General features: G+C 45.0%; 2 protein-coding genes across 2 annotated transcripts in view; one reads left to right on the plus strand and one right to left on the minus strand.

The window, feature by feature from the left end:
* Positions 1-19,073, plus strand: part of XRN2 (5'-3' exoribonuclease 2) — an 85,364-nt gene extending 66,291 nt beyond the window's left edge. Inside the window, exons 28-30 of the mRNA XM_037896241.2 lie at positions 7,156-7,225; positions 13,801-13,945; positions 18,491-19,073. Coding sequence (XP_037752169.1) covers positions 7,156-7,225; positions 13,801-13,945; positions 18,491-18,553 — 278 coding nt within the window. The 3' untranslated portion in view covers positions 18,554-19,073. The remainder of the gene's footprint in view (positions 1-7,155; positions 7,226-13,800; positions 13,946-18,490) is intronic.
* Positions 19,074-26,273: 7,200 nt separating this feature from the next.
* NKX2-4 (NK2 homeobox 4) lies at positions 26,274-28,674 on the minus strand. Its single transcript, XM_043541922.1, has 2 exons — positions 28,037-28,674; positions 26,274-26,929 (listed from the first exon to the last, which is right to left on the minus strand). The coding sequence occupies exons 1-2, from the start codon at positions 28,419-28,421 to the stop codon at positions 26,274-26,276; spliced, it is 1,041 nt and encodes a 346-aa protein (XP_043397857.1). The 5' UTR covers positions 28,422-28,674.
* Positions 28,675-72,089: the final 43,415 nt, after the last annotated feature.

Below are 72,089 nucleotides of genomic sequence, written 5' to 3' on the forward strand. Positions count from 1 at the left end.
CCAGCAGAAAACATGTCAGATGAGGATTTTGTATCCGGAACAACAGAGCAGAACAGCAAGAGAAGAGACTGAGCAAGGGGAATAAGACTTTTTCCTGTGTTCAGGCCCAGTTACCATGCTTCAGATGGCAAGAGGCTCTTTAAAGTAGGCTTTTTTTACCCTAAAATGATTAATCATTCATACATTGAAATTCTTAAGCTTTCCACCTTCCTTTCTCCCATGATCAGACACTGCTACATGCTCAATCTGTATACAGTGAGGAATAATGGTAGCAGATATATGGAGAGAACTGAGCCACAGAGAGGCAGGAGGAAAGTTAGGTGAACTGCCTGAAAAGGTACTAAAATGATGACTTTCATTTCTCTATTGAATTCTGGGGAAAACCCATTTTGGAAAAAAGATGAGTGACCAAGCTAGTTTTGAAGAGTTGGGACAAGCAGACTAGAGAGAGCAAAAAGCTAATGGGAAAATGTTATAAATTTGCGGTACTTTTAGCCAGCTTGCACGTATGCATGAGAGAGAAAATTAATTACAGAATGGGAGTGTCAAATTTCATTATATTTCAGTAATAACAAGCCACAGGCAGTGGAAGTGAACCGTAGAGATAAAATAATGGTAGCCATTTTAAATTAAACTTATTGTCCAGTCCCAAAGTAAATTAGGTTTACTTAAGGACTGCAGGATCAAACCTTTAAATTTATGAGGTATCAGATTGCACATGCAGCTTTCCCAGCTGCTCTAACCAATGTGGAGTGGCTGTGGCTACTAAGAATAAGAACAGCCATACTGGGTCAGACCAGAGTCTTGTCTTCCAACAGTGGCCAATGCCAGGTGCTTTAGAGGGAATGAACAGAACAGGTAATCATCAAACGATTCATCCCCTGTTGTCCATTCCCAGCTTCTGGCAAATAGAGACTAGGGACACCAGCCCTAACTACTAACTTTGATTTTTTTAAAAAGTGTTTATAGTAATCAAAAATAGAAGAGAACGTGTAATGGTGTGGAGAGAAGAGTGTGATAATCAGAATGGAAGGCATAACTGTCTTTTGCCTTGGTCTTAGGAAATACTTAGACTTCAAATCTTTGTGTTCATCTGAAGGGAGAAAAGGAAACAAATGTTGGGATTGAATAACCCATTTGGAGTACCATGAGTGTCTGGTACTGATTTCTGCATTTTTAAAGATCATGTCTTGGCACTTTGAAGGAGAACTTTCAAAGCAATCCTCTGAGCCTTAGACACATGGAGCTGATCTATTCATTTAGGTACTTATGTGGCTTGCATCACCATAGCATCTGAGTGCATCTCGTTGTATAGAAGACACTCCAGATACAAATATGTCCCAATGCCATCATTCCTTCAAATTGAGTAGGCTTGAATCCACTGACCAGCGTGGAATTCCAGTCCATCAGTTTGCCTCAGGCACGATCTTGGGGTTTCCCCTACATTTTTCCAAAGGAGCCCCATTCTACCGATTGGAAGATTCAGTAAAAGAGCAGATCATTCCTTGAATGGGTCCTTGGATTTGATTGGTTCTCAGATCCAACACTTGCCAAGACAGGAGCATTTCATTTCGTATTCTCATTTGAGCATCTATCTCCAAGGATAATAGTTCAGCTTTTTTTTGGTGCTGTTGAAGTCTCCCCTTCTTTTGGTGGGGTCCTGCAAATCTAAAATCCAGTCTGTTCCTAATGTTAGATTTTCCATTTCTGTCATTATTATTTCTCTAGTGCTGGTTTCCCTACTCTTCTGTTACATGAGGATTGGTTCTTATGCCCCTGGACTTTCCCACCCATGTAGGGAAAAGGGGTGTCAAGTCAACAATCTTATGGGCAGTTCAGCTTTCCTTTAGCATGTGGCATGAGTTGCCATCTTCAGTCATTTTAAAAGCATCTTTCAAAAAGCAAGAGGGTAAAAATGTTGCCGTTGTGTTCGCCATTTCCTAAGCACCCTGAACAGAGTTGAGAGACGGCCTGCTCTTGATACTATCTCCATTTAAGAAGATAAAATCTGAATTGGAAGAAGAGGAGGGACAGAAGACTGAGAAGCTTCCTTTCTCTTCACCAGTTTGTGTTGCCTATTCCCTTCTCTTCTGTTGATGATACTGAGGCCTTCCAGGAGATATCTTTAGCTCAGGCCGTGAAAATCTAGTTTGGCCTTTCTGCTGCACTCAAGTTATTTACTAACTGCCCTAAATTTGATGGCAGTTCACTTGAAGCTTAGTATCCATCTCTTCCAATACTTCAGTGATTGGTTAGTGAGGGAGCAGATGCTGTAGAGTATACAATCTGGTTTGCCAAAGACTTACAGGGAGTAAGGATAAACCAAGAGAAATCCGTTTTCAGTTCTGCTCAAAAGATGACCCCTAGTTGGAGTATGATAGTGTCAACAGTAGCAAAAGTTGACCTTCCTCAAGAAGGATCTCAGGAAATGCTTGGTGGTGTCCAGTCAATACCTAGTTTGTGTTCCTGAGGCTCCTGGAATTAATGGCATCATGTATCTTAACTCAGCTCCCATTTGCCAGGTAGAGAATGAAGACCTCTGCAATCCAGTGATGGTACCTCAAGATACCATACAGACTAACCTGATTTCAGAAGAAATCTCTCTTCAGATCACTTTTTTCCTATGGTGCTACTGATGGAGGATGCCTCTAAGAGTGCAGCCCACATCTGTGCCTGCTGACGACCCACAGTTGATGGTTTTCTGTGGAGCTCTGGTCACACACACACATTCAAGCTGAGAGCAATTTAGCTCGCATTTGAGTCTTCCTTCAGTAGACAGTAGCTATCTTACTGAACTGGAGCAAACATTCCATATGTGTTTCCTCCAATACAAATGGTTCCCAAGGCAATAAAGAAAGGATTGAGCTTTAATCCTACTGATAGCCCTAATTCTGGCTAAACAGAGTTTTTGGGTACTATGGGCTTCTGGATCTAGCTGTGGCAGCTTTCTTGTACCTTCTCTTTCAACTCAAGGACAGATGCCTCACCGAAATCCAAAGGCTCTACCACTGGTGCCTCAAATAAGCCTGAGGACAAACTCGTCTTCTGTCAGGAGTTCTTGGAGATGATGTTGGAAAGTCAGAAGTCTTCAGCTGGGAAGTCCTACACTGCCAAATGGAAAAGATTTTCTAAATGAGACACACGTAAATTATATCAAAATCCGATCTGAGCAGCTTCTTTTTGTATAACTATAAAACCACCACAGATGAGATCAGAAGATAGGCCTTGATGGGTGGGAATAGTTGTATGTCAAGATAGTAATCTGACTAAAGAGCTCCTGGAAAACTCTCACAATTTTTGTGTTTAAAATGTATTGGAAAAAGTAGAGAGAATGCAGTTAAAACTGTGGATTGAAGAAGCGGAATTTTATTTTAGGAGATTTGTATTTTATATATGATGAGGTAAAATGGGACTCTAGAAGGGCAATGTGGTCAATCAAACCACCACCTCTTTTTCAAGAGCCTGCTGTGGGTGTTTCTTACCGTTGTTCTCTGATTTGACTTTGATGTACCAATTTTCAGTTGATGAATAATTGTCTGTGTGCTGATAACTTGGGGGAGTCAAGTGCAGTCTGGTGGTACTGTGCGAATGGCATATTTGGTTTCTACAATCCAGAGTATGTGATTTATGACTTTCATCTCAGTCAGTAAACTTGTCAATTAGCTGCATTTGAAAAGTGATTTTGATTAGTGCAATCAGTAAACATGAAATCTTGTCTTTGATTGCTACACTGATTAGATAAATTGTTACTTGAGGAGTTGCTGGGGAAGGCAGTTTATATGGCCTTATAGCTCTAGGAAATGCCTAATTTGTAAAGACCAAAGAAAATATTAACTGTCATTTTTTCCTCTCCTGCTTGTACCTTTTTGAAGTGCAATTCACTTTCAGGCTTTTTTTCCTTCTTAAAGTGATCTTCTGTCAGAACCATGCAAACGAATGGTAATAAGTTTGTTTTAAACTCTACTTCATTATTAAGATATTCCTGCTTCTGAATACTTAATCTGTGTGTTCCTCGGTGCTATACAAGGAGATTTGATCAGAGCTACTTCCTGAAGGGGGCTATGTCCTAACTTTTCAGTCAGAGGGGAAGGTTACAGAGCTTGAAACACACATACACCAGGCGCTCGTGATTCGGGGGTCAAAATGAAAGATGCACCCTACACCTGGTGGGGACTAACCTCCTCTCACTGGAGGGCTTTCTTGGACTTTATTGAGGAGCAGAAGACATGGGGTTTTTATAAGTGAGTATTGGATTAAATGTGTAGCCCTGAACTGCCAGGAACAAGGACAGCTTCTTTCATCTGCTTGGCCTCCTGGCTGCTTGGAGTGCTCCCCTACTTTCTGGCTGCAAAGAAAAGAGGGAGCACCCCATCTCCATGCTGCTGGAAGTGTGAAGTTTCCCTCCCTTCGCCTTCCCCTCTACCCCACTCCATCTTCTGTGTACTAGACAGGAAAGGGCAGTTTGACTCGCCTCCTCCTTTTTCCCCACCCCCAGGACTCCCATACTGCTGCTGCTGTCCGTCAGCAGTGACACAAGAATCTGGTCAGTCTGTCTGTCAGTTCTTTTGCAGGACCCATTACAGCTGTATCTGAGTGGCTTCCAATATTATAAAGCGTACACATAAAAAAAAAAAAACCCTCTTCCCTATAGTCAGCAGGGATTGGACTTAATTTTTGTTCACTACTTGGTTCTTTTTGCGGGGTGGCTGTGGGACAGCTACATCAAAGGGAATTTTGCACTTCACTCTGGAAGTGCTAAGGTTCATGATCATCCCAGCCTCCTCCAGCAATGAGTTCCAGGTTTGTGGGTCAGTTGCTGAAAGCTCTGTCTCCTGAACACAAATCTGACTTGTGAAACTCTTAGTTCTGTTTCAGTGGCATGTATCTGTTGTGGGTAGGTCATGTTAGCACACTGTGAGGTGGTCCCTGAAGTAACTTGGGGGAGGCTCTCATGGGGAGCCCTTAAATCAAGACCCAAAACCATGAATTTGACCAGGCATTCAAGAGGAAGCCAGTGAAAGAGACCGGAGTGTTGGGGTGATGTTTCTGAGCATATGGAACAGCTGTCAGTTTAGGAACCTGATGACCGTATTACTTAGGTACTGAGAACTAAGGAATCTAGCCTAGAGGTTTTATATGGCTGGATCACCATGGTAGAGTCCAAGCCCAGGAATGGGGACAGTTTTTTTGACCTCTATAAATAGAAAAGTGGGGCCATTTACCAGGACTATGTATGAGACACCAGGTGGACAGCCTAATTAAAAGAATTATGGGCATACCTTTTGGGTTAAATGTTTAATCCTGAAATGCAGATCTTTCATTTTGCGTCTCTTTTCAAATGGAGTTTGTTTAAAATGAGAGGTTTGAAACTATGGGTCATGGAAGATTGAAAAATGGCCAGTATAGTCAGTACTATTCCCTGTCTACAGTACATTGTCAAGTGCTTTGGTACTGTCCTAATCTGAATGATGAATCTACTTCTCTTAAAGTATCCTATCCTCTCTAATAGACCTCACTGTTTAAACCTTCTGATTCATCTAATTTTTCCTTATCCTAATTTGATCCCATAAATTCCCCAGCCACTCTCTGGCAACCCTAAGACATTTTTATATATAATGCATTATCTTAAATTAGCAATTAGTTACAAGTGAAATGAGTTTGGGGAATCCCAGTCTAGTCTCTAATGGATATATTGTCCACACTATAAGTAACTTTGTAATCTGGCCTATGTGAGCATGACCCATTCTGATCAAAGGAGGCCCAAGGCAGGAAGAGCAGAAATGTTGGAGATCAGAATTTATTTCCACCAGCAAAGCTGTTATCTTCAGTAGGACCTGCCTGCACTATACAGAGTTCTCTCAAGTGCTACCATAAAAGGTTTCTGTTCAGGTCAGGCCATTAAAATGCACAAGCAATCCAGTCTGAGTTCCTAGAAGAGAGGCTCAGATTTCCTTCTATCCATGCTTTTTCTTAAAAGCTCAATTGAAAAAGTAAATGTAGAGTTCTATCAAATTATCGCTAAGCTTTGGTGTCCTTGAATATTGACAATTTAACAGGCTATTACTATCCTATCACAGTATATCCATTAGACAACTTCTGGAACCAGCTGTTATAATTAGGTCACACTTAAACACCATTGATGATAATCAAAGATGTCACTGAAACTGAAGCTTTTGACTGAGACACAATTTAAGTGTTTTGAACTGACCAGGGAGCTATTGATTAGATGTTTCTTTCATCCTGTTTACTGGTCAATTTATTTAGAAGAACAGCAGCCATTTAATTGCATGTCTTATTAAAGCAAAGTTGTTGCTGGTACATCTTTATACAGAGCTAGCGCTTGACTACAAGAAAACAATTGAAAAGTGGGTGGTCCCTTTCATTACCGTTTCTTACTGCTACAGTGCCATGTGTCCTGAGCCAGATTTTAGCAATTTTTTCCCGTCGGTATAATAACTGTTCAAAAGGACCCAGAGTAAATCATTATATTCTGGTGGCCAGCAAAGTTGAAAATATAGTATTCTTAAATCATGTCTACACCCTATCAGCTTTCCGATTGTATGGTGAATAATTCAGCCTAATAAAGAGGACAGAATTATTGGTTGACGCTTATAAAAATATGGTAATTCATTATCAATGTGTTTCTCTCCCCCACCCCACCCCCATTACAAAGTTCACACATACTGGCTTATTGGTGGATGTATTTGGTGGTAATGCTAAACGTTGTCTGAAAGAGGCTTTTCAAAAATCGTGGTAGGAGTCGTAATTTCTTTTGTTGTAAAAATTCCAGAAAATGTATTCCTTCAGAGGTTTAAAACATTAACCAGTGTATTGGTCCCAGTAATTGTAATTTTTTTCCTCATGATTACCTGAAATTTAGCTTTCCATTGTGTATATCAATAAGATACGAATGGAGACATTTTGTTCTTTCACCGGTTTCAAGTTACAGTTATTCCACTGAAGTCAGTGGAATTATTTTACAATTATACCAGTGTAGAGTAAACATTTGGCCCAAAAGTATTTGGCAGCAAGTCCAATTTGGGGAGTTTGTTAGTACTCTGAAACTTTTAAAAATTTGTTTTTAACACCTACTTGACAATAAGTGATGTATGGGACTGGTTTTTGCATATTTGACTTTTTTGTTTCATTATACAGATCTACGGCCCCAAGAATCATGGCGTGGTCCCACACCTCTGTTTCAACAGCCGCCACAGAGATATGAAAGGTATGGCCACTTAAATTTTTTAAGAAGCTTTTAAATATTTAGCTCCCTCATAGTCTACAAAATGTTATTTGTTAGTCTTAAAAACTAGGCTTTTAATTTTCTATTTAAATTTATTAACTCTTAAAAACAAAGTGTTACAAGATCTTAAATCCATGATGTATTTTTATTCTGGGGTGCGAAATTCAGTGTTTCTCTTTTTAAAAGATTGAGTTTCTGGCTAAGAAAGAAAGAGAAAACCACGTTCTATTAAAAACCAGAAACTTCAAAATTAACTTTACTGTTGATGCTTTGGTTACCATTCTTGGATCTTTGGCCTTTATCTTATTGAAGCTTTTGAGATACCATGAAATTCAACACAGAGAGCTTAAAACTGCATTAGATTTTTGTACAGGCTAAACAAATTTCTTTTTAGGAGGGTTGTGGAGCTTAATGAGGCATAACTAATTGTGTTCCACTTTTATCATTTCTGTGCTGGAACCACAGCATTAGTACAGACTAGCCATTGATTCTTGCTACAAACCTCTTGAAGTCCTAATCAGCTTCTTTGGTACAACTTTTTCAGGCCTGACAAGCCTATTGTAGGGTAGTGTCACTGTAGGTCAGTAGTTATTAGTTGCCACTGAAAACAGTTTCTTTAACTACTTAAGACTGAACTGAATTAAATGCAGAAGGGACTCAGAGGAGGATTATAGAATCTGCAGTCCAATAAGTACCATGGAATAGAAAGAATGTGACATGGTTTGATAATAAGGGATGTTTTACATGTGTTCCTTCATTGATAAGTTGTATGCCCTTAAGTCGGAAGGACTTTACAAACTCCAGGATATCTGAATGCTATGAATAATTATATTAATATATATATAGTGCAATTTTAGAATACAGATTTAAAATGGACACTGACTTTTACATATGCTACGTTTACTTACAGCTGTTAATGCTGAAAAGAATCAGACTGGGGAAAAGTTGTTTGGCTGTTAACAAATATGCATACTTTCCATGGCAACATTTTTATCTCTCTCAAAATCAGTTCAGTTTCACTTTAATTTGCCATCTTTAATGTGGAATCTTGCCTTATAAACTTTATTTTCAGGGTTATATTCAACAATGTAATAAACTGAAATACCTGATCTTAACTAAAAGGAGCTTCACAAGTAGCTATTGTTTTGGTTTTTTAATGAAACAGTACTGTGTGTTTTGGTAACTTGTAATGGTTTTTTACAGTGCTAGGAATTTCATTCTATTGGTCGGCTAATTTCACTGATTCAGTATAATTGAACTAAAATTTCTGTTTTGGGCTTCTGGATTTCCAACTTCACACTTCCACCTCTTCAACCAATCCTGATGTGCATGCATGTGTATTATAGTTTTAATAGTGGGGAGGTCTTGGCATGGGGCCACAGGACTTAGTTTCCTTTTAACATTGGAAAGATGCTTGTACTTAGGGTCCAGACATCTGGCTGTACAGCCTCGCTAGTCTAGTATATGGTGGCATCACTGGCTCCTTAACCTTACCCAATGTGCTTTCAGTATTGTAGGAGGTGGGATGTGTGGACGTTGTGCAGTGTGCTAGTAATGTTACAATGTGAAGATCACCATTCATTTCTTAAACTTCAATTTTCAGTATTCCTCCAATTACTTTATGGGACTGAAGTTGTTCATGTCATGGCTTAGCCAAGAAGGGAATCTCTTTGGAAAGTTTGCAGAAAATCCTTCCAGCTTTGAAATGAAAATAAGGTGGCTTTTCACAATTCAAGATTTTTTTTTTCTGGTACTTTTTGTGTTCATACCTCTTTGGTTTATAAAACCACTAGCTTGCTTGACTTAGCTCCCCAGTGGGGACAAATACACTCACTATGTTCATGAAGATACTTGATTAGGAAGACAAAAAAAAGTTAAAATGTTTAAATGCACTGAGCACTGACACTAAATTACTTGCCTTACTGATTTAAGCATGCATCTAAAAGGTGATGGGCGTGAATATTTGCATAGTTGAACAGACTCTCTGCCAGTGCTTCTAAAGGACTTGAGATTGGGGGAGAGTTGGTTGTAATAGACATGATACTACTTTAGACCTGGGACTATTTTATTGGTTCTAATGCCCTATAGAGTAGTGGTTTTCAACTTGTTGATAGTTATCCAGCAGGAGGGAAGTGGCCACCAAGTTTCTGTGGCATTGTGAGGTTGCTGTCCATGTGCTGTTTTGCCACTGTCCGCTGCTGCTGATGGTTCCTCCTCTTGTTCTGCCTGGGTTGGGGCAAATTGGGAAGCAAGTGGGCATTGAAATCATAACGGGGGGGGGGGGGAACAACACAATCAGGAAGAAACTCTTCACCTAAAGGAGGCAGGCCTGGGAGAATGGAACCTCCTCCACTTACAACAGCCAGCAGGGAATGTGGATGTAGTCCCATTCCTGACAATGAATCTTGAGGGCTCAGTGAAGCAGGTTCAAAGATGTCTGGAAGGCTGAGTTGAAAGTGGTCAGATTTTTGGCTTGCTGGAGGGAAACTTGGTGCTTATGCAATGCTTCTCTCAGAATCAAAATGAGCATGTTGTCTGTACAGGAGTGTTTACGTTTTTAGAACCAGTGGTGTGACAGTCTCAAAGTATATGTAGGGGAAATAAATTATTAAAACCGCAGGAAGTTACTGTTGAACAGAGCAGCTGCTGCGTACTTGCAAACAGTCTTACTGATCTGAGAAGTTCTGATACAGTCCATCTAAAATCTAAAGCATTTAAGGCCTAATTAATACTGAATAAGCATGTGAGAACATAGGTGCTGGAACTAGAGATGCTGGGCATGCTGCTGCACCCACTGGCTTGAAGTGGTTTCCATTATATACAGAGATGACAGTTTTGGTTCAATGGGTTTCAGCACCCCCACTATAAAAATTGTTCCAGTACTGCTGTGTGAGAATGCTTTGTGTTCTAGGCTTGTTTTTTTCAATGGCAGTGGCTGGACTTAATTATAATTTAGAAGCTTTATATATTTTTAATGTTGTTTGTGGGCGTTGTTGATCATAACACTAGAAACCTTGAGAGATCTGGGTTGGACCCTCACATTTCAGGGACGAGAACACCATCATTTCACTATGGGTATAAATGGCATAACTGGAAAATCTAAACTAAGCTAGGATCATTTTAGTCTGTGCTTGGATGAGATCTCCAATGAAAATCAGGTCAGAAACATATTAACATTTTCTTACTCTGAAACACCTTCCTAAAGCAACCATAACTGTCACTTACCATGTATGTTAGGGTTTCATTACACAATCATACAATACTGGGTAATATATCATGTTTTGTCCTAATTCAAATACAGCACAAAGGGCACTGCCCTTCTGTCTGTGACTTTGTATAACTGCATGTATATTAAGGGGTCAAGCTGTATATTAAGACAGAGCCTAGATCCTATAGTAATACATATGCACAATAGCACAGAATTTATTCCTGTGGGAACTGTAACTTTTAATTTCCTGATTTGTCAGATTAAAATGTCAACTGTAATCTTGCATTAATACGGTTTTGGCATATAAATAAGGTACATAACCTAGTGAGTGAAGAACAGAATGGAAGTCTGGATGCTGGTTTGGTTACTTCTAATACCATGTAGTACTTGCACAGCATTTTGAACATGTTAGATGCTATATAAATATTCAGTAACTTAACAGGTTTAGCTAAAACCTTTCAATCATACTACATAGCTGTTTCATTTTTACAGTGGCTTGAAAACAATAGAAATGTCTAACAAGCTTTTAAATCTAAGGAACACTCGTAGTACATTGTCGATCCATCTTAGTAAACACTCCTAATATGCAGACTTACAAAATTACACTGCTGAAGTTAATGTATGTTTTGCCTAATACAAAAATATATTGTGTAAATTTTGCCCTGTGTGCAATAACTGTGAATTGCCAAAATCCTTTATGAATAATTGTTGCTGCACATGCATATTGTCTTATTAAAAATCAACATATTGACTATTTAATCACTGCTTGGGATGGTTTTAGGGGGAGTTAAATACTCCAAATTCATTTTATGCACTGACTGCCTGAATAATTTTAACTCATTATTTAAGATCACCTTGAGTTACAAAAGCACAAATGCATTTTAACCACAGTCCGTTGGCATTTGTATAGAATTTAAACATTCATTTAAATGGAATCTGTTTTGACGATTTTATTCGGAGAGACCTTACAGAAGCCTATGCCTACATAGACTTTTGTGGCGTAGTGACTTTATAATGGAAATGTTGACAAACTTACTGAAATCAAGGGATTGTTAGTTAATGAAAACCAAACTCATGCTACTTAATGTTCATAGTGTTTTGATGGAATTTTCTGCTGTCGCCACTATGATTTATCTGACAAAATATCAAGACATATTTTGAATCCAGTGTTTTGCCTTAAGAGGAGGATATTATTTCCTTGAAATGTAAAATAAAAATATTGCTGAACATGTATTTAAGCAAAAGGAATATTTCCACACTACTGTTAGGTGATCCGGAGTGCTTAATTCATCCTGCCATTGATTTTAAATAATTACAGTATTGGCCTGACTAGTAAATGTTTCAGATAACGTTTTATGAATGCATTGTCTGTTGTTTGAGACAGAAAATAGGTAAAAGGGGTGTGTAATTCAGCAGTAATTAAGGTTTTGCTTCTGTACAACATTTAGTTCTGTTTCAGTAAATATCGTTTTGCATATTGCTTGTAAGTGCCAACTATGCATCCAGCATGAGTCATACTTCATACTAGGTATCTTGTCCTTTTATCTCTGTGGACAGTAAGAGTTCTCATTGCCTAGGTTTTGGACATCATAACTGTTCTTAAAATCTGGCCAGACAAAGTAAACATAATGCAGTTTTTACAATGTAAAACTAAAATGAATGGGAATAGGAATTTAAACATGAAAGCCCCTCTTTAAATATGTATTTTTCCCCCATCTTGTTATATTTACCTTTTTGTGTTTTGGGTTCTCAGAAACAGCTTGCCATGATCAGTGCATTGGCTTAATATAGACTTATGTCTCCATTCCTATCAGTGAAGTTCACATTAAACCACATTAAAACGTTCCCTACCCCCACCAGTCCTTCCCTCAGTAAGCCCTACACTGATCTTTCAGGTGTCTTACAGGCGGCTGTGTGTAATATGCTTGTATAAACTTCAAGAAGGAGAATGTGATCACCTTATTTAAAACCCTGAGTGCTTGCTTGAATAAAGTAGGCCAAATTCAGCCTCGGTGTCACTTCATTGACTTTGGTAGAGTTCTGGCAGGGATGATTTTTAGTATCTTTAATCAAATGGATCCAGCCCCAGGTTTTTCAAAGACAAGGGAAGTAATACTGAAGTTAGTGTCATTACAATCAATTTTAAAATTAAATGGTTACCCCATACACCAGTTGTCCAATATTTTGATATTTTAGGCTAATTACTTTCCTCCTTTGCTCAGAGATCATAATAGAATATCAATGTACACATGTTGAACAGTAACCAAAACAGATTTAAATTTACAGGATTTGTGTATGAATTGTGGTGAATAATATCTAATTTTCTAATTAATTCTCTTTCCCCTCAACACACTGTGGTGTGTTCTCTGCAGAAAATATGGATTTTGAATTCTCTAGCATTGGAGAGATCATGTCCTAAGCAGTACATGGCTGTATCATTTTTATGAATATTTGTAATAAAACAAGGATTGGATCTGCCTGTTTTATATTTGTAATTTTAGACTAGCTACTTAAAGGCAATTAAATATTTCTTGCTGCTAGTAATCTAGGATGAGAAACTAGGTTAAAATAGATGTTGAATTTGTGTTCCCATATAAACTGTACACCAAATGTCAGTCAGTCCATGCCAATTAGTGCTTATGTTGCTAGGTCACCATGGTCAATTGAAAACTGCATCAATAGAACTTGAAAAGGTTTCTTCCCGATCAGACCTTCTGACATATTGAGCAGAATAATGGATGGGAAAAAACAGCCAAGGCCCCTACCCTAGATTCAAAATACTCGGCAGTAAGAATTCATTTGCAACCTGCAATTAACTAGAAAGAATGGACTCCCACAAAGTCTGGACATTTAGAAAATAAAGCTTCATTCTCCTGTGTTGCACATGTTTACTCTTTGGATAGTGTGTTACATTTAGCTAACGCAGTGACGTTTTGTTTCAAATCTACATTGGCAGTCACTTCAAACAGACTGGCAAACCTGTCTCTAAAATACAGGATGAGCAAAATCCTTCTAGGGAGTTCAAAAAATCCCTGACTCTGCAAAATTAAATTTGCATTCTTTCAAAAGCATCTGTTTCTTCTCCTTAGTATGTTTGAGAGTGAAGCAGTGTGTAAACATGGTCTGATAGTTAAAATTGTGCAGGGCTTCTTCCTTACAGAGTGTGGGCCAAATCATTTAGAGGCACTTGTAGCTCCCATAGATTGTAGTATGGCTATGCAATTAACACAATAGATCTGTGCTTAAGCAAATCGAACCATTTATTTTACGTCTATAAGAAGTTGGGTTTTGTAATATGACGTGTTATATACATTAATAACATGCTATAATACACATGTTCTTTACACAGAAATTCTGGGGCTGCCCCTCTTCTATCTTGGAACCGCATGCTGCAATCCCAGGGTGCAGCATTCCAGCAAAATCAGTACCAAGGACTAGGTGGACCAATGAATTACCCCCACAGACCTGATGATCGAATGGATAGAGGAAGACAGGTAATAAAGCACTGTGTGATTGTACTTTGTTTTCTTCTGGGTCACTTGTGCAGTATCTGTGTTATGGGAAAAGGGAAAATACTCACCACAAATGTTTCTGCCAAGTAAAATTTCCTGTTTTGTTTTAAATCTTAACGTGGTTCTGTTTTAGGGGTTTGTCTTTAACACATCCTCATAGGTGAACTGAAGGACATATCAAACCCCTAAATTTAGAATATCTATAGTTAGAATTTTTTTCTTTTTGCTGAAAGATACTGATTTGACTTAGACTGGAAACTATTGGGCTACTGGACCCTAATAGCCAAAAGTGCACACGTGTACGCATGTGTGTAGCTAGCTAGTCTTGGAAGGATTCAGTTTTCATTGGTAACTGTTGGTAACGGTTCATTTCACTGTAGACACACAAACAGATGAATAAAATATTTCCATCAGTGATGATCAAAACTTACAGCTAGGCAAAGAAAAAAAAATGCTGCTGGAGAGCTTTCTGGAGTTGGATTTAAAGGATATTTACTTTGTATATTTTTGACACGTAGTGACGACAATTTATATCACTGGTTCTCAAACTTTTGTACTGGTGACCCCTTTCACATAGCAAGCCTCTGAGTGCGACCCCCCCCCCCTTATAAATTAAAAACACATTTTTATATATTTAACCCCATTATAAATGCTGGAGGCAAAGTGGGGTTTGGGGTGGAGGCTGACAGCTCGTGATCCCCCATGTAATAACCTCGCGACCCTCTGAGGGGTCCCGACCCCCAGTTTGAGAACCCCTGATTTATATTAAGTTATAAAACTTTAATTTTTTTGAATATAAACTCTGTCATTAAGTTGTATGAGTGCCCCATAATTTCCTTCAACTGTGAACATTTAAATTGATAAAAATGGGGAAAAAAGCTTAAATATCGTCAGTGTTATCTGTTGAAATTATAAAAAAGCAAATTGAATTCTGCCAAGCCTCTCTCCCCTACACACTCACAGTCGCGCACACACACTAAAGTTACTTATTTAGATTTAAGTTAGCAAACATTAGAGAGTTCATATTCAAACCTGAGGTGGTCTTGCCATCATTTAAAAAGTACAATATAAATTTAATAAACAACCAAAAACGACAGCATATCGAACCCCTTCTCCCCACACATGCACACGTTCTCCATTTTCCCAATAAATGGGTAACACACCAGGATTCACAGTTGTACTAGAAACCTTGGGTACAGAAACTGTGGCATAGCACAGCAGTAAAATGCACAAGTAATGTCCTGATTAGACTTTAGGCCGCTATTTGAGTATGAGGCAGATGCTGCTTTTTGGAAACCAGAGCTTGTAGTGCTCAACTGGCAGGCAGGCTACCAAGTAGCAGCTGGAGAAGTAGTAAGGAAAAATTATCTCCCTCTTACCTGCTGGGTCCCTGTGCTGTTTTCCAACATGATGTGTAAGCAAAGGTGTGAGCCGTTAATAAGAATGGAAGTATACCTTTGCCTTATTTTCGTAGGGCCTGGCCCAGAAAAACTGCTAGCAGCTAGCTCCCAAGGAAGGGAGCAGTTCTTCCCTTTTTGGTGTCTTCTGCTGCCCACCATGCACTAAAAATGCTGTGTGTGACGCCCTTCCCTCCTCCAGCCCGCCCCCCCCCCCCCCCATGTGGCTGAAAGCTATGAAACTTGAAGATACTTTCCTCCTTATTTTTGTTAATTTTTAAAGTAGTTTCTCATACTCCCCCGCTCCCAGCTGTAGGATATGGTTATTATCAGAAGGATAAGTTCTGGCCTGTACCCCACATGCTGGATAACTACCCAATCTTCTTGTTCTTCCCATTTTATAAATATAAAATAAAACCCATTTAATTGGGAACCTGATAGTGATGAATCAGTTGCATTAAATCTGCCTTACACCACAGTAAAATTGAAGTAACTTCATTGGATTCAGTGTTATGCCAGTGTAAAACGAGTAATACAACGATGAGTCAATATCCATATCTGCATTGCTGGGATAATTGCTTGGATACAAACTTACATTTCAGTGTCTAATGATAAAATTATGCACTTAATTCTGAAAATTCCATTTCGTTAGCCTACAAGTCTATTCAATATGCAATATTGTTGGAGTGGTGTCAATCCCAGGATATTAGAGAGACAAGGTGGGTGAGGTAATATCTTTTATTGGATCAACTTGTATGTGCTAACCACTTACGCTAAACATCTGTTTGATCCTGTATTTAGCCGTGACTCTCTAAGTAGCTTCCCCAGACCTGAAGAAGAGCTCTGAGGCTCAGAAGTTTCTCTCTCACCGACAGAAGTTGGTCCAATAAAAGATATCTCACCCACCTTGTCTCTCTAATAAGCCTATTAAGAGCATTAGACAGTTGTCATTTAGTGCTTGCTAGTGTGAATTTTCTGCTATGGCTTTTTCGCCGCATCATGTTTCCCTTCTCTATTACAGTGGGTCATTTTTACTTGAAATATCTATAAATGAGTTGATGACTTGTACTGTGGCTATTCTTTAAAGCAACTCATAACATATACACACACAGACGCATACCAGCATAATATACATGTGTGGGAGCCTCTGGTAAGCGTGTTTAAATGGCTCATTTAAATAGCCCCATTTCAAGAAGATGTAATTTTTGTAATGAACATTTCAAATGTGGCATCAACCAAAGTGTGTGACAACAACGAAGCTGCTTTGGCCATCTCTGCCCTAGGGAAATTCTTGATAAATTTCCCACTGTAGCCAAGGCTGATTCAGCTGAATCAGTGATAGGAGCCCCCGGGGAGGCAGCCTGCCAGCTGCCAACACCATTTCCATCCCCATGTCTCTTAGTTTTGCAGGGTTACATGATGCTGAAACACCTGCAGCCAGCAGGTGATCTACCCTAGTGCTCCTAACTCTACACTAGTTCAACTGAACCTGTATTAGCAACAGTGGGATCTTTCTCTGAACTAAGGACCTTTCTGACAAAGCTTTGAAGATCAGTCTGGTAATGTCTTTAGCTCAAGCTGCTTCTCTGGTTTGGAGTATGGTAGGAAAGAAGTGGGCTTATCAGGTATAGGCCCGTTAGCAAAGTTTAAAATGCTCAGGAATGGCTGTGAAACTCTGCTGTAGACAAGCCATGTTTTAACACTATTTGGTGTGTGTAGAGGAGATCAGATTGCGTGGGTTCTAGCCTGGGGCACTGACTGGGCTGTCACATCTTTTAACATAGTGTGATTCTGTCTACACTGGTTTGTTAAACCATACCAGAACCTTCCTCATCTACACCACACTTTTTAAGTATAATGGCTGAACTTTGCGAAAAGATGTGTATTGACAGGGTCAGTTCTGAAAATCTTTAATGGAATTACTCAAAATGCATCTTCACCAAGAAGCCTGAAAGCAAAGAGTATATGCATAATTGCACCAGTCCACAATATGAGCAGTTGTGATGATAAATAAAAAAGGAATGAGGTATTCTCAGGGCTTGGGGGAGGGGAGAGCATTGAAATCAGGCTGGAAAATTAGATACTCATCCTCCCTCTGCAACTTTCCGTTGACCTCCTTTATGGTAAAGTTTGGAATTATTGGTAACAATGGTAGGCACCACATTTTCAGTTTGGAGGGAGATTCAAGTTGACTGTCTCTAAATTCCCCTCAGATAAGCTTATCACCATGAATCTGATATATTGGGTGTGGCAGCTAAATTAAATACAGATTTATATCTAAAGCGGTAACCACTTTACTTGAAGTCTTTTGTACTCTCAGTACTCAGTCAGTTGACATGCATTGCTATCATGTCACCTAGTATTTAAAATGCTCTTTAAAACAGAACTGATGCCTCCAAGAAGCCAGCACAACAGAAATGCATCTAACAAGAAAAGTCTCATGTATCTGGTTTTTGCTTTGGCAGAAGATCAGTTGTCTACAGCTAAAATATACAGACTTGTACTTTTATGTAAATGAAATGGAAATAAAGACAAAACACTGTATAAGTTAACCATAATGGGTAGGTTAAGATGAAGCCTAACTAGGATAGAAGTCTCATAGGTGTCAAAGCATACCCTTACTGTGCATACTGAAGGTATTCTACTTTGCACTATTAGTGTAAAATGTGTGCATACACGTGAGTGTCTATATATACATAATGGCAGAGCCTCGTTTACTTCATGGATTTACAAAGTTTGCTTTTCAAATCCTGCCCTTGTTTTCATTTTGCACCTTTTAAATTCCACTATTACTGAAAGCAAAAGGTTAGCAGTTACTTCTGCAGCTCAAATCACCCTCAGTGCTGTCTTTTGACTTTTTGCTTTCTCGTTTAGGATTATTAAATCTTTTCCAACACACATGGAAGTGTGAGGCTGGTGTTGTACAGAACTCACTCCTTGTGTAGAAGCTGAAGTGTGTGTATCCAGGAGAGCATTTGTAAACACTATTAAGAGATGTTTAGCTCTTTCTTTGGTATCTTTCTGTGTAAAGGCTGTATTGTTTCAGTTTTGCATGGAGTCTGAAGCTAGGCTAACTTGTTTACTGTGACAGTAATCCAGAAAATAAACCCTTGCTTTTGTTCGTTTGCAGGGATATGGCCCCGGGAGGCCCTACCCTTTGCCACCTCCCTCTGGAAGATACAACTGGAATTAGACTCTTGAAGTCTTCCGTCATCAAAACCTGTTTTTACAATAGCTGTGGAAATGAGGCATCTTTAAGAAATGTACTAGTAGTTTTTAAACTGCAATATGTGTTTTAACTGTGTATATTTCTTACTGATAAGATTTTTTTGGAGGAGGGGAAGGGTTTTTATGTTGCTTTGAAACTATACAGGAGAAGACGTAAAGCACTTATGTGCTTGAGAGAGACATTTCATGAAGTAGGAGTACTGTTCTGCCTTTCTTACTAGCTAAGCATAAATTGCATATGCCTGTCAATTGCAAATCAAAACATCCTTTAGTTCACAACATAAGAGCCCAAAAATAGACACTGATTTTTAAAGAATGCCTAGAAATAGGGTTTTATTAACTGTGAAGGTAGGCACAGCAGGTAATCTAAAAAACACAATGTTTAAAGACACGCTTTTGTCCGTATTCTTTTTAATAACACTTCATTGATGTATTTGTCTCTCGAGTTTGATTTCTGGACTTGTAAGTAAAAATGTTTCAACTTTTGTCTGGTGTGTTCTTGCTCTTTTATGCCTTTTACCTCGTAGAATATGAAATTAACAGATATTTTACAGAAAATCACGTTTTCATACAAAGGTTAACTAACCATTAGCTGGCTAGTATATGGGTGTATTTCTTAGTAATTCTCAAAGGGCTTTGTATTCAGTGTATTGAATATTGAAATATTCTGTTTTTACTTGACTGCCCTGTGAAGTGGCGTTTGAAAATGTGCACTAGTATTAAGTGGCTTATGACTCTTTCTTCTGGAATATTTGTGTAGTTTTTATCTAAATGCATATGCACATCTTTGTTTGGTATTAATTAATAACTTGGAAAATCCTCCTATATAAACATCTGTATTTTTAAAAGACTCTAAACCTTTTAGTTTGCCCTTAAAAAAGTAAACAGTTCTCTGCTCCTAACATACACATGCATCAGGTTAAGTAAACTATTTAAAAATGGATGCAATATCTCTAAGTATCTCATTTTATATTTTTCTTTAATACGCACATGTATGTATGCGTAACTGTAGCCTTTTGCTATGTAAGTATTTTTTAACTCTTACACAAGGTTATAAGAAATTGTCTCTCCTGGACCATCTGATATAGGCAGTTTAGCGGTGTTCTCCTTCAAGGGCACAAATGTTAATACTCAAATATCAGGAAAAAAGACCAGACCCACGTAACCTTGAGAGGAAGAAATCATGAACCTTGATTCATTTGCAAGTGACTGGGGATGGAGCAGAATACTTCATTGTGATTCAAAATGAAGTCCTACTGTTAGAAACGGATGTATGCCATCAGATTGCAATGGCCTATGGTGCATTACGTTAAAATGGTGTGTTGAACGGAACGGGAGCAGCAGTGAAACTGAATTTTCGTACATACAGGCATTCTCAAAGCACTCCCCCTGTGTATGGGTGTTTTTAACATCAAATCTAAACAAAATGTGTCTTTTGTTTATCCTTTTCAAATGTGACTGACAGCTAAAATCAAATGCCAGAGAATAAACATCCTGCAAATGGAAACTGAATGCACCTTTGTACCTGGGCTTTGCATCTTTCACACCTAGTGTACGTCAGGAATTTCTGGCGTTTGTAGCAAATTATTGCAGTTGTGTGTACACTTACTTTCTGTTGTTTGTTCTGTGCATTGCAGCTTCTCTCTAACCCCTTCAGAAAAGTGTCATTATTTCCTGCCAAGCATAATTATTCAAATATATAATTTGATAGTGCAATTGGAGTATTGGTGTGACTTTCAGAAGGTCATTTATTTGGCGTGTCCTTACAATTGCATGAACACATAGGGTTAGTGTGTGGGGTGAGTGCAAATGGCCAGTTGTCTGCAAGCATCAAAATTGTGAGTGCAGTTATTGTGCGGGCAGTTAGACGTGCAATTGCACACAGGCTGGGTTTGGCAAAGGAAGAGTGCATTCTTTAATAAGGATTTCAGGAGAGGGATGTAACTCAGATTTATTCCTGCCAAAATCAGCTTGACTTAGGGAAGAATAATTCCCTCCATTGCAGGAATTTCTGGGTGAGATTCCATATACTAGCTGTATAGTGCATGAGGTCCTCGAATCCGAATGGCCCCTTCTGCTCTGGCACCCTGCTGATGCTTAAACAAGTAGGCTAACAAGTTAGCAGTACCAACTTTGGTGAAGGAAGAAGGGTTTGGAGAACTGGTTTTAGCACCATTTCAGGGCCGGAATCTTTCAGGATTACTTGCTCCTGAGGGGATGTTGAGAACAGATAGGAACATGTTTACACAGACTCCAGCCACGGTCTGGCGTGTCTGTGGCTTAAAAAAAAAAGTCCTTGGGAGGCAGTGGGAAAGACTTTCCTTTTCTCTGCAAGCGCTTGCTTATAATCGCTCATAACCCTGGGCCAGTCCTGGCATCATTAAAACCGCACCTTTCTCCCTGCATTTCCTTGAGTTGGTCTAGTTTCTAAACTTTCTGCTCCCAGCCTGGGGGGTGGGGAGAAAGACATTGATGGAGCCCCTGGGGTGGATCTTGAGGGAGCCAGCAGCAGGGAGGGGAAATGAGAGGCGGAGGGGACTCAGGAGGGAGGGGAGCTGGGCTTTGGAGAAACAAAGGGCTGCTCCTGCTCCCTCCTTCGAACAGCCCCTGGGGCTGTAGTGGGGACGCTGGTGCAGGGTCCAGTGTGGCCGAGGGCTGCTGGTCAACTTCCCTCCCTCAATGCTCCTCAGGCCCGTTTCTCGTCCCCCTTCCATGGATTCACTGAAACAAAGGGAGCAGGTCCGTGCCCCAGGGCTTGGCCTTTCCCAGCCCATCTTTGCCTTGCTGGAGGGAATGGTTCTCAACCCGGCTGTCGGTCGGCCAAGGGGGACAGGGGCTTGGGGCACTGGTGGGTTGACGGGCAGGTGACCCTTATCTACCGATTTCTCTGTCGGGTCCTCACAAGAAACGCGCGGGGGGAGCAGCCCTGTGCAAAGCCGCCTTCATAAAACACAATGACCCCAGAGCCACTGAAATCAGCCGGGAAACGCAACGGCGCTGCCAGCGGGGCAGGAGCGGGCTGGTGTAAACCGGCCTTTTGATTTAGACGGAGCTTGACCGTTCACACCGGGCGGGGAAAGGCTCCACTGCAGGGCGCCCAGGACCTGCCTCGCTCCTCTAAAAACAGCGTTTGCTGCCATTTAATTATTTCCGCAAACGACCTGTTCTGGGGGAACCTCTCTGCGAGCGCAGCCTGGAGGAATTCTCGCTGGGAACCCCCCCTCGGTGAGCCAGCGCCGATCGCCCTTGCCGGATGAAAACTCCCGGTGCCTGCGGCGGGTTTAAAATCGCATCCTCTCCTCGCCCAGCCCGAATGCAGGCCCCCGTGGCAGCCAGTGGGAGCCCTGCCACTGAGCTCACAGGCCTCTGGATTCCACCTGATGCCACGGTCTGGCGCGTCTGTGGCTAAAAAAAAGTCCTTTAAAGTGGGGACACTAGGCAGGATCAGTCCCTGGAGGCCGAGAGTGGGGGGAAGGGGGGGACTTTCCTTTTCTCTGCAGCCGGCTGCTCGCGATCGTTCATAACCCCTTGGCCAGGCCTGGCAGCAGCCCGGGTCCCCCTCGCCTGGCTGGGCACAGCACGTACCAACTAACCTACGTGTTGCCTCGGGGCACCCACGCGCGCTAGGCTATACCGCGTGGGGGGTAAGGCCAGAGCCAGGATGGACCCAAATCTCCCCGTGACTTCCTTACAGGAGGGGTAGCAAGCACAGGGCGTAAGAGCCGGCCGCGTCTCTCTTTCTGAAAGGGAAACAGAGACGGGGGCAGTAATTAGCAATGGAGCGGAACGTCCGGATCTCCAAATCCAGCGCTTGGCTTTTCACTCCCAATTCCCCTCTAGTCAGCTCCACCTGGGGCTTCGCGTGCGACCAAACCAAGCTGAATTTCTGCCCGGCGTGGCTGGGGATTGCCTCGCCAAAAAAAAAGGTTAAAACACGCTAATCCGGCGCGAGGAGAGACTCAAAGCAAAGAGCCAGGTATGTAGCTCTGCCCTGGCCCCAAACGCGCACGACACGCTCTGGATCGAAGAAGGGGGGTGGGCTGGTTTTTTGGTTTGTTTCACGCCTACCTGCCCGCTCGCCGCCTTAGCCGCGTCGACTTCAAGGCTCTTCCCAGGGCTCGGAGCCGGCCGGAGCTGCGGGGGTAGCCCAAGGAAGCCTTTCAGTCGCCGCTGGGCCACCCTAAACTTCCGGGGCGGGGGGAAGGGGGGGCTTTGTTCCTCTGAGACCCTTTCCCGCTTGGCTCTCGGGGAAGAGCCTTCTCCTCCTCTCCACTCAATGAGCTGCACCTCGTCCGCGCGTTTGTATTCGGACTACAGGCCTGGGAAGCCCCAGTTGCCAAAGGAACCCCGATGGCGACTGACCACAAAATGCAGCTCAACGGCGGGGGAAGGCTGAACTTTGAGGCAGGCACACGTGTTCCCCGTATGGGACAAGGTGGGGGAGGTCAATCGTCGGGCCAACTTCTCTGGGCTCTGCAGAAGAGCCCCGTGTGGGAGCTCGAAAGCTTCTCCCTTTCGGCCGCAGAAGTTGGGCCAATAAACATATTACCTCGCCCACCTTTGTCTCTGCTAGAAAGCCCCCCCCCCCACACACACACTCAGGAATCGGATTCAATCATCTACATTTCAGGGATGATGGACAAGTAGTCTGCTCCATCTGTCTCATCGCCGAATCAGAATATGGTCGGTGTGTGTTTGGATGTATGTACACACACACACCCCGACGCAGAATTGATTTTTTTTTTTACATAAACCTATTTCCCCTCTGTTACATGTCGAGAAAAGGTAATCGCTTTATATTTCCTTCTCATTTCACTGGAAGCTGCAAGCGAAACATTATGCGTGGTCAGCCCTATAGCACGGTGACAACGGATTGTTTCTTTCTGTCGTCTCTTTTCGCCATTATAATAAAGTCCTGACATCTCTATTTTAACCGGGAAATGTTGAAGAAGGTCACATTCTCCTAAAGGTTTCAATCTGCTCCCTTTCTCCACAGCATTGCTTGATGTCAACAAAGCTTTTTTGTTCCAAGAGGAAAAACTCAGGCTTGCAAAATGTTGCTGATTATATAGCTCTGTATCTATCGAATCTGTTTCCCCAGATGTTGTTTAAACATGTATCTTCCTTCTCAAATAAATCATGAGCATCTTAAATTGAAATAGTACCCTCCGATATTAAACGATAAACTCTTAAACCAATTTTCAGTCCCGGAAACGAATTCGTACATTGACCAAAATAACAAGAATTTTCCATATCCTTTCACTGCATTCACAAGCAGACACCTTTATGTTATTTGCAAATCCTTCCAGTTATATGTATATTTCCCCCCCAGAGACCATTCTATGGGTCGATAGTACCGGCCATTTATTCCTCTGACAGTTTGATTGTTTGCGTACCTCCGGAGGAATCCGAAAATTACTTCTTTTTGAAATATTAGCAATTAAATCACAAAATAACTTTTCCCAAATGTTTTAAAGTATCCCTTTGGCCGAACACTCATGGAGGACGTTTTACCCAAATTATTTAAAGGGGGAGGGAGCGCGAAGCAGATTATAAAATCTCTTGGCTATAAATGTAGACCAAAAATATTGAAGGAAAAAAAGCAGATGATAAAAAATTCAGTTAAAATATTAGATCAAAAATATGTAAGCCAAACCACCCCTCCCCTCCGCCCCCCCAAACATCCAAGGAGGTATAGAAATAGTTCGATTAAAAATAGACCCAAAACATTCAGTAAAAACATCATAAACTCCAAAATCTCTCATGTTGAGGTTATATCTCTTTAGTGGAGCATAGATTCCACTTATTTGTTCTGATAATTTATGAAGCACACCTGGTTACTGATATTCCATTTATTTGCATTAATTAAATAACACAAATTGCTTTGAGTGTATTTAACTCCAGTCGCGATTTATTTAATTAAATCATTCTGTACCTTGAGTTTCCGTATCGAACACCCAAAACATACTAGTGTCTAAATAAATAAAAGATCAAATAAAACCCCCTAAATAGACCTACGTCATATAATGGAACCGAATCACCCTCACTTCTTCGAGAGAAGAAAATATTTATGGTTCTCTGAAGTGACAGGTAAAGATCAGCTTGGAACAAAAATTGCTGTATGAAGAGGCAAAAACCCTCTTTTGTACAATGAAAACGGAAGCAGAATTTTTTTGTGAGCGACCGCGATTTCTTATATTATGAAAAATTGCTGAAAAAGCCGACGGTTTATTGAGTTTGTATTTTTTTTTTTTTGTATTCGGGAAGAGGCGGGAGGAAGAAAACACGTTGCTGTAATTTATTTTCCTTGTTAATTTCCTTGATTTTTAATTTTTTAAAGACTCAGCCTAGTACGTAGCATTCTGCCTCTCGGGTGTCCCTTTCGGGGGTCGGCCGCTGTCCCTGGCAGGTTCTGGACCTTCCTTCACTTCCCCCTCGTTCGAGCTGTAGGGGCGCGGCTGGCAATGATTAAAGGCTTTCTACCAACAATATTTAGCTTCGGGTGACATTATACTGGGATACCAAGAGCAGGGAACACACTTTGGGGGACTTTTTCTGGGTTTCTTTATTTCATCCGGTCTAGTTTAACTTAGCCGGCAATCTTTCATGGTTGGGACGGGTCACATTTTACAGGCAGTGAGAGGGCTGGTTGGTTTGTCAACATACATCCAAGTACTTACTAAATAATAATAATTAATAATAACAACAACAACGCTTTTTTTGTTTTTTTGTTTTTTTTTAAATCTGAGCATCTAAGTTCAAAAGCTCTTCTGTAAAAATATCCTCAGCTGGTATGATACAAGTCTTTTTTCCTCCATCTGATTGTTACTTTCCCTGTCACATAAATGGCAGTAACTGTTCTCAGCTAGCACTGCTATGTGCCTCATCGACCTTGAGTTACAATTCAATTTACTTGCAATCAAATAATAATGAAATTGCACTTAAGGGGCACCCTGATAAAATTAATTCTGCCAGATAAGTTGCACTTCAAAAGCTTTATTGTTCGCGTTCAATGGGTTTATAAGATGGAGACACCAACCAACCGGGGGTTTTTGTGTTTTTAACTAGCCTAAAAAAAAAGGAAAATAAATAAATAAAACCCGGAGACTTGATGGCGGTAAACACGAAGCCTTGTCACTCTGCTGCGTCGCCTTTTAATTTGGCTCATCGCACAGTGAACTAGAGAGCCAGCCCAGACTCTGGAGTCAGGCGGTCATCGGGGAAGCCCTCACCTGTACCCGGGCAGCGGCCTCAGATCTCCTCAAGCAAGGAGAGTTTTTTGCTTGTTTGCTTCCTTGCCTGTTTGATTTGTTCTTTCTCCCCTTCCCCTCCCCCCCTCCCCCTCCTCCCGCCCCCCCAGATGTGCCAGACTTTCCATCCGCCTTTTCAGCTACCCCCGCAGAAGTCCACGCCAGGCGCGCCCCGTCCGCGGCAGCTTTGGCCACTCTGGGCGATGCACTTCGTTGCAATTCCCAGACAATCATCATCATCCTAATTCATGAATCATATAAAATAAAATCAACCACGACAGCGAGAGAGGAGGAAGGCGCGCAGATATTTCCCTCCGGGGACGGACTCACGGGGAAGAAAGCCGCAGGCGCGAGCACTGTTGGGGTGGGTGGCTGGGGGGGGGGGGGGGTGTTTGTAGCCCGCTCCCCAGGCAGTCCCAGGCAGCCCCCCCCGCGTTACCACGTCCTGCTGTAGAGCAGGTTGGGGTTGACCAGGCTGCTGCTGTAATCGAGGTTGGCTGTGTCCATCTGGGCCATGCCGCCGACCTGGCTGTGGAGGGAGGGGGGGCTGGGCGACATCTCCTCCAGCTCCGGGGCCTGGCTCAGCGAGCTGACCTGCTGGTGCGCGGCGCTGCTGGACGCCGGGAGCCCCCCGCTGGAGGCGCCCTGGGGCGCCGGCTGGTTGGGCGCCGCCGGGGTGCTGCTGGGGTTGCCCTGGCAGGGTTTCCCGTCCTTCACCAGCACCGGCACGGCCACCCGCCGCGGGGAGGGCTGCTGCTGGCACAGGCCGGCCTCCTGCTGGAGCTGCGGCGTGGCCTTATCCTTCGCCTGCCGCTTCATCTTGTAGCGGTGGTTCTGGAACCAGATCTTGACCTGCGTCGGGGTGAGGTGTATCATGCTGGCCAGGTGCTCCCGCTCCGGCGCCGACAGGTACTTCTGCTGCTTAAAGCGCCGCTCCAGCTCGTAGACCTGAGCCTGGGAGAAGAGCACCCGCCTCTTCCGCCGGGGCGCCGCGTGGAGAGGGGCCATGGTCTTGGCCGCCTCGGCGATCCCGCTCAGGGTGCCCATGCCGGCCATGTTCATCCCGGCCGCGGGGCCCATGAACCTAGAGACTGAGCAGAGGGGAGGCTGAGAGCTAGGCCGGCCCGACGGGAGCCGCGAGCCCCGGCTCTGCGCTTGGCAGCGGGCAGGGCGGGCAGGTCAACCAAATGCGGGCGCAGGGCCAGCTGGGCCTGGGGCAGGGCTGGGGGGAGGACCTGCCCCCCAGCCACCGGGTCTGAAACCTCGGCTGGATCGCAAGGGCATGGGGTGCGTCAGGGCAAGGGAAACAGCTGTATCTAATCCCCATACGGCGCTGTCTGTCTGTCCCACAGACCCCTGTCTGTCTAGCCCCAAACCCCTCTAATGATCTAAATGTCTAGCCTCATACACCCCATCTATCCATCCCTATACACATCTATCTATCTGTCTATCCCCACACTCACTTCATCCATCCATCTCTCCATCCCCATAAAACATCTATCTCCACACACTCCATCCATGCATCTATCCACCCCTAGACACATCTATCTATCTATCTATCTATCCCCCCCACACACTCCATCCATCCATCCATCTCCATATCTATCTATCTCCACACACTCCATCCATTCATCTATCCACCCCTAGACACATCTATCTATCTATCTATCTATCTATCCCCCCACACACTCCATCCATCCATCTCCATATCTATCTATCTCCACACACTCCATCCATCCATCTATCCACCCCTAGACACATCTATCTATCTATCTATCTATCTATCTATCTATCTATCTATCCATCCCCCCCACACACACTCCATCCATCCATCTCCATATCTATCTATCTCCACACACTCCATCCATCCATCTATCCACCCCTAGACACATCTATCTATCTATCTATCTATCTATCTATCTATCTATCTATCTATCCCCCCATACACTCCATCCATCCATCCCCATATCTATCTATCTCCACACACTCCATCCATCCATCTATTTATGTCCCGCTTCTCTGGTCAATGCCTACCTCGCGTGATCTGGGGTAAGGACCTGTGGCTTCCCCAAGACAAGAAAGTCTCAGCCCGGGGGCTGTGGAGTACCCAGAGCCTCCAACCTTCTGCCCTTCCTCCCTCCCGGCAGAGCCCCCCCCCCAGCCCAGTGTCCGCGGCTCCCCGCCTGCGCCCCACTTACTTGTGGAGTACCTGGGGTCCGGGTTGGCCCCGTACCAGCCGCTGGCGGCCGCCGCCGCGCTGTTCCGCATGCTGTCGGGGTAGGCGGGCAGCTCGCCCATGTTGCTGAGCCCCCCGTTGCAGTAGCCCCCCACGGCGCTGTGGGGGAACTGGGAGACGCCGTGCGGCATGTGGTAGGCGCCGGCCGCCGCCCCGTTGTGGCCGCCCATGGCGTGTTGCTGCATGGCCGGGGCCGCCTGCGCGCCCTGCGCCTGGCGATAAGCCCCCAGCGGGGAGCCCAGGTGCCCGGCGCCCTCCAGCGCCCCGAACTTCTTGTAGCTCTCCTCCATGGGGCTCAGGATGTCGGTGACGGAGAAGGGCGTCGTGTGCTTGGGGCTCAGCGACATGGCTCGGCCGCCGGGCAGCGGGGGAGCTGGCGGGGGCTCAGCCCGGGGCGGCTGCCGGCTCCCCTCCGGCCGGCGGGCTGCGCCAGGAGAGGGGGGCTCCGGAGCGCGCCGGGGAGCCGAGCGCTCGCCGCGCAGGAGGCAGGAGGAGGGAGGCGAGCCCTGAGCTCTCTTATCTTGGGTTTATTTTAGTCCGGCGCCAGGTTTACGACAGACACTGGGGGGCGGAGCGACAGCCCCAAGGAGCCAACAACCGGCCGTGCCCAGGGGCGGAAATCCAGTTCGCTCCCCACTGCGCCCCTCACCTTGCGCCCCGCTCCAGCCCCTGCGCGCCCGGACAGGTCCCCGCGCAGCGCTGGGCTCCGGCGGGGCGGGCCGAGGGCGAGGGGGAACCCCCAGCCCGCTGCCTTCCCCCGCCCCGGGAAAGAGCCCGTTGGTTGGTCCCACCCCCCCGGTCTCCCTTCCACAAGCACCAAAAGGAGCTTAGGAGACGAGGTTACAAGGACCGTCCTCTGCCATTGTAGAGACACCTAATTTATGCGTCCTTGGGGCTCCTAAGCATCGTTTGGTGGCAGCCGCGGGGCACTTCCAAATTAGCTCAAAGTATCAAAATCCAGAGGCCAGCGAGACTAAACCCTACCCCGAGACCCTCTCCTGTAAGTATCCTGCTTTTACTGGGGAGGGGGAAGCGCATTTCTTCCTAGGGCCCCCCGGTTTCCTCCTTTCTCGGAGCCCACGATCTGCGGGTGCCAGGGCGCGTTGTGGGAAAGGCTCAGTTTCACTTCTACGCCGCTAGGCGTTATAACGGAGAGCCGGCCTTCTCCGAGGCGTGTAAACCCCACCCCCTCCTCTCTCTGACTAAACCAGATCTCCCCCGGCTTTCCCGACCAGCGTCTCTCACCAAGGTGACTAAAGCATTTTAGTTTTGTTGAAGCCGTAAGAAAAGAAACACCCCAAAAGTCACTGAGAAGCCTCCAGGCGATGGATAATAATCTTCCGATTTGGGAACTCAAGCCAAATCTACAGAGTTAGGATTTAAGAGCAAGAATATGGCCAGCCACCACCACAACAAGCCCCAAACGCTCCTGGCTTAGAAATAACTCTCAGAAAAACCGCAGAGAGTAGATTTGAAGCCAATATTGTTTTTCTAGGAGGAGTGCTCTGAGAGATGAGTAACAATGCCGCGTCGGAACAAGACTGCGGAGGAAAATAGAGACCAGAGCCCTCACTCCAAGGGACAAGCCGCGATGTAAGTGTAGGAACAAGAAGGTATCAGACACTCCTCTGCCCATCCAAATCCAAGCTCTCAGGAGTGATATTAAACCAGCAGCTCTCCAAAGGTTCACCCAGCGGGGTTTCCCTCTGGCTTGAACCAGATGTCTGGCTGGGTGCGTATTGGTCTTCAAAAAAGAGAAAATCCCTCGAACCGACTTGACCATAAACACCTGAAAGATTACAACGCTTTACCCAGGGTGCCCGCAGGTCCCAGGGGGATAGATCGCCAGGCGCTGTATAAAGACCAACATTGTTCGTTTCTCTCCGGGCTCAGCTATTTCTTAGTGTTTCTTCCGCGTCTGTGTTACCTTCACGTACGCTTTGGTTTTACTCAAGAAAAGAGAGGCCAACAAGGGTAGCCTCCTACCCGCAGTATCCCGTCTGAAGATAGGGCTTCCCCCCATATCCCCCGGCCTCTGATACTTCCTCGGGTCCCAACTTGAGATCCCCAGGCCGTAACCCTCCCAGCTTGTGTTATAACGAAATCTGCCTGGCGGGTGGTGGAAACAGTGACCCGGGGTCACTTTCCAGAACCCGAACACTGATTAGCCCCTGTGGAAACGGACAAGGACGCCCCCGCTTTCAGTCCGCAGCTGCTGCGAGACAAACGTGCGGTGCGGGCTAATTCGGTGCCACCCCGGGCTGATTCTTTGAGGAGCGAGTGACTTTCATCTCTGGGAGTTGAAAACTCCGGGGGGTGGGAGGGGGATTGGTTTTTTGCAGGCGAAGCAATGCCCTCCCCTCTTCCCCCCCATTTAACGCGAACAGGGACAGGTCGCCGGAAAAGTTTTGCGTTGCGGACGAAATGAACTTTCGGACGGGAGCTGTCGGCCCAGCCCACTTGCCTGGCTTGACGGGCGTGGGGTTGCCCCTCGTCCTAACGCCACCTGCAGGAAATCTAACCCTCGGCTAGGAAATAAAACAACCCCCTAGCCCAGACTGTTCGCCCCGGGATCAGGATCCCCCCGACTCAGCAGCGAGCGGTTCTTGCCTGGGGTCTGCTCAGCGCTGCGGGACTGGCGTTTGAACGGCGCGCCAGCTTCGGCTGGGCCACCAATGCGGAGTCACCCCCAATGAAGCTTGTCAAGGCCTGCGCCGGAACAGCCCTGCCACCCAAGGCCCTGGAATTCACTTCACCGGGCTGTAGCTCACGGAACAAATGGGCTAGTCTCTAAGGTGCCACAAGTCCTCAGGGTCTTTTTTGCGGCCACAGACTAACAGGGCTGCTACTCGGAAACTTGGTTAATTACATCATTCTCCCGGTGGGAAGGCTGCCCAATGCACCTAGGAGAGCCAGACACGCCTCCAAAAACTCCAGGGATCAGGGCGGACTGCGGCTAAAACAATCCCCAAACGGCTCTTAACAAACTGCCTAAACTGCAGCCCTAGCTCGGGCAGCTTTTATAACCCTCTCAGGCCAGCAGAGACTTTCTGTCATTTCGGTGCGGACATGGACAAATCCAGCACCGGACACGCACCCCACAGCAAGGCTCTGTGCTGGGTCTGTCTCGACGAAGAGTCTGGTTTCTGTGTATACGGTAATTATCAAATGGTGTTTACATGAGAATGATCACATGGTATTTACCTGTCTATGCACATAGAGAATATTGCTATGGGATGTCTAGAAAGGGGATGCAATGCTCTGTATATTGCGCACAAGTCTGTGTAGCATATAATTTATAGAATAAGTATGCATTTAACAGAGACTCTGGGGGGGGGGTGGTCTCTATTCCATGTATACACTTTCTATAAGGCACATATCAGCGCTACCGACCTGCACCGGGGTTTTTTAAGCAGATCGATTATTTGATACCGTCCCCCCCCCCCTTCACGCCCCCTTCACGCCCAGTATGCGGGCCGCTCTGCTCTGCGAAGAGCGGGCGCCGAGCTCACGCACCGCACCGGCTCAGTGCAGAAGCGGGTGCGGGCGACACCAGGTCACATTTGGTCCGGATCGCCCCGCCAGGCTGTGCTTGCAGGCGGCGGTGCTCAGGCGCGAGAGAGCAAGGAGCCCCAGGTGTAACGCGTTCATCCCCCAGGAGCTTTTCGCCTGCCACCTCTGGTCATGAAGGGGACACAAGACGTTTCCCAGGGTGTCCATGCACGTGCCATATTTTGCAGGAGCAATCTGCAGTGGGTTTGCTGGCTGCAGGCAGGCCGCCTTCCCCAGACCTACGTCCTACCTATGGGGGAGCCCTTATCCCCCGGCTAGAGCAGGGTTCGTCCGGGTTCCTCTCCTGTCCCATTTGGGGAGCCCGCCGCTGCTTTCCCCTGGGCGGATCCTGGTCGGGTCTCCTCTTGCAAACAAATCACTGCCTTGGCAAAGCTCGCAGGGCCCGATCCTGCAGTCCTGCCCCCACCCCAAACTCCCACCGTCTCCAAGTGGGGACTTCGTGTGCGAAAGGGAAGCAGGAGCTGGGTTCACAGAAAGCCGAGGAAACCTTTCTTTGAGGGGAGCCGCAGAGAGAAGCCGGTGCGTGTGGATGTGGGACATCCGGTCGGGCCCAATTTGGCATTTAATGCCACTTAGGTACAAATCAGCAACGGAATAAAAAAATGCAAGAGACAGAGACACTGGGAATGGGCTGGATCCTCCAGGTACAACTCCCATTGAGCAAAATCTGCAGGATCGGGCCCACGAGCTGGAGCTGGTTGTTCCCCACACCTGACGCCTTGCCTCCAGAGCGTTCCCAGTCCCCTGCTGTTCTAAACGTCTTCCCCCTCTACAGATCGGTGTTTACTTTCCCACTCGAACGCGCTCCCCGGTTTCCTCCTTTTTTAATGAGCCGCACCATTCCAGGAGGGATTCCAGCTAACTAGGAAACCGGGGCCTCCTAACTGCTGCTGGAAAGCAGGAAAGGGAACCGATCTGACAGCCAGAGTTTGACTTTGCAACAGAGGAACCTGAAGTCCACACGGTGGGCTTCCCAGCCAGGACACACCCAAGCAATCTGACAACACAATTTCCCTTGGGCTGAGCGATACTAATAGCCTGAACAATTGGGGAAGGGGGGTGAGGGTGGGGGGTGGGGCAGGGAGTGAAGAGATGAGTGCCACTGAAATCTGGAGATAAAACCAGTTTCAAGTCTGAAGCAGAGCTCGGGGATGTTTCCCTTAATATCCTGCTGGTGCCACGTGTCCCAATGGCAGCCCATCACCCGTGTGGACGCGGGTAGAATCAAAGGTTCGGGGGGGCGGGGGGGAACATTCCCTCTCCTAGCCCTCTGGGCGGGTCAGGTGATGGCCGGTGGTCGGAGACAGACTGTCATAGTCCAATGGGACCTGATGGCACCAAAGGCCTTAAAATGCCCCATTTTAGGGCAGAAGCAGCAGGGTGAGCTCTGGGGTCAGTCCTGCGGAGGGGAAGCGAGGCAAACAGGGGGATCGGGCCCCATGGAGTTCAGTGGAGCCGGGGCCAGGTTCAAGGGTGCTTCCACGTTCCTGAAAGAAGAGAAAAGTGTCACCCGAAGGCAGCGGGGCTCTGTCCCTGCGCAGGGCGCCTGCCCTGGATTCCCGCCCCGGGAGGCGGCTGTGGGGGGCGTTTCACATCAAGCGCATGACTAGAGCTGGGGAGAGCTTCCAGCGCCGTACCCGTCTTCAGCGGCCCTCCCCCAAACCCGCCTCAGCAGGTTGTCCCTTAAACCTACTAAGAACCCCCCCCAGTATGGTCACACCCCTCTGCCCCCCCCCCCCCCCCAGCACAGCCAGGAAAAGCCAGCGAGCAGGGGGCAGGGCTGAGCTGCAAACGCACGCGCCGCCTTAGGTGGCTCCTCTCATTGATCTGAACGGGGCTACTCCCCCGAGTAAAGTTCCTTGTGCAGGATCCGGGCAGATGCGCTCCTGGGGAGTCCCCTTGACTGCCCGGCTCAGAGCCACGCCCAGCGGCGTGTGCAGCAGGCGGCCGATGAAGCGAGTCAGACGCGTGGCAGGATCAGGGCCCTAGGGCAGCGTGTGCCCGTATTTTCACAACCACCCTCCTCCCTTCTTATTGCCACATACACCCTGCCTAACTGGTCACGCTCCCCGCAGGAGGGGCCGGGCTACTTCGAACCTCCGTGGAGTAAAACAGAGTCATTCTGGAACGCTGTTAGCTTAGAAAGTGATTTTAAAACAATTCACCGCAGCTGCGTTATTGGGCTTCTGGACTCAAGCCCAGCTGTGCTATGCAGGCAGAAGGCCTTGGTCAGCTGGAGGACCTTAAGTGCCGGACCTATGACTAGAAAATCATCGCCCGGAACCGGTTTGACAGGTTGACCAAGATTCGTGGTAACCCTAGAATTTTGTCCTTAATATCCTGCCCCTGCCATGTGTCCCAGGGGCAGCCCATCCCCGTGTGAACGTGGGTAGAATCAAAGGTTCAGGGGTAGGTGAACCCTCTCCTCGCCAGCTGGGTAGCTAGTTGGATAGTCCGTTTCTCCAGGCCCCATGGGTACGGCCGGGGGAGGCGCATGGTCGTCTGCCCTCACGCCCCTTGTGGATGAGTTTACCGGGTGAGGGATTGATGGTAGAGGCCACATGATGAGCTTTATGGTCTGCAGAGAAAGTGACAAATAATTAACTTGTCTTGGACCCTACTCAGTGTCAACGGGGATTTGATGTACCATTAAGGCAATGGAGCCTTCTGAACTGGTTTCCTACAGGACATGGCCTGACGGTATCTGATTAAAATATGACCATGTGCCTCCTTGTTGCAACAAATCTTGTATACAGTGTGGAATGTAAGATGTCTCTGAAAAGTTTATGATTCACTGAGTGTGATTATGCCAACTGTATGCATGTATCACTCTTGTATTTGAAGTTATGAATATTGGCTCTATACCTGGATTTCAAATGTTTGCTCCTGGGGTAACACCCACGAAGTCGTTAGCCAGCACACCTTGGAGGGACGATTCAAATTGAGAAGCTCGTCTACACTGAATGGACTGTCCTGTAAAGGTGCTGTTTGGGGTGCAGGTAATGGCTTCCTGCAATGACGGAGTGAAATTGGGCATGAACATGTGACTTGCCCATGTGACTCCAAATACCATCTCCTCACCTGTGATTCTTCACTAGCTGGACTGAGGTTTTTGTCTGGAACAATGGGTTCCCGCCACATGGCAGAGGATATAATGGCCCTGGAAACCCCTCCATTTTGCCTCTATCCTGCCGAAGCCTCTGGACTATGAATTTATACTAATGGGAGCATTCTAACCAATGGACTGAGGGCCTTCCAATGATTTGGAAACAGCCAGAGACTTGACTTAAGCCAGAAGTTTAGTCCATCACTGCTATAAGCCTGGACCAAGAACTTCACAATTACTGTGTGTATTTGAGTCCTTTAACCAATTTTAACTCTCATCTTTCTTTCTTTCTTTCTTTCTTTCTTTCTTTCTTTCTTTCTTTCTTTCTTTCAATCAATAAACCTTTAGATTTTAGATACTAAAGGACTGGCATCAGCGTGATTTTTGGGTAAGATCTAAGTTATATATTGACCTGGGTATGTGGCTGGTCCTTTGGGATCAGAAGAACCTTTTATTTGATGAGACTGGTTGTAAAGAACCACTCACCTTTAAATCCAGTGTTTTCGGTGGTAATACAAGGACCGGAACGCCAGAGGAAACTGCTTTTATGACTTTTTGTTAGCCAGTGTGGTGAAACAGAAGTTTACTTTTGTTGCTGGTTTCATATATCCTATGGGGGATTAGCCACCAGTCTTGGGGTGTATCTGCCCTATTTCTTAGCAGTTTGTCCTGAATTTGGCATCCTCAGTTGTGACCCACTGAGGCACAGTTACACATGGAATTTGTACTGCAGTGGAATTTCTGTGGTGTTTTAGAGACAGTCCACTTATGTCAATGTGGGCAGCCATAAACCATGACACAAATTGTGGAGGACTGCAAAATTACCCTGGAGGTCTTCATGCCTTGAACATAGTTGATAAGAATGCTGTGGGTTGGCTTGGTCAGATTGCATGCACCAAATAAATAAATAAATAAGATCTTGTTCATTGCAAGTTGTATTAGCACTGTAGTGCTAAAAAGAACTAGATATGTTCATGGAGGATAGATCCTTCAATGGCTATTAGCTGGGATGGTGTCCCTAGCCTCTGTTTGCCAGAAGCTGGGAATGGGCGACAGGGGATGGATCACGTGATGATGACCTGTTCTGTTCATTCCCTCTGGGGCACCTGGTACTGTCCACTGTTGGAAGACAGGACACTGGGCTAGATGGACCTTTGGTCTGATCCAGTATGGCTGTTCTCATGTTCTTATGCCTTGGACCAGAGTTGCAGTTCTTACTCAGGCCAAAGGCCCACTGGATTGAGAGTAAGGATTTCAGGATCAAGCTATATCTTATGGATGGATACAATAGTTCACCTGTAGATCTCAGTGATAGATTCTGACCGGTGATTTTGTGTTTATTTAGAGTAACAGCGTGAACAATATATTATTAATCATCGTCACCATCGCACCTAGTAGCCTGAGTCACGGACCTGGAACCATTGTGCTAGGTGTTGTACAAAAAAGACAACCCCTGCCCCAAAGAGCTTACAATGATAATAATCTACACTCAGATAATATCGGTATGTCCGTAATAGGGTTCATGTAGCGTTTCTTTATTGTACGTATTACATTAGCATCTACAGCGTTCTGCTAAGCTCAGGGCCCCTTTGTACTAGGCACTGCATAAATACACAGCACGAGCGGATGCCCTGCCTCCAAGAGCCTACAATTTAAAGACACAAAAGCGGAAAGGGAGACTAACCCCGGGGATCACGCAGAGGTAGGCGGCAAAGCTGGGATTAGAATCTAGCTTTCCAACAGCCAGGCTAGTGCCCAAGCCGCTAGCCCACACCGACTTGGGGTGCAGCTGTTTTCATGAAGACAGGGAAAAGCCATCAACCATGTTTGGTTGAAGAGTTTGGATTGCCCTGAATTGCTGAATCAGAGCTGAAGGGCTAGGTTAACAATATGATATGGGAGCGTCTTTGGAACCTTTTATTATCCGCTAAAAACAAAAAAATCAAAATCAAAACCAACCAAAGAAAATCTTTGACAATATTTAGTACTAAGCTTGTACCAGTGCAGACTGTAAGGGCTTGATCCAAAACCCTTTGAAGTCGACAGAAAGATGCTCATTGTTTGCAACAGACTCTGGATCAGGCTCTGCAAAAGTTTGAGGGACTAGATATTATGTATGAAAATACATCTTGGAACATTAATTCCAGAGGGCCTGAGCTTTCAAGCTTTACTCAAGCAAAACCAGAGTGGATTTAAGTTGCAGGTTCCTTTTTTAAAAAACAAAACAGACCAAAATTGTACTGATGTATTTACATGAGTGACATGCTACATACAGTCTTGAAGAGCAGGTCATTTTGATAATAGAACTACAAAGACAACTACCATAAAATAAAATTTAAACCAGTGTGTAGCAGGGCAGTCACCCAGCTACGGCTCTGAAAGGGTTAAAAGGCCAACCCGTGGAGAGGGCTGGGGCAGAGCCAATAAGCAAAGGCTGGGAGGCAGCCAATCAGGGCCAGGCTGGGCCCTATAAAAGAGCTGCCGGGCCAGGAGGCAAATGGAGTCTCACTCCAGCCTGGGAGTGGGAAGGACCTAGCTGCCTGAAGGAGCAAGGGTACCTGAAGCTTAGCAGAGCTGGGGAAGGCCAAAAGGAGATAGGGAGCTCCAGCCTGGCAACTCCCCAGGCTGAGGCCTTGGTAAAGGCCTAAGGAGGTACTGGGGCTGCAGAAGTGCAGCCCCGGGATAGGCAAAGGCAGCAGGTCCAAACCCCTTGCCAATGATGAGTGGCCATTACAGACTGCAGTCTGCCCCAGAGAAAGGGGGCTAGATGACTGGCAGTAGCCACTGAGGCGAGGTGGGCTTAGAGGGTTGGGGGTTCTCCTGGGAGGGGGAGACCCAGAGTGTGGGGGTACTGCTGTGGGCAGGCACCCCAAGGAAAGGGGCACCAGGGTCCAGGAGGGACACAGGGGCCTGAGGCAGATGAGACACCAGCCAGCAGGAGGTGCTCTGAGGCTGGAAAGTGCTAATTCCTGGATGACCAGCAGGAGGTGCTGCAGAGGTGAGGGCTCGATTGGCTGCACAGTGATTTCTACAGTATGTTATTACCAAAGATATTTCAGAATATAAAAGTTTCCAGTTGTAGATCACTTTAAAGACCAGTTACCCCTTTGGGATGAAAGGGGAAGTGTCAAGTTAACAATTCTGTCAACTCAGAATCATCCTCAGTCTCAGCGATTGTGTCATCTTGACCATGATGACACAATTATTTTTGTATGATTAAAATCTAAAAATAAGTATTTCTGCTCATCTAAGCCCCAGTGCAGCAAAGCACTTAAGCAAATATATAACTTTAAATACCCCAAATGATCCTGCCGGCTTCAGTGGGAAGGCTCACATGCTTCAAGTTAATGGTGGGCTTAAATTTTAGCAGGATTGGGGTACTAGCGAGCGTTGAACTTTACCAGAAACAGATTGCAACTGGAGCACTTAATTTGACTGTAATGTTTCAAAAACTTAAATTTAAGAACCTGTGCTTGCATCCATCTTGCCCCCTAAAGAATCCTTAATGTTAATTTCCCCTGAAAGATCCCTTTTCCCCTTCTGATAGTCTATTTTTAAAACCACCATCACCAACAGGTGGCAAAGCACGTGGAAAGGGCATGATACAATTCCTTTCCCATTGGCATAAACATCTGCCAGAGCTCGGGCACCTGGAAGGTGATATGGATGCACAGCAGGGACTGGCAGAGCAAAGATATGGTCCAATATTCTCCCAAAAGACTTGGTGTCCAGTTCTGCCAGCTGTAACGTGAATGGTATCTAATAGAACTGCACGTGTAGTCAGGTACCGGTTGTGAGTAAGGGTCACGTGGCTGAGCTCTTGGTGAAGAACTACCCATGTTCATACCTTCTAAAGCCATCAGCCTTGCAGACTGACGGTTCTAGATTTAGTCTCTCACGTTGTTTGTAAGATACATAAGAGGCCCGAGGAAACTCTCATTGCAGTCGAGGGTGTCTCATTTCATCACATTTTTACGGGGTGTCAAGGTTCCTTCCCCACTCTGAACTCTAAGGTACAGATGTGGGGACCTGCATGAAAAACCCCCTAAGCTTATTTTTACCAGCTTAGGTTAAAACTTCCCCAAGGTACAAACTATTTTACCTTTTGTCCCTGGATCTTATTGCTGCCACCATCAAGCGTCTAACAAAAATAACAGGGAAAGAGCCCACTTGGAAACGTCTTCCCCCCCCCCCCGCCCCCAGGCCCTACACTCCCTTTCCTGGGGAAGCCTTGATAAAAATCCTCACCAATTTGCATAGGTGAACACAGACCCAAACCCTTTGATCTTAAGAACAATGAAAAAGCAATCAGGTTCTTAAAAGAAGAATTTTAATTAAAGAAAAGGTAAAAGAATCACCTCTGTAAAATCAGGATGGAAAATACTTTAAAGGGTAATTAGATTCCAAACATAGAGAATCCCTCTAGGCAAAACCTTAAGTTACAAAGAGACACAAAAACAGGAATATACATTCCATTCAGCACAGCTTATTTTATCAGCCATTTAAACAAAACAGAATCTAACGCATATCTAACTAGATTGCTTATTAACCTTTTACAGTAGTTCTGACCTGCATTCCTGCTCTGGTCCCGGCAAAAGCAACACACAGACAGAGAGAACCTTTGGCCCCCCCGCCCCCCGCTTTGAAAGTATCTTGTCTCCTCATTGGTCATTTTGGTCAGGTGCCAGCGAGGTTACCTTAGCTTCTTAACCCTTTACAGGTGCAAGGGTTTTTCCTCTGGCCAGGAGGGATTTAAAGGTGTTTACCCTTCCCTTTATATTTATGACGGGGGGGGGGGATTAAACTGTATAAAGTTGCTAAGGTATTTTCTCCGTGCTCTGGATTTAAACCAGTGTTGTACTTGTCACTAGCTGGCGACAGAGCCTTCAGAGGACACACAGATATTTTAGGCCACTTTCTTATCTCCACCCCACCCTAGCCAGTCGGCTTTTCACGGGTGATGCTTTGCTGGCAATTTGTGCTTTTTAGGCACCATCAATTGCACAGGAGAAGTAAAGCTATTTAGCAACATGGAAACCACAAAACAGAAACACGCCCTCAGATGTTAACATATGCAATGAATATCTAAGCTAGTCAGACTATGGGCCTGATCCAAAGCACATCAAAGTCAATGGAAAGACTCTTTTACATCAGTGACCTTGGGATGCTGTATCCCCATGAATCACAACCCAGCTTTGGTTTGGTCTCGTTAGATTCCAGTCATAAAAAGTGCATGGCCCCATTTGAGTGCTCATGGTTCCCACTGGCATCGGTGCTCATCACCTAGACGAAAATCAGGCCATTGCCTCAGTGGTCTCTGTTGTAGCCCCACCAGCTGTGATGTCGTCTCTGAAGGCTGTGCTTGTACTCCTCTTCTGTCTATCCATTGTCTCTTAAATTTTGACTGTAATCCCCTGAGGGAAGGGACTGTCTTTTTGTTCTGTGTATGTACAGCGCCTAGCACAGTGAAGTCCCGGCCCATGACTGCGGTTCCTAAGTACTATGGTACTACCATAGAATATCAGGGTTGGAAGGGACCTCAGGAGGTCATCTAGTCCAACCCCCTTCTCAAAGCAGGACCAATCCCCAACTAAATCATCCCAGCCAGGGCTTTTGTCAAGCCTGACCTTAAAAACTTCGAAGGAAGGAGATCCCACCACCTCCCGAGGTAACGCATTCTAGTGTTTCACCACCCTCCTCATGAAAAAGTTTTTTCCTAATATCCAACCTAAACCTCCCCCACTGCAACTTGAGACCATTACTCCTCATTCTGTCATCTGCTACCACTGAGAACAGTTCTAGAGCCATCCTCTTTGGAACCCCCTTTCAGGTAGTTGAAAGCAGCTATCAAATCCCCCTCATTCTTCTTTTCCGCAGACTAAACAATCCCAGTTCCCTCAGCCTCTCCTCATAAGTCATGTGCTCCAGCCCCCTAATCATTTTTGTTGCCCTCCGCTGGATGCTTTCCAATTTTTTTCACATCCTTCTTGTAGTGTGGGGCCCATAACTGGACACAGTACTCCAGATGAGGCCTCACCAATGTCAAATAGAGGGGAACGATCACGTCCCTCAATCTGCTGGCAATGCCCCCACTTATACATCCCAAAATGCCATTGGCCTTCTTGGCAACAAGGGCACACTGTTGACTCATATCCAACTTCTCGTCCACTGTAACCCCTAGGTCCTCTTCTGCAGAACTGCTGCCTAGCCATTTGGTCCCTGGTCTGTAGCAATGCATGGGATTCTTCCGTCCTAAGTGCAGGACTCTGCACTTGTCCTTGTTGAACCTCATCAGATTTCTTTTGGCCCAATCCTCTAATTTGTCTAGGGCCCTCTGTATCCTATCCCTATCCTCCAGCGTATCTACCTCTCCTGCCAGTTTAGTGTCATCTGCAAACTTGCTGAGGGTGCAATCCACACCATCCTCCAGATCATTAATGAAGATATTGAACAAAACCAGCCCCAGGACTGACCCTTGGGGCACTCCACTTGATACCGGCTGCCAGCTAGACATGGAGCCATTGATCACTACCCGCTGAGCCCGACAATCTAGGCAGCTTTCTATCCACCTTATAGTCCATTCATCCAGCCCATTCTACTTTAACTTGCTGGCAAGAATACTGTGGGAGACCATGTCAAAAGCTTTGCTAAAGTCAAGGAACAACACGTCCACCGCTTTCCCCTCATCCACAGAGCCAGTTATCTCGTCATAGAAGGCAATTAGATTAGTCAGGCATGACTTGCCCTTGGTGAATCCATGCTGACTGTTCCTGATCACTTTCCTCTCCTCTAAGTGCTTCAGAATTGATTCCTTGAGGAACTGCTCCATGATTTTTCCAGGGACTGAGGTGAGGCTGACTGGCCTGTAGTTCCCAGGATCCTCCTCCTTCCCTTTTTTAAAGATGGGCACTACATTAGCCTTTTTCCTGTCATCCGGGACCTCCCCCGATTGCCATGAGTTTTCAAAGATAATGGCCAATGGCTCTGCAATCACATCCGCCAATTCCTTTAGCACTCTCGGATGCAGCGCATCTGGCCCCATGGACTTGTGCTCATCCAGCTTTTCTAAATAGTCCCAAACCACTTCTTTCTCCACAGAGGGCTGGTCACCTCCTCCCCATGCTGTGCTGCCCAGTGCAGTAGTCTGGGAGCTGACCTTGTTTGTGAAGACAGAGGCAAAAAAAGCATTGAGTACATTAGCTTTTTCCACATCAGTCACTAGGTTGCCTCCCTCATTCAGTAAAGGGCCCACACTTTCCTTGACTTTCTTCTTGTTGCTAACATACCTGAAGAAACCCTTCTTGTTACTCTTATCGCTTGCGAGCTGCACCTCCAGGTGTGATTTGGCCTTCCTGATTTCACTCCTGCATGCCCGAGCAATATTTTTATACTCTTCCCTGGTCATTTGTCCAGTCTTTCACTTCTTGTAAGCTTCTTTTTTGTGTTTAAGATCAGCAAGGATTTCACTGTTAAGCCAAGCTGGTTGCCTGCCATATTTACTATTCTTTCTACACATCGGGATGATTTGTCCCTGTAACCTCAATAAGGATTCTTTAAAATACAGCCAGCTCTCCTGGACTGCTTTCCCCCTCATGTTATTCTCCCAGGGGATCCTGTCCATCAGTTCCCTGAGGGAGTCAAAGTGAATGGCATTTGGGCATGCTGCAAACCCTACACATAATAATTTAAAAACAATAATAGCCCCTAGTAGTGACATCCTCAGAAGAAGGCAAGACCTCAGGCCATGGATAGCAAGTGCTTTGGTATGGACGCAATTCTCATTGAAAGCTGCAATAGACTGCTGGGCCGGGCCTACATGATATGGTCAATATAGCCAGGTGATAGCATTTGAATGGAAAGGAGAGAAGAGCTGCACATTCCGTAGGCGAAAGCCCTCAATGGTTGATTGAAAAGAAGCATTTGCAAAGCCTTTGAACGAGTGTGGCATTGAAAACTACTTGAGGTAACGACTATATAAAACCACAATGGGACTGGTGTCGATCAGCACGACTGCATGGCTGGCTGTGGGGTTGTGCTGCTTTACACCAGAGGAGACGAGGCAATGGCCCAGTGCCGTTTGTCCTCTTAGGAAAGCTGCTCCTACTTACAGGGTGACAAGCCCTTCACACGGCCTTGCCACATGCTGGGAAGCAGGCCAGGGCAGATCGTTTATTTTGGGCAGCGTATTGTGCTGGGAAGCATCAAGGCCTAAGAACTGTCTGATGTCTTCAGAGGGCCCATGCGCGTGCACTCCCCGACCACCGAGTTCTGAACAGCCTGCGTCAAGCTCATCTGTGGAAGAACACGGCTGGAATCAGGGATCCCGTTGCTGCCATGTGGCAGCATTAAATATTTGTTTGGATTACAGTACTGCCCAGAGCCCTCGCCCAAGATCAGAGCTTTGTTATGCTCAGCATGGTGCAAACACAGAGAGACATGCCCTGCTCTGAAGCAGGGGGGCAACCTGAATTTTCCTGAGGGAGCCCAGACCCGGGCCTCCCCTGCACTGCCCCCAGTCCCACACATTTTTTCCCCTTTGTGCTCCCGCTCTGCTGACTCTGCATCCAGCCCTGCACTCTTTTCCCCTCCGCCCCCTTGGCCCCAGCTCCACATACACTGTCTGCCTGCTGCCCCCTACCCAGCCCCAAGCTTTTACCTGGAGAGGTGGTCAGGCTGAAGGGCAGTATCCCCAGCAGGGGCCAGGCAGTGCTGGGAGCCTCAGACCCCATCCTCCCTCTGCATCCCCAGGAAGCAGAGCCAGTCTGCCCACTGCCTGCGTACTGGGGGTTCCAGCTTCACTTCTCCCAGGGAGCTGAGGGTGGCCGGTGCCCATGGGCACTGGAAGGACTGCCAAGGTGGTGGTGGGGTGCCAAGCAGTCTCATGGGGTCAGAATGCTGCTCAAATTTAGCCCAGCCACCCTTCTGTCACGATGGAAGGGCCGCCGGGCCAAATTGGAGTGAGTGGCGTTGGCACCTTGCACACGGGATTGTAGGGCCACTCAAGGCAGCATGGAAAACTTAAGTTGCTCCAGAATTCAGCAACCCCCTTATAAAGTAGCATATCTAGGCTGGGGCACATAACCCCAGTGCTCTGGGATCTGCACTGGCTGCTTATCTGGGTGGAAGTTAAGGTGTCTTTTTGCTTACTTGGAAAAGGATCCTGCCAGAGGTAGCTGCCCAAATGCCTTCACTTTCAATGGGAGATGGGTGCCTAGCTCCTTTGGGACATCCCAGCCCAAATGACCTAGGACCTGCCTACTTGAGAGAATACCTCTCTCCTTGGGCCACACCACTGCTGTGAGGATCAGTGGGGATCCTAGAGCTGGTGCCCTCCCCAATTTAAAAAAAGGGGTGGCTGGCAGTAGAGTAGACCTGGGAGGGACTCTGAGCTTTGGAATTCCTTTCCTTGCTTGGCCATTTGCTGAATCTTCAGGGCATGCTGAAAAAGCCTAAGTGCTTAGGCTCACATTTTTGATCTTGGGGGCATAACATTAGGCTCCTGCAACCATGTTTAGGCATCTAAATAAAAAGGCCATAACAGTTAACAGGACTGGCATGTGCTAAGCACCTTTATGAAGCAGGCCACTTGAATTTAGATGCCTAAAGATGGATGCAGCTTTGATAATGTTGATCCTGGGTGCCAGGGAGGGAAGAGGTTTGTGGGGGAGAGGTGCTCTGCTAGGGGTGTGAGACTCGTCTACATGGCAACTTACAGTACTGCAAGCTGAAGGCTGAAACTACAGTGCACCAGCTTGCCGTGCACGAATGTCCCACGGGGACACCACAGAGCACAGCTTAGCATATTACTGCTTCCAAGTGCTTGGCACCAAGCTGCATTCTGGGACTGTCACTGCGCCATAGCGGTGGTGTGACAGGGTGCTAAGCAAAAAACTGCTTAGCCAACCCTCTGTCACTCCAGCTCTAATTAAGGGAGGTGAATTGGAGCTGGGTGGATCATCTGGCCCTGATTGGGGAAGCTGGAACAGGCTGGGGCTGGATAAGAGCCCTAAGGGAAGGAAGCCAGGGGGAAGAAGCTGAAAAGAGGAAAGCTGCACTAGAGGAAAGGCAGTGAGGGGAAGTGAAGAGAGAGCGAGCTTGCCCCATCTACCCTGCTGGTGGACTGTAAGAAGGGGACTATATGTATGGTGGAAAGGTGGTGGGAACACAACCTATAAATAAAAGCACCAGATGAGCACTGCACCAAGGTCTCTCTTGGTGTGACTTTCTCAGCCCAGCTGGGGCAGGAGCCAGGTGGCCCCTGCGGGGACCCTGTTACAGGCGGCCACACGGGACGTTACTGTGTGGCAAGCGGGTGCACTGTAGATTCACAGGAACTTACTGTGGAGACAAGCCCTCAGTTTTATAGAAGTGGGTTAGCTGCTGTTTTTTGCTTGACTAAGTGCATTTTTCATTTGTTTCAGAGTAACAGCCGTGTTAGTCTGTATTCGCAAAAAGAAAAGGAGTACTTGTGGCACCTTAGAGACTAACACATTTATTTGAGCATAAGCTTTCATGAGCTACAGCTCACTTCATCAGATGCATACTGTGGAAAATACAGAAGATGTTCTTATGCATACAAACCATGAACAAATGGGTGTTTACCACTACAAAAGGTTTTCTCTCCCCCCACCCCACTCTCCTGCTGGTAATAGCTTATCTAAAGTGATCACTCTCCTTACAATGTGTATGATAAACACTCATTTTTTCATGGTTTGTATGTATAAGAACATCTTCTGTATTTTCCATGGTATGCATCCGATGAAGTGAGCTGTAGCTCACAAAAGCTTATGCTCAAATAAATTGGGTGCCACAAGTACTCCTTTTCTTTTTTCATTTGTGTTCAAGTTAATTGGAGTTTTAGATAGGCACTGTGTGATACAAACCCCACACTGGGACGGAAGGGGTCCTGACCTGCCCCTCCATCCCTGCGGAGCATGCTCCAGCTGGAGACAGGGTTGAAAAGGGAGCAACCCAGCTCAGAAGGGAGAAGGCTGGAGAGGACAGACCTCTCCTGCAGGCTCCTGCCAAAAGGGGTGAAGGGTGCCTCCCAGAAGTACCAGGACTGTATGCTGAGCCCAGCTGTGGCTGATGGTTTGGTTTCCTTTTTCCTTTTCTGGGACCAGAAGTGGAGGGAGTGACCCACGGAGGGTAACTCACAGGGTCCAACCCCTTCTCCCTCCAGGGGTCAACATTGTTGTCCCTCCTAGGGGCCCTGGGTCAGAGCCTGGTGGGGTGGGCAGCCCGGGTTCCTTTACCACTACCCCATGACTGAGTGGATGCTAACCATTAGGCCACCCAACCCACCGAGGATCCTACTACACACCTTTTTGTAGGTATTAATATAAATCCAAACAACTGAATAAAAATTAGAGCTGGTCAAAAAATGGAAATTCTGTCCAGGGGGAAAATCCAAGATCTTGAAATTTTGTTTAATCCAGAATTGAGATGAAAAATCAAGGAAATATTGTAAAAATATTCCATTTTGGCCTTTTTTTGTGTTTTGATAAGGTCAACACAATGTGTTAGGCTAAGATTGAAAGGCTTCATTTTGACTGTCATTTGTATTATATATTAAGATTGAAAGGCTTCATTTTATCAGAATGAGTATTTTTGATTTTTCATCAACCATTTAGACAAAATCAATACATTCCCATGAAATAGCTGAATTTTTAGTCAAATCAACATTTTCTGAGGGAAAAATGTTTTGTCTGAAAATTTTGACCTGCTCTAATAAAAATCATTTGACTAGTGTGGCAGAAGTTTCACAAAATCTGAAAATCATTCTCGTAATCAGAATTTATAAGGTTTTATGATATTGAATGCACACAAATGGATTGTTTCTTTTGAAGTTTGTAAAGACTGAATTGTGAAATGTGATTCCAAAGAATAGGAACACTAAACAACCAAACAAAAAGTCAACTACTAGATTTGAATTCTCTGAATTATCATTGAATCTTTAAGTATTGCACATGTCATGTGAAAGATCACTTTGAATGAAAGATATGTTTGGGAGGACAACATTTTTCACCCATCAGCTTGGCCTTCTGATCACAGTGGTGGATTATGGTTGTTTACATATATAGGTTGCTCTTGCTATTTTTGCCTGTGTCTATTACAGTAAAGCTACTGACCTTGCAAGATGCAATTGACATATGGATAAAGGCTGAATTATTTTTTAAATATTCCAGTATATATGATGATTTCTTCCCGTGGCAGTGCTGTGAAAAGCCATAGTTTCTTCTAAAGAATCAGCGATAGTGCTTATTGTTGAGTTACAGTGTTATGAGCTGTTTACCTCGATTTAGCTGTTACCAACAATTTGCAGAGATTGAAAGAGGCTTTGAAATGGAGGCTTAGGAACTGCTTTCAAAAGACATCAGTAGATTGAAAAGAAACCTGGGGTTTTCTGTGTTCACTGAAATCATTTTCACACACAACCCAGATTTAGTAGTTACAAGTGTTACTTAATGACCCTGTTCATGAAAGACAAAAAATATGTTGTCATAAAGACATTCCTCTTTTGGGTCACAGATATTTAATGTATGAGTCAGAGTGTGTATTGCAAGCCCATATCAAAAGGAGAAATCAAGTACTTATCAGCAGGCAGGTATTTATTGATTGCACATTTGCTCTAGGAAACCATATACCACCCAAAGAAAGGCCTTTCTGTACCAACAGGAAAGCATTCTTAGATTCACAAATAGAATTACCCTTTTCTCACCTTAATAAAGTGGCAGTAGCTTTCTTCTGGTAGTTTCTCTGGGGGGTCTATCTGCTGCTTTTTTAAGACCTGAAACAAAACCCACTAATGTAAATTTTTACATCATCTTCTGGGAAGTGTGAACACCAGAGCCAGTATTCCAGCAACTGCTGTATACAGAGGCAATATTACTGCCTTATTCCTGCTTGCTCTTGGTTATACATCCCAGGCTCACATTAGCCCTCTTAGCCACTGCAAGGCCCTGGGAGCGCGTGGTCACTTGGTTATCCACTATTTCACCTAAGTCCTTTTCAGAGCGCTTTCCAGGATGCAGTCCCCCATCTTACAAGCATGACCTATACTCTTTATCTCTAGAAGTAGAGATCTAGCATATGGCTTCATGAAAATACATGTTCAAATGAGCCCACCTTACCAAGCTCTGTATAATTGACCTGTCCTTGTAATTATTTACCATTTGACCAATTTTTGTGTCATCTCAAAGCATTACCAGCAATGACTTTGTTTCCTTCCACATCATCAATAAAGACATTTAGTACTGGGCCAAGAACAACTCTCTCTGGAACCCCTCTAGAAACAAGCCATGGGCTGATGACTCCCCATTTACAATTACTTGGTGAGATCAATTTTTAATCCATGTACTATAGGTTACATGGATTTTGGTTAGTACTAGTTTTGTAGTCAGAATGCCATGCTTTACAGAAGTCTGAGTACATTATATCAACACTGTTACCTTTATTAAACAAATTAGAATCTCATCGTACGACATCAAGTTTGTTTGACAAGACTTATTTCCCATAAAGCCATGTTAATTGGCATTAATTATGCTATCATCTTTTATTTCTTTATCAATTGCATCCCCATCAGCCTTTCTATGGGTTTGCCCAGAACTGATGTCAGACTGAGGCCATTCTGTTCGCAGATTTCAAATATTGGCAGAACTTTGGATTGTTTCTCAGTAATCTGGAACTTCCCCACTGTTTCAAGGTTTGCTAAAAAGGCTGCACCAATGGTTTAGAGAGCAACTTAGCCACCTCTGGGTGCAAGTTACCTGGTCCTGATGATTTAAAAATGTTTAATAGTTGCTGTTTTAACATCCTCTCTGGTTACTGATGGAATAAAAAGTACATCCCAAGGTAGACTACCTCATTCAGTGTCTTTGTAAATACACAACAGAAATATCTATTAAGCACTTCTGCCTTTTACTTGTTTTCTGCATCTTTATTGAAGATTATACCATCCATATCTAGTTGACCTAATTGACCTATCCCATTGTAAGGATTCCTTTTTACTGTCTATGACAGGGTGGACTAGGTCCGGAGGTGCCCTGCTGGAGGCCTTGTGGCCCTGCATCACTCTGCCCCAGAATAGAGCAGTGAGGAGTCCTCCAGGCAACCTAGAGTGGCTGCAGAGGAGCAGCCAATCAGAGGGACTGCTGGAGTGGCCAATAAAGGGCTAGATAAAAGGCAAGCAGCAGAGCAGGGCCTTCAGTTGCCCTGTGGAGCTCGATGAGGGAGGACTGGGTGCTTGGCTGGCTAGGTGAACAGCAGGACCATGGACAGCTCACTGCACAGAACTCATCAGGCTGAACAGAGCCCAATGAAGGCTACCAAAGACCAGGTGCCTGGCTGGCTGGATAGAATAGCAGCAGGACCATGAAAAGGTCAGCATGGGTAGGCTGAGGCTGGGGGGACCAAGCACAGAACCTGGCCAGACCAGATGAGGGTACCGAGATGGGTCCTGCTGGTCTGGTTGTAGACTGAGCCCAGAGAGGGCTGCTGAAAAGGACACTAGTTGTGGGTACTGAGATGGGCCCCGGCTGGGTGGTTGAAGAAGGCAGTGCCTCTAGGAAGCCTAAAAGCTACAGCCCCATATCGGGGCAGTGATAAGAATTCAGGACTGTATACCCTGGAAGGGGAGACTGCTTATGTAGCTTGGCCGGAGGGCTGAGTCGCTGAAGACCCACCAAGAGAACCATCGGGTGCTCATGAGAGGTGGGTGCCACCCTGAGATAAGAACTAAAATGAAAAGCAAGCTCACACCAAAGCAACCAAAGGGGGCTGCCTGTGAGAGGTGGGTGCAGCCCCTGAAAAGAACTGTGATGGCATGTACATCGGCCAACAAAAGGGGGCACTCGCAAGAGATGGGTGCCGACTCCATTACGCTGTTCTTAACCTTACTGGCTGGAGATTTTTCATTGAGACCTTCAGCTAATCTTATCAATTGTCTATAGCTCTTCAGTCTTAATTTGTTGTCATTGCTATTAACTTACCCTTCTTCCATTTGTTATATATAGTTCTTTTACTTTTTTTAATTGCAGCTTTCATTTCCATTCTTGGTCAGGATGGTATTTTTAAATGAAGAAGTCTTCTTTCATGATTATGGAATTGTGAAGGGTTTTTCTGGGCAGCTAAAAGTTTTCTTAAAGAACTTCCAATTATCATTCAGATGTTTTTTGTTTAAAATTTTCTACCCAACCAAGTAATTTTGCTCATAGCTGAAAACAATTATTGAAAATTGGTCTGTGTGTGTGTGCGCACACACACACACACACACACACATTCTGATCTGAACTGCATTCTGTTTGCACATAAAGTAATTAGATCCCAATCACTTGTACCATGGCAGCCACTAAAACTTAGTTCAGTGATCAATTCATCTTTTTGGAAAGAGGTCTAAATTTAGAATTACTCTGAGTTGGGTTTCAGAGTAGCAGCCGTGATAGCCTGTATTCTCAAAAAGAACAGGAGGACTTGTGGCACCTTAGAGACTAACAAATTGATTTGAGCATAAGCTTTCATCAGCTACAGCTCACTTCATCAGATGCATTCAGTGGAAAATACAGTGGGGAGATTTATATACACAGAGAACATGAAACAATGGGTGTTACCATACACACTGTAAGGAGAGTGATCACTTAAGATGAGCTAATACCAGCGGGGGGGGGGAAACCTTTTGTAGGTGTAATAATTTTCTAACAAAAAAAAAAGTATCTATAATCTTCCAAGGATGCTTTACTAGTGGCAACATGAGGATCCTCAAACATGCCCCCCAGATAACACAATTTTTCTTTCTACACATTCTAGGTAGACGCTTAAGGAGCAGTTCTTCCTGCTCTCTTGTCTGAGTCAGTATATCATACGCCACCTGTAACCCAACTTGTGATTTAACTGTCACAGCACTGTTCCATAATCATTCCAGGTCCTGTGCTTCTGAATTGTCGAACTCCAAAGCAGGTGATGGCATGCCTGATGCAGACAGCCAACTCCGACCCTTCTACCCACTCTGTCTTTAACAAACAGGGCTGTAGCCAGAAGTTTAAACATTCCACCCACAAGCTAGTGAAAAGGAGCAGCCACCGGAGGAGTTTTGTGAGGGAGTTCTCCAGGTAGGGGAGGAGCGATTACATGACCCTTGGGGTGAGTCTGTCTACTAGTTTGTTCATTGCTTGCTTGCCCTGAGCTTGCTGGATTAAAGATGATCCTGTGGTCTGTTTCAGGGGGCTGTGTGCTGAGCCTAGCAGTCCGCTAGGCCAGGCTGAGAGCTTCCTAACGAGGCTCTAGCCTGCCATGCTTTGGTCCCTGACCCCTTTAAAAGCCCTTGACAAGGGGGCAGGGCTAACTCAGGGAGAACAGGGGATTAAAAAGGCAGCTTCTAAGTGACCGGAGGAGCTAGCGACTGTGGGGGAGGGGAGTTTTGCGGGGGAGTTTAGAGAGGGCACATGAGAGGCAGATACACCTAACAAACATCCTCTAAACTTAAGCCAACAACCCTCCTCACAAAAAACCGAAACCTTGCAAGAATGCAGGCAGAAGTCCAGCAGCAGAGTGGGGACTATCCAGTTTATTGCACTGTATGCAGCACGTAGGATTATCTGCCTTGGGGGCAGGTGGCGTATGTGTGCATTTGGTGCAAGCAACTCATGTCCTCCAGAGACACAGCACGGGCTCTGGAGACCAGAGGGGCTGAATGGGAGGAGCTAAGGTGGGGACGGAGAGGTGGGTGCTCGTGAGAGGAGAGGTACATAGATGAGACTTTCAGGGACACAGTAGAGAGGTCCCACTCGCAGTCTGGCAGCCTCTGTGCTGTTGAGGAGGATAAAAGTCTCAGGGAAGGAGAACATCAGGCTGGAGTGGAGGGAAAAGACCCCATTAATTGGGACCCTCCTTCCAGAGGTCATGGGACCCTGCTGCTGGCCCAGGGAAAGGAATGCAGACAAAAATGCATTGTAGCATAGATGGCCATAAAGCAGAGGGAAGAACGGGACGGGGGGAAAGATGCTTTCATACTCCAGTCATATCAGATTCACTCAATCATACCACACAATGAGTTGTACAGACGACAGAAAGCTCCCATAAGGTATATACCCACAAAGCTCCAGACCTTGCTGTCATAGGCTAGGAAACTACTCACCCAGTCACCGGAGAGCAGAGTTGTGTGAATAACCAATCTTTCAGTTCACTGTCAAGTCTGACAAAAACTGATCTGGGGTTGACCCTTGTATGAAATTTTCTGAAAGTTGGAAAGGTTAAAAAAAAATTAATGTCTTGTTGAACTAATGTTCTTGTTCAACCGAAAACTAAATATTTTATTTCAGTTTGGGGCTTTTTAAAAAATGTAAGACAATTTTGAAATGAAAAATCAAAACATTTCATTTAGGAAAGGTCAAAATGAAATGGTTCAACTTTTTCTGATTTCTCCCTCCCCACAATGCAAACAATTTGGTGAAACAGACGTTTTGGTGTCTGGTTTTTGTTGGAAAGTGTTGTGGATGAAAATTTTCCCTCTATCAGGTCTATCAGAGACACAGGGAAATCTAGACCTGTTCACATGTACAACTCCGATAGGACTGAAACAATCATGTGTTCGTTCTTTGGGAAAAACAAAAACCGCAGAAAAGAATTCCGAGTTAATGATCGCTACCGATTTCCTTTATTGTACCAATGTCCGTGTATGGTCAAGGGGACGCTTTGGTTCAGGTTTAGATACAATATCTAAGAGGATGTCATAAAATAGATTCATTGAAGAATCCTTGCCTTTGGCTTTAAACTGAGTATAATATTCTACATTAAATTAAAAGTAACCATAGTTACTTGGATCTTGAGCTCAGAGGCCAAAAGGAATGAGGTGCCAACAGAGGGAGGAAGGAAGAGATGCTGAAAAGGGAATTGGAAGTGAGTGGGAGAATTGAGTATTAGGGGCTTTGGAATGGAAATACAGACCAGGGCCTGAGTGGCATTAGTGGAATGTTTTCACGAGAGGTGACGTTGCTTGTTCTGACTAATACAATCAGATGCTGGCAAGGTGTGAGTGATTTGCCGAGGGCTGGATAGACACTGATGAGACAGAAGGATGGGTTGTGATTATGGCACTGGAATGTAGACCCACGTGTTGTTCTGGCTGACCCGCTGATGGCCTTGGACAAGTCGAAAGAGTTTATGGGTGTGTGCGCAGTGGAGCTGCAAGGTGTAAATTCCAGACCAAGTAGACATACCCTGGCTAGCTATAACTGAGCCTGTCTGCTAAAAATAGAAGGGTCGCCAGCTGTGGGAGGGGCTAACCACCCTGAGACCGTATCTAGGGGTTTGGATGAGATTGTACATGGGGCGGCTGGTCCCTCCCAGCCCTCCCGCTGCAGCTGCTACCCTTCTATTTTTAGTGCACTAGCTTGATCAGAGGTAGCATGGGTCTGTCTCCGACAGCAGGAAATTACACCTTCAAGCTCCACTCCAAACACGCCCTTTGACATCTCAGTCAGCCCCTGCAAGCCTATGGGATGTGTCGAGATCCCAGCCACAAACCAGAAACATTTGCTCACCATGTAGCTAGTAGTTATTCTGTTTCTAAAAAATGCTGTAAGGAGAAATACACAGGTACAGCACTAACATAAGGCCCCTTGCCAACATTTTTCATAGGATGCAAATGAGATGCGGTTTCTTTATGCAGCAAAAGTACCTATTTACGTCAGTAAGGAGACCTTATGGCTTAGGAGATATGCCATTGACCTGGAGAGGCTCCAGTGAGGGAAGAGACCATCACCAGAAGAAGCATCATCAGTGAGGAGGTGAAATGAGCACCATTAAAGTTAAAGCAGCCCAATGTGGAAGACATGCGATGTCCCTTTTTCTGTAAGAAGGCTGGGAAGGCTACTTGCATGCAATGCGTTCTTGGCAAGACTGAGATGGAAGAACATCTGATGTTGCTGCAGGACACCAGGATCTAAGTACAGAACTCACAGCCAATTTGGGGGTTGTGTCCTGTTTCCTAACAGTCTGCCCTGAAGTTGGTACGCATGCTCTAGAGCCACTGCAGGACAGCGTGACAATGGAGTAACAGGTGAGCTCCCCATCCTAAAGCTAGCACCTGTGTACAGGACTCTGGGATCCTAACTGTAGAAGGAGCCTTTCATTGCATGGACCTCCTGTTTGCACCAGCAGAGAGGCTGGCTCATGCTGAATGGTATCGCTTCATTTTTCTGCATCTTTTGTTAAGGAGGGGTCAAGGTCCCTGAGATGAATCTCTGATGCTCTCATGTGTAGTCTTTCCCATGGAGTAATCACTGTGCATGAGACCAGTAGACTTAAGAGCTGCAGGTAAAAATGGATGGTAGCAGCTTGGTTCCATGACAACTCAGATATCGGTGCCTGGAACTTGTTGGATTTCCCCTGCATTAGGAAGACTGACTCATTTGCCTATGTGGGTTTTGTGTAGGTAGGGTGGTATTTTCAAAGGAGTTCAGTGTTGGCCTAACTCAGCCAAGTCAATGGCACGACGCTGATTTGCACTAACTCAGAATCTGGCCCATTAGGTACATATTCACACTTGTGAATTCTCTCTCATATGTCTAGGTGCCTGCTCAGTCAAGGAAAAGGAGTGACACAGTAATCAATAACTGTTAGCAAAAATCTATAAGTTAATTCAATAGTTTGACAATTTCTAGACATATGTATTTAAACAGAATTTCTTTCAGAACATCTCTAAGAAATACAAATGGGATTTTCAAAAGCCGATAAGTAATTTAGGACCATTAATCCCATGGAAAATCAATGGGAGTTGTTCCCAAGTCACTTAAGGCCAGATTTACAAAAACATTTAGGTGCCTAATGATGCAGATAGGTGCCTAGTCACTGTCAAAAGCCCCCTGGGTCTTAACTCCCCCATTAAGGCACCTAGGCCCTTTTGAAAAATCCCACCGTCTCGTTCTCATTAATAGCATAAGTGCTTTGAAGTCTGGGTGGTGCAATTACTTCATGCATAAACCATTAATCTCAGATTCTAGACCTGGGATCAAATGTGGTTTAGGTCTCAAGTAAAATAAAAGGTGGTATCCAACAGTTAATCTAGATTCTCATGGATTTTAAACTAGATAATGAATGTATCATATAATCTGACATCTGGGAAATCTCTGCTCAAGAGAAAAGACTGGCATTGCATGGGCAATGCAAATAAGGAATAATAGGGACTGGGTTCCAACCGCAGTTACATTAGCACAGGTCAGAAGTAATTTCATTGATTTCAGTGAGTTACACTGGGTGGGAAACTGGTATAAAATAAATCAATACCAGGCTTAATCTGGGTGGCAAGAACACCAGGTGCCTGGCTGAGGCTGGAGCAGGAGCATGGGGCCAGCTGGGGCAGAAGCATCGATGTGATCAGAACAACAAGCCAACGTCCATGCTCCCAGCTAGGTTGTGACATTAAGCAGCCTGAAGAGACTGCTGTCCTTAGGAGCCTATATACCTGCCTTGGGATCCCCTGGGTGGGTCCTGACCTGTGGATTGGCTGAACTCTGGTTGAATGGTGTGGGGCCTGTAACAAGACTAGCAGGTAATTGCCTCTGACTCATCACTCTCTCTGGCTCTAGGATGACTCATTAGGCTAAGCAGGTTCAGGCTCAGAAGTAACTCAGGGATGAGAGACACACTTGCATGGCACCTCGCATAGTAGTATATCAACCAAAGATGCTTGCAGACAAATTACACTCAACTCTAGACGCAGTGGCCCAGATCCTCGGAGGTATTTTAGGTGTCTGTGACGGGATTCACTCATCACTGCAGTGCCTCCTTCTGGCTGTCCCAGGGATTAGCTCTGGTGGTGTCTCGCCGCCGTCACTCCTGCTCCAGGACCCCCATCACTCCCATGACCATGGCTTCCTCTTCATGACACAGCCCTCTGGCCGTATCCGGCTCTGTTCTCCCTTCTTCTGGGAGAACTGCAGTCCGCTATCCACCCACTTCCCTCAGTGACAACTGCAGCCAACTGTCTGGCCACTTCCTCAGTGGTGAAGGGGGTGGGACCCAGGCACACCCACTACTCCGGGTCCCAGCCCAGGGACCCTGTAGATGGCTGCCACTTGCTACATCCCCTCTGACTCCTCAGTTCATTTCCCTGGGCCACTTCCCCATGGCCCCCAGCAACCTCTTTGCCCTTGCCTCAGTACCTCAGCCTGCAAATCCCTGTGGCCAACCAGGAGCCATCTTTAGCTTTCTGCTGCACCCTCAGTCACTGCGAGCAGCACTTCTCTGTCCAGGGTGCTAGTTCCCTTCTTCCTGGGAAGACCTTCCCTCCTCGAGCTCCAGTCAGTACTGGGCTTCCTTTCCCTGCTGCTCTTCTTATATGGGCCTGCCTGGCCCTGATTGGCTGCTCCTCTCAGCTGCTTTCCCTTTGGCTGCTTTTTGTGTAGCCTCCCTAGGGCTCTCTTAACTCCTAAGAGGCCAGTGTGGGGCAGTGTCTAACTCCAATTGAACCTGGAGGTAGGTGTAGGGCAGGGGTTCCCAAACTTGGTTTGTGGCTTGACCCAGCCCGCGCCACTTCCCGCAGCTCCCGTTGGCCAGGAACGGTGAACCGAGGCCACTAGGGGCTGCGAGTGGCCATACCTGTGGACACTCAAGTAAACAAAGCATCTTGCGACCCACCAGGGGCTTACCCTGAACAAGCCGTGAACCAAGTTCGGGAGCCCCTGGTGTAGGGTGACCATATTTCATAAAGTAAAAACAAGATGGCCTGGGGCTCACCAGAACTGCCCTCCCACACTGCCCAGTGATGGGGCTGACCCCCCCTGAGCTCTATGCTGCCCAAGGCTGGGATTGGGGCTGAGTGCCCAAGTCCCATGTTGGCTGGGGCTGACCCCCCCCGAGCCTCAGTATGCAGCACTTTGCATTGCCGCCCCCCCCAATTCCTTCCCTTTCTTTTGGTAAATTGGCCATTTGTTCGTTTGGTCTTGCCAACTGATCAGGACAAATGCCTGTTTTTTTTTTTTTTTTTGACAAAAAGTCGGGATGTCCAGGACAGAGCTTAAAAAGGGGACTGTCCTGGCCAAAATGGGAAATATGGTCACCCTAGTTAGGTGCCTAAGTATCTATCTTTTAAGATCTGGGCCAGAGAGCTTCACATTTTGCCAAGGTCTACAAATATTTATTAAAAAAAGAAAAGGAGGACTTGTGGCACCTTAGAGACTAACAAATGTATTTAAGCATAAGCTTTCGTGAGCTACAGCTCACTTCATCGGATGCATTCAGTTTTTTTCCACTGAATGCATCCGGTGAAGTGAGCTGTAGCTCACGAAAGCTTATGCTCAAATAAATTTGTTAGTCTCTAAGGTGCCACAAGTCCTCCTTTTCTTTTTGTGAATACAGACTAACACGGCTGCTACTCTGAAACCTGAAATAGTTATTAGAAATGTTGCCCTAAAATGTAACTGAAACCCGTGAAAAGCCCCAAGAGCACTGAGGAATGCTATTGAGTGCCAAAGGGTAGTTCTAACAAACCAAGCCAAGAAGTTTATTTGTTGTGGGTTTTTTGTTTTTGTTTTCACTGAGGAAGCTGTTCAGAATGTGAGTCAATAGCATGCAACAATTCACAGGATGCAAAGCCTTGAAACAAACATGAAGGTCATTTAAAAAAAAATGCAATTATTCGTTCCAGTGACACTTATGCAAGGTTAAAATATGTGGGGATTTCTGAAGTTTCATCAAAACAACAATCAGATGGCTAAGAGGTCCAGACCTCTTCTGGCTGGTGTTAAGACTTCATAAGATAAGTTTCATTCTTTAAAAAAAATTGAGCACCTTTACTTCTCTGGTATTTATTTTTCCCCATATTCAAGGCTTTTTTTTTTCTCTCTCCTGGATTTGATCATCATGCTAATGAACGGAGTTCTTTCTGCTCCAATGTGCGTGTGAGGATGAAGCTGACACAGAAGTGTCACAAGGTTTCTCAGCTCGGTCATCACCATGGAAGTGCTTTCTGCAAAGTTATCTCAGCATTGGAGGAAAAAATCGCTACCTTGAGCTAGGAGAAGAAAACAGAACAAACCTCAACAGACACAATGGGGCCAAACAATTCGGGGATCAATGAGATAGCATCTTTTACCTCTAGGAGCCTGTTGTAGATCAGATACACAGGGCTGGGTCCTCAGCTATGCTGAACACATTCTTGACACAGCTGAAGAAGGGGAGCTGGGAAGGAGAAGGTTGCTGTAAATGATTTTGCCGTTTCCTTGATTCTAAGGCTGCTGGGAGCCAAAAAAAGGGCTTCTCTAGGCCCTTATCCAGCAAAGAACTTAAGCAAGGGCTAAACTTTAACCATTGACTTCAGGGGGAAAATCTGTATTTTCAGAGTTAAGTGTTTTTGCTGGATCAGGGTCTAAAAATTCCTGTCTTCCACAGTTCCATGGGGCAATTTGCCATCATGAAATTTGCTCCTGTTAACTTGCATGCTATGGGGTAAATCCTCATGTGGTATAAATTGGCATAGGTCCATTCACCTCAGTGAAGCTCTGCAATTTTCCACCAGCTGAGACCCTGGCCCTATGTTTGAATTATGGGTGCAGAGCTGAGTACTTGCAGCTGCTTCATAGACCGCGAATCACCTAGTTAGAGGAACAAGAACGCTGATTGGCACCCACACAGTTTAGTGTTTTATGGGTACAAATTGAAGAGAGGCCAAGCCGCTGTTCAGAGGGAAATTGAGGGTCATATTCCCAGCAGGAATAAATCAGTGAAGCTTCATTGAACTGAGTGGGCCAGATCCCCAGTGCATGTAACTTGACATTTCTCCATTCAGTGGAGCTGCACCAATTTCTACCAGCTGGGGAGCTGACCTGTTGGCCATAACGTTCAGCTTTAAAATTAGAAATAAGGACTTCTGAGCCCTTATCTTTCCTAACATATGGATGATATTCAATGTTTTGGGGCCTCGCTCTGCAGCCTAGACACACGAGACCCGTAACCTCAATGGTATTTAGAGGTATAAATACCTTTGAGGATCTGGACCTAAATCCCTACTGACATCTATGAGTATTTTGGGTTTTTTTACCCTGCAGAATCAGGTCTATTGGTGGGTAGACATGCTTCTGTTGCTTGAATATTTATAGGACCTTTACTGTGCTTGTTCTAGCATTAAACTTCTAATTAATTATGACATTTTATAATTGTCATTTTTGACTATGAAGCTGTAAAACCTGGCAAGCAGTTAATTAGCTGTCACTATGCAAAGGATAGTAAGGAAAATATTTTCTTGAGGAATCCTCATTCTGTTCGTTCAGAAAGGTCTTACCTGTGAGCTGGTTTGTCTTGTTAGATTTGTACTTTGAAAGATGCTTTTGTCAAAGGGCAACACCTTGGAAGAGAGGTTTGAGGGAAAAGGTTTTTTAGTGACATTGCTGAATGGGTGTTTAGAGCTTGTGAATCCAAGGGAAATCAAGTATCTAAACAACTCCCATCCTGGAAGGATTTTTCCTTCTTTTTTTAAATATGAACTCCCCTTTGTCTTTATAAATCTTTCTCCAGCACTGACATACACCACCAAATTGTGGATTAGAGGATGCAGTTAGTCATCTTCCATACTTGGTATCCCAATCAGATGGGAAAGAGCTTTGTTAGTGTATATTTCGATTTAAAGATAGAAGATTTCTGAGAGTGGGACTTGTTAACTGGTCCTCATAGTGCCCTTTTTTTTTTAAATCCACCTATTGCCTCTTTTCATAAACTTAGATCATGATTAACTTTAAACACATCAGTAGTTCCCTTGGCTTCAGTAGGAATAGCCATGTGCTTCAAGTTACTGATATTCATAAGTATTTGCAGGTTCAAGGCCTTAGATTATAAAGTCTTTGGGGCAAGGACCATCTTTTCCATCTAGATGTGTACTGAATTTAGCGTCATGGGGCCCTGATCTCTTCAAGAGGGGACTCGAAGCACTAACATAATAGAAATGATAAATACGTCCCTTGCCTCAGAGAGCTCTTAGTAGTAGTATCTTCCTTCTGTATGTGTGAGGTGCTAGGACATTTTGGGTCACTAGTCAAATAAAATAATAACACAAAAGAGGCTAAGCAGACACTTTCTTCAGCAGACAGACCACTCGCTCCCATGGGTTAATTTGTCATAAGCAAGGTTTTTCAAACCTGTTAAAAAATGGTTACAAATGAAACCTATTACGGTTCCAGAGCCGGCATTACAGTAATAGAGGTGACAGACATATAATAGAGTTGACATTTTATTGAAAAAAACTAACAGAAAGGGGGAGTTTTTTTGGTTTCCCTTTCATCAGTGATACTAAGGCACAAAAGCTTTGAATAGCTGTTGAGGTCATCAACATAATAAAATTTCATACAACTACAGAAGCTCAAGGAAAGTTAGTGGGAGTGAAGAAAAGCTTTGTGTAGCTCGAAAATATGCCTCTCTCACCAATGGAAGTTGGTCCAATAAAGGATATTATGTTGTTCTCTCTGGGGAAAAAAATCAGTCAGCTATAGATGTGAACTTTGTTGAGAAATTTAAGGTAATAGCTTGTTCCACGGTAAAACATAACATTTAATCAATCCTTGGCCATGGCATATTTTTCACTATTATATGCAGAGTCTTGGATTCTAGTTCAGATTGGATGCTTTTAGCAATAAATCCAGGGTAGGGAGTGCTTTCATACAGGACAATACACCATTTACTAATCCATTTATAGATGCTCTTCACCAACTTTTGCCCTCCAGTTATACATGTGAAATTGCATATCTTGCTTTGAATAGGCTCAGGCAGAAGAAAAGAATGCTTTTGACGTACAATTCACTAATAAGGAAGAGAATTTTAGCACAGAGGGGGAAAAGCACACCAATGTGATCATAGGGAAAAGGAAATTAAAATGTCAATATTCCCTTGAATGAAATAACCACCCGATCACAACAGACAGAGAAAAGAATCTGGGGTCTATTAGCAGGAGTATTGTAAGCAAGACACGAGAAGTAATTCTTCCACTCTACTCCATGCTGATTAGCCCTCAGCTGGAGTATTGTGTCCAGTTCTGGGCACCACATTTCAGGAAGGATGTGGACAAATTGTAGAAAGTCTGGAGAAGAGCAACAAAAATGATTAAAGGTTTAGAAAACATGACCTATGAGGGAAGATTGGAAAACAAAAAAAGGTTTGTTTAGTCTGGAGAAGAGAAGACTGAGAGGGGACATGATGACAGTTTTCAAGTACATAAAAGGTTGTTACAAGGAGGAGGGAGAAAAATTGTTCTTCTTAACCTCTGGGGATAGGACAAGAAGCAATGGGCTTAAATTGAAGCAAGGGAGGTTTAGGCTGGACATTAGGAAAAACTTCCTAACTGTCAGGGTGGTTAAGCACTGGAATAAATTGCCTAGGGAGGTTGTGAAATCTCCATCATTGGGGATTTTTAAGAGCAGGTTGGACAAACACCTGTCAGGGATGGGCTAGATAATTAGTCCTGCCACGAATGCAGGGGACTGGACTAGATGACCTCTCAAGGTCCCTTCCAGTTCTATGATTCTATGATTTTGGAACACTTGGGGTTGGCATTACTGCAGTCTCCTGCTAGCCTCCTCAAAGGAAAGACAATGTGATATAGTATCTTGGGGCAAGGATCATCTTCTTGTTCTGTGTTTATACAGGGCCAAGCACAATGGGATTCTGGTCCATGATAGGGCTCCCAGGTGCTATGGTAATATAAATAAATAATAGTAAAACTAATGTGATGGTCATTAACTGGGAAGAAGGTAGAAGTGCACAAGCAGACAAACAGAAGAACTGGACCTAAGAGTAAAGGGAGACACTTCCCCAGATGGGTTGGTACCCATCCTGTGAGGCAAAAGCAGAATTAGATTAAAGCAAGCAATGGATATGAAATGATCATTTCATCTTTGGAGTTATTCATAGACATACCAGTGAGCATATGCTATAAGGTGAGATGTAAATGCCTGAAACAAACTGGGGATCTTGCTTTGGAGCCTAGCTGTATTCTTTACACCTTCAGCGGCAGTGACCTCACTTCATCTCTGACTGATTCATGTGAAAGGTGAAATGGAGTTTGGTATCAGCCATAATTACAATATCACTGCAGAATCTGGTGTGGCTGTCTTTGCTTTGGGAGAGGCCCAGAATTAGTTTTAATGATATGTAAATACAAAATTAGAATATATTATTTTCAACAGTTATTACTAAGTTTTGAACAGAACAAACATGTAGTAAACCTAATCTCCAAGGGCTAGAATACCAGCTGGACTCTGCCTCTATGCAGAGGAATAAAAACTATTCCTTCTACAAGATACCTATTTAGTTATCTAAGGAATATATAGGGCCCCGTTACCATAATGCCCAACCATCTCCCACTCTAACTTCACAACGTCCTGTGAGGCAGGGAAGTGCGATTATCCCCATTTTACAGATGTTCCAGTCCCTGCTCCACAGCAAGTAGATTGAGGATTTGCACATGGGTCTCTCATATCCTACAAGAGGGTTCCCATCACTCGGATATTGGGTATTCAGTGGCATGATCTTCACCTCTGGCTGTGTTCTGTGAGGGGCTTGATACTATGGGAATGTTCTAGGACAGTGGTTCTCAACCTGTGGGTTGGGACCCCAAAGTGGATCACAACTCCTTTTTAATGGGATTGTCAGGGCATTAGACTTGTTGGGGCCCGGGGCCAAAGCCAGAGGGCTTCAGCCCTGGGTGGTGGGGCTCAGGTTACAGGCCCCTTGCCTGGGCCTGAAGCCCTTGGGCTTCAGCTGTGGCCCCCAGAGCAGTGGGGCTTGGGCAGGCTCAGGTTTTGGTCCTCCCTCTTGGGGTCATGTAGTAATTTTTGTTGTCAGAGGGGGGTTGCGGAGCAATGAAGTTGGAGAACTCTTGTTCTAGGAAAACCTACCACGGGTCCTTAAGGCATGATAGGTTAGGGAATGTCTAGTTGGAGGAACCTGACAGGGGTTAGGCATGAGCTAGGTGCTGGGTATCGGGATTTGGGTGGCTTTGCATATGCCTATAAACAGAAATTTAGGCATCAAGAGGACTTTACCCAGCACCTCTGGGCTTGCTGCATCAGTTATGAATGTAAAAAAAATTACTTGAGCCACAGCACCTAATTGTTTGAGCCCCGGCACCTCTTTCATTACAAATTAAGCACTGGTTTTAAGGATCTACATTTTAGATGTAGGTGCCAAAAGTGGCAGCAAGGTGCTTAAATGCCTTTGTGGATCTAGCCCAGAAAGATTAAGGGTCATATTTTTAAAGGTATGTAAGTGCCTAAAGATACATCTAGGCACCCAGTGTCATTTTCAAAAGTTCTTAGGTGCCTAACTCCCATTAGGAATGTAGACCTAGATCCTCAGAGGTATTCAGGTTTCTAGTTCCCATTGGAATCAATGGGAGTGAGGTGCTTCAATACCTTTTGAGGACCTGAGCCCTAAGCACTTCTGAAAATTCCACTAGGCACTTATCTGCATCCGTAAGTGCCTAAATTCCTTCAAAAATCTGGTCCAAAATCATACAAGAAACCCAGAGGCAGAGCTGGGAAATGAAGCCCTGTTTTCCAAGCTAATGTCCCATCCTATTGCTCTGGGTCCTGGGTTCAGTCATATTGCAGTAAGTGGCGTGCTTGTGCATGCCAGAACAGATGGGCAGAGAGGGGGCTTCACTCCTACACTCATTGGCTAGTGTGGGGGCGGGAACAGAATGTAGCAATTTAGTGCCAGTATAAGTCGGCCATAAATTACTGTCTCCTTGGGAGCAAGGGAGCAGTAGGGAAGGAGCTGGGGCTCCCAGAGTCCCACTGTCTTCATAGGGGTGCTGCTACATACTTCCCCTTACTGGGGGCTGTTTCCTGTGACGTAGTCTAGTCCAAAGTCCCATCTGTCTTCTCAGATGGTGTTCTGACCTCCTCATGTGTCAGAAGTTTATGGCCTGTTCATAAACTTGAAAATTATAGGTCCAGTGTGAAGCATTGTTTTGACTGTAGAGAGGTAACTCAGCTGAAAAAGGAATCACGGACACATGCAAAGCTCAATGTAAATGTATTTAACTGAGCTGACAAACTGAAAGTTATTTCATATTAAGAAAATTAAATTTACCCTCTATGAATTCAAAACAATTAAGTGCAGGTGAGTAAATGTTTTCATCTGAAATATCGTCCAAAAATGTCATTTTAATAATGCTGGACAGCATGTTTCATGGGAAGCCTTTTGCAGTAATCCTTTATAAATGCACCAGTCTAGGATTCAAATAGATAGGACCAAATTCTCTGCTGCTGTGGCGTTCCACCCGTTTCTATCAGCAGAGACACTGGATCAGACGATTTCATCAGTGTCAAGCCGAGGACTGAGTTGGAACCTTTAGAGCCGTCCTGAGATGCGTGTAGCTGAGATGCTCCAGGAACAGAGCAAGGACCAAAGTGTGCCTCAGGGGAACTGATCAACTTGTCTCCTAGTTAAGGAATCGCTTGATGCCTTGAAGACAATTTCTGTATCAAGGTAGAAAAAAACTTTGTGTTTTAGCAGTAGGAGGAAAAAGATCTTTGAGCAAGAGCAGCTGTGTCCCTGCTTTGTCTTGTCACTGCTTCATCGTTTGATGCTCCCATCATCAGCACTGAAATTCATGTCCACGGCACGCATAAAGGTACCAGCTGACCCTTCGTGTGGCACTCTGCATACCCTCATTACATTGTACTTTTATTGCTTTTTAATCTCTGCTCTCTCTTTTGCTCTGGGTTGACAGTACTGCAATTTACATCACCAATGAGAAGCAAGGATTTTCTCTACCATCAATATCCTTTATCTGATTGCTTTCTCGCTGTGTTTTTTGACCTCTCTTCTGTGGCTTTCCTTGAGCGCACAGTAGGTAGAGCTGATAAAGAGTCATGTGTCCCCCTCTCTCTTCTGTGCATAGTGTGTGGGGGTTTGGATTTAGAATCGAGATGTTTTATATTTCTTTTGGTAATAACTAACCTGGCTGCCTGTCATTGCAGAAGAACAGACTTACCGAAAAGGCTTATGCCTTGACCCTGCAATCACATCTGTGGTGGTGGACTGGGTGCTCGTGTAGAATCCTGTTGACATCAGTAGGGCTCGGAATGGATGCAGGGGTCTGCTCGCACGTGGCTTATTGCAGAATCAGAGCTGTAGTTACTATGGTGATTGTCTTTGTTCTTTGTACAGCGCATGACGCAGTGGGGTCGTGGTCCATGACTGGGGTTCCTTGGCATTACCACAATAACAGCAGCAGTAATAAATATAATAATGAATAACACAGTGCTTTTTAAACTGAATACATTTTTAAGAAGACTACAGCTATGTCCTCCTTTCTTGACTGGTTTCTCTAAGTCTAAGGGCTTGTCTACATGGTAGGGTAACGTGCTCTATAGGGGTGTGATGTCTAAAATGTGCTAACTAATGTGTTGTGCATTAATTGGACCTTACTGATGCACATGATATACAGCGCATTACCCAACTGTGTAGACAAGCCTTTAGATAACAAAAGAATTGTTCGAGGAAATAAATGAGGATCTCAGCATCTGAAACGCTTCTCAAACCTAACCATGATAAAAAAAGTTACAAGCCCCTTATTGGTTTCTTTCCTTCTTCTTATCTCCTTTAATTTAAATAGCACATCTTCTTTCTTCTTATGATAACTTAGTCCATTGACATTTATATTTCTAACGTAATGCTCAAATGCTAAAATATAGAGATTACATTTTGGATCAACACATTCAGTTCTTAAACCCTGAAAGTAATTATCTTTGCTGCACAATGAAATGAAAATATTATCATATTAACAGTTAGGAAATCTATCATGTGAATACTAGGCTGTGTCATCACTTCTAACCTTATCTGCTGTTTTCAGGAACTTAGATCATGACTCTAAAAATTCCCTGTAGCCAGAAACTTCTAGGGAAATCTCACATGACCCTCCTCTTAGTACTCATGCTTTTCATTTGTTTCAGCTGTTTGATTTACAAGGATATTGCTAAAAGCAAAGGGCTAGATTCTACCCTCAGCTACACACTTGCAACCGCAGGTGCGTTTGACCCAGCGAGGTTTGTTTAACAGGAGTGATGAGCGGTGACATGGATTCTACACAAATGAGGTGTGACATGAGACTCCTGCCAGTCTCAAAGTGCAATTTCCCAGTAAGATCAGGCCATATCAGAATTGTAAAACCTTTTACATAACTTGTAAATTGCAGTAGCATGTTGGAGTGCTTTCTCCCTGCAGAATCTAATGTGCATTGGGGATGCACCACTGGCAGAGGGCAAGGGGGTGTTTGTCCCTCCTGACTTCCACCAGAGGGAGAGCAGATTGAAGTAGGAGTCCTGCTGAGAAGATGTGCTGAATCAATGTATCCCTCCATGTGTCCTGGCTAGGGCCCATCTCTACCCTGTGATACCCACTTTTGGGGCTGCATGGCCCACCCCATGGAGGGGAAATTGCATATGCTGTCATATTGGAGGGACTAGTACATCTTTCAGGAAATGGTGTAGATAGCCTTCTTTCAGATGGCACTACACAGCAAGCGAAAATGACCGACAACATTGAGATTTCACATCAGACAACTGTTGGGTACGGCTGCTTTGCTTCAGATGGAATGGGCATATGCCCAGCAAAAGGAGAGGTTGCAACTAAAAGGAAAAAGCTCTATTGAAACTCAGGATCAGCATTGCAGTCAACATGATTTAGAGCCAGATGTTCAAAAGTGCTCCGCGTGCTGCTGTTGCCCTGGGCCACTTAATTTCATTGCCTATGTGGGAGCTGAGCTCTTTTGGAAACCTACACTGAAGCTTGTTGATTGTAATGCAATGTTGAACACGTTTCAATAGAGGTGGTGAGGGGGTTGGTTTTTGTTTTTCGGTTTTGTGGCATGGGCAAATGGGATCAGCGGAAGCTGCTGGTTGCTGGGTAGTTTTGAGTATCCAGCTCTTTCAGTTAGGTGCTTTTTTGAAAATCTAACCATTTGTCTTGCAACGGAGGGAAAAGAATTCCAGATTTGGTAGACAGTACAATCCCTTCCTGCAGTGCGTCAGGAAAGGATTTCCTCCCTCCAAGTGTTCTCTTTTGTTTTGTTTTTTCCTCCTTCCTTTGCAGCACTAGAGATGGCCACAGCTGGAGGCTGGACACTGGGCAGGTGCTCTGAGCTGGTACTGAGAATTTTCTCTCTCATGTGCATGGCGGAGGCCTTGCTCACATGTTCGCAGTCTAACTGATTGTCATATCTGGTATTAGTAAGGAACTTTCCCTCTGCGCAGATTGGCAGTGACCCTGCATTTTGTGTGTGTGTTTTGTTTTTGCCTTTTTCTGTGGTATGAGGAACAGGTTGCGTGGTGAGATCACCTAGGAATATCTCCCTTAATCAGTTCCCTGCCAGTGCAGAGGCCTTGAGCTTTGGTGTATCTCGATCCCTCCTATTCTTTGCCTGTGGCACATAATAGTCTAGTCTCCTGTAGGCTATAATACTTTGGTCTAATTTCAATGGTTGGGTTTAGTGTGTGGATGGTGGGTGGTGGTATACAGGAGGTCAGAGTAGATGATCTAGTGGTCCCGTCTGGCCTTAAACTCTATGATGAGTGGATGTTTCATTAGACCACGAAGAATTTTTGCAACATTTAGCTATTCAATAATGAGGTGTTCATGTCTGTTTACACACAGACTAAGCCATTGGATCTTTCCATCTGTGTTATGCTGCATGATTTGTAGGCACCCAGCAAAGCCAGGTCTGCTATTTTTATAGTGAAACTCAAGGAAAAAGTGGAACGCCCAAAAGTATTTTCACTCTGCAGAGTTTGCCGAGGTGCTGTCAGAAGCCAAATGTACTTTTTCTGAACCGAGTTCTCTTGTAGCTAGAAAGATCCTAGCCTTTACAAAGAGAGAATGTGGACCGGCGCTTGTTTCACATATGTAGCAAAGTGCCTTTGTATCCGCAAAGCCATTCATGCAAGACACTGAACTCCTACCAGAAAGTGATGATTTCACTCAAGTAGCATTCATTCCTGTTGATCCTCTTCAAGACTCCATGGTCAAATGTGTAACTGAGGTCTCTTTAACTGATCCCAGACATCTAATTTATGAAAAACTTTTCAGAACTGTGCAACTGAACTAAATCATTGAGATACCTCAAGGTTTCCAGAGTGAGAGTTGATCTCAACCATGGCCTTTCTTGACCCACCAAATTCATAACCCCAGTCAAGAGAAGTCATTAAACTTTTCAAGAGCTTTTGGAAATTCATGTAAAGTTTGAAAATAAGTCAATTTATTTTTGTGAAGGTGAATTTGAGCTGTTCTGATCTGAGCACTGCTGTGTTACTCGTCTGCATTTGGTATAAATTATTCACTGATTTATCAGATCACAAGGAGCTGTCTCACGTAGCTTTTGGGTGTTGTTAGAGCTCAGGTACATGTGATCTTGCTTTCAGTACCATGAACACTAACAAGATAGTTTTGCACATAACTTAGGGAAGCGGTAAGTTCCCAGAATGTTGTGTGAAGCCAATGGGGTATGCGGATAACCAGTACCAATCTAGATCAGGGTCTTAAACCGTACTACCACGTAATTAGGAAGCAAAGAGAAGAGTTTTGGTTCATCAAGTTTGTGACATTAAGAGTCCCATTTCCAACTTTTTTTGCCAGTTTTCATGCACAAAACGGAATGCAGCATTTTATGCACAAAACAGGTATTTGTGTATCCCACTGGTGAGCATGTGTTACAGGTCTCCACTGTGCTGGATCCACAGAAGATATGTCTGTCCCACCGCAGTTGGAGAGCCATGACTCTTCAGAGCAAGCTCATACTTTGAGCTCTGGAGGGCCCACTTTCAATCCTGGTTCTCTCAGCTAAGATAGTGGCTATTATATTTGCACCTATTAATGGTGTTTTAGAGAGTTCAGGACCTGATCCAAAGCCCACTGAAGTCTATGGAAAGACTCCCATTGGCCCCAAAATGACCATTTGCATGTATTTATAACCAGCTTGCACCAACAGTCGTAACATTATGCACACATATGGAGGCATCCAGTTATGGGCACAATTCTATGCATTCAAGTGTGTATTTAAAAAAAATGTGATCTGTAAGTTCAGCCAGCATTATGCACGATTCGTGTTACTGACTATTCAAAATTGTTATGAACTGATCAAAAATGGTACAATAATTTTTTAAATAAAGCTACTTGATATTAAAACAGACCAGAAGTCTATATAGCGTGCACAATTTGATTGGTAAAGCCATTTTTCACTTACGTTAGTGTAACAAAGAGAACCATTTGTCACTTTGAATCCAACAGGATTATTTATGTGTGTTTGTGGGAGGGGGACCTAAAACAATATTTTGGTGTTCTTACAACACTGCTTGCCCAAACCTAGTTATTTTTAAACTTTGCCAAACAGTTCTCTCTCTTTTAAGATCATAGATGTTGTTTTTTCAACCAATGGGAATTGTCATATAGTTGTAATTCTCAGAAAATCAGTGTTTTGTAGCAGAAATCTTGACGGACCCTACCCAACGACCTCTCTATTGATATTATGCACACAAGTCCACCCTCAACAACTAGACAATGTCATAACATGAAATACTGTTTTCAAAATGTAGCACAGGGATCAATGAAAGCTTTAATGAAACAAGGGTATTAACTGAAAGCTACAGGAAAATATTTCAAACCATAACATTTTCATGTGTCCTATTTTTTGTCAACTTGTGGAGATTCAAACATCAGACATTCTTGCCCTTCAGCAAAATGTTCCTATTATCTTTTAAGAGACCTGAATACAATTATGAATCCTTCTTCAGTGTCTGCTGTGCTAACAAATAATCACGCATACCTCTTGGCTAGTGAATCAAGACTCAGTATTTGATTGAATGGTGCTATTCTGAATCCAGGTGTCATTCATTATGCAGCCGTGATATGTATTTGCCATGTAAAAAGACTGCCATAAGATCAGGGTCAAAAGACTGGAATAATGGGGGTCTATGTCAAACGAGTGATCAGCCAGTCATTAATGTCTAGCTCACATTTCTGGAAAAGGCTGATATTAATCATTCTTTGCTATCTGGACAGCTATACTTGTGGAGCTGGTTGTATGTTGTCCTCTTTTACAGTTACTGCATGAAATAAATTAGATAAAGGACAGCTTCAGTCTATTGTAGGAGAAAAATGGTATTTGCGTGGTGCTAAGTGCAAATTCTTGGTAGGTAACATGTCATTCACAGGAATACACTGGTTTTTATCTAGACAGAGGCAAATGACTGCCCTCATTATTATTATTTTTCCTTTTTAAAGCCATCCGTCTGTGGCTGAAATTCCTGGTTACATGTTATGGGCTCGCTTGGGCACAGGGCTGCAGAAGTTGCTCTGTCACACCCCAGGAGGCAAGGTGACTCGGGCAGACCACTGAGGATCGGCTCCCGCCTGGCTTCCCCTTTGTTTCCGGGGTAGTGGAGAAGTGAGGGGAAAGTGGTCATTTTTGGGCAACAGCTCCAGCCCTAGAGCAGCTGCACAGGACAGCTGATAGGGGTGTCTGCAGCCAAGACTCCACCCACTTCCTGCCTTCTCCTCACCCACCGGCTCCATGGACGGAGGAAGTGGCTACGCCGAATCTATTTACTGTGAACCTATGTCCTGTGTAGGGGTGAGAAGGAGGTTCTTCTTCCCCTGTGAGGATGTGCAGCTCAAATCGCAATCTAGCCCACAATGCCCAAAGGTTGCATTAGCCATTGTTCCAGGCATATCAGGGAAAGTTCACCCTCAGGGCCGCCTTTGCACAAGGCCTGCCATGATGGAATTCAATGGAACATCAACAGAACATGACTGGCAGCCCAGCTGCAGGCATAGGGAAGCCAGTGGCCAGGGGGTTAATCCATGCCCAGTTTTCTTGTTCAATATACCTTCAGGGGGGGAAAAACCATGTTAGCATGCTGCAGCTTCTACCAATCAGAAGAGTCCCCTTCTGTTAGGCTTCATCTATGCAGGCCGTTTTGTGCTTGTTGACAAAGATATTTCTGTTTGGAACATAGGTTAGAGCCAGCCACAGCATCTGCAAATAACAAACTTGATTCTTCTTTAGAAAGCATCTATATGTACTTCTATATAGGTAGAAAATCTTAAGAAATCTTAGCAATAAAACTTTATCTTTTAGCATTGAATTTAGCAAATTCTTAAGAACCTGGTAGCATTGTTCCTCCTCGTCCCCGCTTCTAGGCTATGTGCTTTATGTTCAGCTTTATAGTTACAAGCACAATCAGGCATTTGACAATAAACCCAGAAAAAAATAATCGTGAAGGTCTTTGGGATGAAATGGGGTCAACAGAGATTTCTCTGGTGGCCCTGGTAACTGGAATTATAAGTAGGACAGGCAACCGTGTTGCTCTGGATCAACAGCATGTACATTTAATCCACCAGTGACAATAGACCCCTGCTAAAGGTCTCCTTGACTAAGGCACTGACTCGGCAAGGTACTTAAACATGGGCCTAACTTTAAGTATGCGAGTAATCCTATTGAAGTCAAAGGGACTATTTGTGTGCTTACATTTAGCCCCATGCTGAAGTGCCTTCCAGAATGGGACCTATGTCTGCTTGGGTTAGGCAGGAGGAACAAGAGAGATTAACTCTATAACCAGTGCTTGGAGCGCTCATCTGGGGTGTAGAAGACGCAAGTTCTTGCTCCGATGACTATTTATTTTCTACAGAGTGGAACACCTGCAACAGGAAAGACTGAGAGAGACCCACCTCCTTTCTCCAAAGTACCCTGTAGTCCAGTGGTCATAATAATTGGAGACCTGGGTTTGAATCCCTGCTCCACATCAGGTGAGTGGGGCGAGATGCAAACCTGTGTTTCCACCTCCTGGGTGAATTCTCTAGCCACAGAAAGTTATAATGGGGGTGGGAAGAATCTCCTCAATATTTCTTGAAAAATGGCTGACCTGGCTTAAGCAGCCAACTCCAGGAGAGGAACCCTGGATGGGAATCCTGAGCAGAGTTAGGCACCTCCCTCCAGCCTGGAGTTAGACACCATAGTCCCCCTGAGGGGTGGAGTTTAAGCCAACACCCATCTCCTTGGCATTTCCTAGTAGCTAGTTTAGGTGGCTCCCCCTTCAGGTTGCTGTCTTTTGTGAATCCCATTCTTAGTCTTCCCATGTATTGGGCAGGGAGCCTGAGTGCCTAATTCAGGGATGTGAATTCCATTGGGTGCAGGGTACTGAGTCTAAGCCCCCCTCCTCTCCCCTGTGAAACTCAACCCAAGTGCCCAAGTCACTCTTGACATTGAGACTGTGGCTCCTTAGTCAGTTGGGCCTTGTAACGCTGCGGGAAGCAACTCTTAAAAGACCTTGAAAAATGTCAGCCTTAGGCTCTTTTG

The sequence above is a fragment of the Chelonia mydas genome, chromosome 3 (assembly GCF_015237465.2).
Source record: "Chelonia mydas isolate rCheMyd1 chromosome 3, rCheMyd1.pri.v2, whole genome shotgun sequence".
In the NCBI taxonomy this organism is placed as follows: domain Eukaryota; kingdom Metazoa; phylum Chordata; order Testudines; family Cheloniidae; genus Chelonia; species Chelonia mydas.

Coding starts and splice junctions, on each gene's coding strand:
- NKX2-4 (XM_043541922.1), bottom strand. CDS start 28,421: ATGTCGCTGAGCCCCAAGCACACGACGCCCTTCTCCGTCACCGACATC. Junction 26,930..28,036: donor GGACCCCAGGTACTCCACAA/GTAAGTGGGGCG, acceptor CCCTCTGCTCAG/TCTCTAGGTTCATGGGCCCC.